Source organism: Lolium rigidum, chromosome 6 (genome assembly GCF_022539505.1).
Source record: "Lolium rigidum isolate FL_2022 chromosome 6, APGP_CSIRO_Lrig_0.1, whole genome shotgun sequence".
Classification (NCBI taxonomy): domain Eukaryota; kingdom Viridiplantae; phylum Streptophyta; class Magnoliopsida; order Poales; family Poaceae; genus Lolium; species Lolium rigidum.
The window spans coordinates 271006804-271078892 of NC_061513.1; the positions used below are offsets into that span (position 1 = coordinate 271006804).

Sequence of the window (72089 nt, forward strand, 5' to 3'; positions counted from 1 at the left end):
TTATCAATAATAATATTACCAGGAAGCTCATGAATGGGGCATTTGAGCATTAAAGACTTCAATCTCCCCCACGCTTGGGCAATACTCTCTCCTTCATGAGGCCAAAAATTATATATGCGATTCCGATCTTTGTGAATCTCACTTGGAGGATAGAACTTAGAATAAAACCGGGGCACAATATCATTCCATTCAAGAGAATCCCCATTATCCAATAATTTATACCAATGCGCCGCTTACCAGACAGCGATACAGAGAATAGTTTCTTCCTCACTTCATCCATAGCAATACCTGCACACTTGAATAAACCGCATAATTCATGTAAGAATAGTAAATGATCTCCAGGGTGGACAGTTTCATCCCCTGTATAACGGTTACCCACTACACGTTCAATAATCTTCATAGGTATTTTGTATGGTATTTCTTCCTCACCTGGCGCCTCATCCACTACCTTTGCAGTAGTAGTAGATTTCCCAAATAAACACTCAAGAGAAGATCTCTCCATAATGAGTTATAGCAGCAGACAGAAATAAAATCAGCACAAATAGTAGAAATTTCCCTTACCAATTCCACTTACCAATAGCGCTTCACTCCCGGCAACGGCGCCGTGAAAATAGTCTTGATGACCCACAAGTATAGGGGGTGTATCGCAGTATCTTCGATAAGTAAGAATGTCGATCCCAACGAGGAGCAGAAGGTGTCGACAAGCAGTTTCGATGAAGGATTCACTGTAAATGCTCACAAACAAGTATTCAGGGGGTTTTGATGTGACAGATGAATAAAGTACGAGTAAATAAAGTGCGAGAGTAACAATTGCAGCGAGTGGCCCAATCCTTTTTAGCACAAAGGACAAGCCGGTTTGTTTACTTATAATGATCAAACGTTCTCGAGGACACACGGGATTTTAGTCTAGTGCTTTCGCTACATACGGCTAATTAATCTTCATTGTTTTGATAAGTGTTGTGTGGGTGAACCTATGCTAATGTACCGCCCTTCCTAGGACTAATACATACTTGTGATTATACCCCTTGCAAGCATCCGCAACTACAAGAAAGTAATTAAGATAAATCTAACCACAGCCTTAAACTCGAGATCCTGCGATCCCTCCCGCATCGATATACCAACGGGGGCTCGTGTTTCGTCACTCCGGCAACCCTGCAATTGGCAAACGAGTACAAGATGCATTCCTCTAGGCCCATAAAGGTGAAGTGTCGTGTAGTCGACGTTCACACGACACCACTAGAAGAATAACACCACAACTTAAATATCATAACATTGAATACTACTCAACCATACTTCACTACTAACATTTAGACTTCACCCATGTCCTCAAGAACTAAACGAACTACTCACGAGACATCATATGGAACATGATCAGAGGTGATATGATAATGAATAACAATCTGAACATAAACCTTGGTTCAACGGTTTCACTCAATAGCATCAATAACAAGTACAAATCAACACCGGGGAGTTTCCCTATCAAACAATCAAGATCAAACCCAAATTGCTACAGCGGTGACGAGGTGCAGCGGTGGAGACGGCGGTGATGATGATGAAAATGATGGTGATGGTGATGGAGATGATGTCCAACTCGATGGCGGTGACGATGGCGTCGATTTCCCCCTCCGGGAGGGAATTTCCCCGGCAGATCTCAGCCTGCCGGAGAGCTCTTTTCTCTCTGGTGTTCTCCGCCCCGCAGAGGCGGCTGTGGCTCTTCGCGACGTACCTCTGGAGCTTAGGTTTTCAGGACGAAGGAGTACGCGAAGAAAAGGAGGCGAGAGGGGCTGTGGGCCCCCCTCCTCACAAGGCGGCGCGGCCAGGCCTTGGGCCGCGCCGGCCTATGAGGTGAGCCCACTTCGGGTCCCCTATTCTCCCCCTTCTGACTCCCTTCGTCATCTGGAAAAATAGGATTTTTGGTATAATTTCCGTCATCTGTTGATCTTCCGAAATATTGCGTTCTGACGGTGCTTTTTCCAGCAGAATCCTGGCTCCGGTGCGTGATCCTCCAATAATCATGAAACATGCAAAATAGATGAAATAACATAAGTATCATCTCCAAATATGAAATATATCAATGAATAATCAGCAAATTATGATATAAAATAGTGATGCAAATTGGACTTATCAAGGTGCGTGGGGAGCCGAAAATCAGGAAAAAACCTTTAATCCCGGTTGCCTGGCCGCAGCCCACCGCAGCCCTTTTGTCCCGGTTGCCCCGAGCATTAGTCTCGGTTCACCAGCAGAACCGGGACTAAAGACCCATTAGTCCCGGGTCAAAATATTTGGGGACTAATGGGTTGGGATGGAAGGTCTTTTTTCTACTAGTGCAGGATAACACTTTTTTCCTTTGTGTAGCTCTCCCCGTAGGAATTATCTTTTATCTTTAAATAGGAGACCCCATTTACCTGTCCTCACAATCGTCCACGTCACCTCTTTTCTTCCCATTGCATCCCGCATCGTGTCTGGTTAACTCTCTTCGTATATGTTTGCTTCCACTTCCGTTTAATATTCAGTAGTAAAGCACCACGAACCATGCAGCCGTTACTTCATGCAGAAAAAATGTAGCCCATTACTCCATCCTCTTCAATACACAACTGATGGCCCATTGTCCACCGAACAATAACAGCCATCTTTATCCCTTGACTGCACCATTTTCGCTTCCTTTTCTCATTAATTTGTCAGATCGCGCACTCACTATTTCTCACCCCATTCTCGGCGAGGAACAAGAAACGTATGGAGGCATACGAAGTGCTCGTGCAGATTCCCCCCTGATTTAAACTCCGAGCTTCACCTTGACCTTTCTCGCATCATTCACCAGTTTGGTGGGCGTATTTAATTTTTTCCCCGCTAAATTTTGATCGTGTGTTGTATTGTGTATGCGATCTGCTCGACAATATCAAGCTCCACGAAATTTTGATAAGTTTTTGTGTATGCAATCTAATTTCTTCTATTATTTATGGATCTGCAGTGTGCCACTATTCAAGAGAGACGGTGCCAACCATCGACGCCTCGCCTGCGCGCCGCCGGAGCATACTCTTCTGAACTGAAACCCACTTCTGGCTGGATGTGCTAAGTCGCGATTCCTAGCCAAACATGCTCTAGCTAGCATCCAACGCTCATGTAAGATCACCCCTTTTACTAATACAGGTCTGTAACATATTTCCTCCTTCTGTAGTACTAACGGCATTACACATGTTTAAGTTCACCTTTGATTAATTTGATGTGCGGCATTTTTTTGCATAGAAGTTTGATGTGCGACATGCTTCTAGAGATGCAGTATGATTCTCATCATGGATACAGTGGCGACAATGATTATAACTATGTGCACTTCCCTTCTTTTTCCCTATGATGTTGGTTAAAGAAAAAGAGAAGTCATACATTCGATTCTCCATGGCCATACTTATTTATCCTGTGAGAGTAATATGGTCTAACCATATATATTGTTCCAAGTGCTTAGTGTGATTTGAGAACAGAACATTGGATTATCATATTTACAGGTAATGTGGCAAGTTGGCCAAATGATGAACATACCGAAGTAAGTTTTTGCACTGTCTGTTTCCTAAAGTAGTATTGTTCAGATAATATTTCCAAGCTAAGCTATACGTTAGACAAATTGAGAAACAACAAGGATGCTATTTTACCATCAATGGCTATTGTAGATCGATGGATGCACTATGACTTGGCATGTGGAAATGAACATGTTTTCTTGCAGATGTTTCCCTTGCAGTTTCCCTGCAGAAAACATAGGTAATCCCTCTCTTTCCTGTGTTAAATGAATTAACTTACTCATTTTATCAACCGATCCTTTCTTTGATTTCAGTATCCCTCCCGTGATGGTGCATTGATTGTGTTACCCTGCCTCCTGATGCATAAATGTGGGGATTGAGAATATCCCAGATTTTATAGTGTGTAGACTAAATTTACAACATGAACCAACAAGGGTTTCTTTGTTATGGTATATAAGTTTTTGTAACTATCAAACTAATTGAGTGAGCATTGCGTATCTGAAATGGTTGTATGATATTGACTAAAACTGCTTAATTTGTAAGGCTGAATTAGAATCTGCCAATGGATAACTTACTTTTTGTACTACATTGGATACTGTCTTTTCAAACAATCAAATTCATAAATATATATATCTATATGGATGACTCATTTTTAATTTTCTTCAAGATACTAAGCGGAATAATATGTTTTTAGCTTGAGTGATATCCTCCGCTACTAACTGTGCGTTGTTACTTTTACTTTACCAATTCTCCAAAGATTTATTAACATATTTCCGCAGCAACGCGCGGGGCATCATCTAGTTTTACAGTTAGCCCGCCACCGGGTATTCGCGAAGGCGAGTTCGCGGGCCAAGATTTCCATCTCGGCGCCAACTCTAGAGTTTTCGTGCCATGGCTTCTATATTCCTGTGTAAGCTAGCACACGGGAGAAAAAAAGAACACTAGACCTCCTTTGATTCACATGATTCGTGTAGGAAAAATGTATGATTCTAGTTTCTATAGGAACTTTTACTGTAGAGGCGTTTGATTCATAGGAATGTAGCAAAGGAACTTTGAAGGATTTTTTCCTTTGCACCCAGATTCCTATTGGAAAAACATGAAAAAAGAATCCAGTCACACCTCTTTTTTCCATTCCTTTGCAAGGAACGAGGCAAATCAAAGCCAATGTAGCCTGTGTCACTTCACTCCGCTGCAACATAGCCACTAGACGCTGCTGCTTTGCCTTTTATTTAGGCTAATCAAGTTACTTAAGAGAGCATGTTAAATTACTCTAGCATTCATTTCCTTTGTTTCAAACGACCAACAAAGAAAAATTCCTGTACTCATAGTTTTGCACTTGCATTCCTACTATATTCCTATTCAGATTCCTAGGGCACTTGCATTCCTACTATATTCCTATTCAGATTCCTATTCGTGCAGTTAAAGATCCTACGATTCAAAGAAGGCCTAGATAAGGCAAGCCCTAGAAAAATTTCCCATTTCTCTGTCTTCTCCACATACTCGCTACTCACCGCCGCCGCCCTTAGCCTAGCTCCTCTCCATTGCCGGCCGCTGGCCTCCACCGCCGATTGCCACCATATCCCTGCATGGATAACTCCCATCTCCGACCTGCAGCTCCGCCACTCCCGTATCCCCAACATCCCCCACCTCCATCGGCGAGCGCCGCCCCTGCCTCCACCCTCTGCCTCCTCCTCCCGCCTCCATTCGCGGCCGGAACTCCGTACGAAGCCTGATGCTGTATCCTTCCGTGGCCGTCACCCAGCTCCTCCCAGTCGACCTATACAGGAACCGCAAACTCCTTTCTTTTCATCAGCATATTCGTTTTGGAGTGGTAACTGGTAAATACTGTATTGGCTTGTTTATTATCCATACTTGATATGCCGCATGCTGTAGGATCTAGCTAATTCATGCATGGATGGATTAGTTTAGAAGAAAAAGAAAAAGCGCGATGGATGCAAGAGATATCTTTGTTCTATTTTGTAGCTCAAAAATTTAGGTGCTATTGCCGGTACATTATTAGCATGCCATTGTGAAACTGAATAGTTTCTAATTGGTAGTTATGTCAATTTGATCTAAATTTATCTAGTAAGTTGCATTGGATATGTGACACATTTATTCTTTTTACCATCATTGATGTGCTGCACAGTGGTAGGACCTAGCTCGAATTTCTTTTCAATGAAAATATTAGATATACTTATTAGGGCCTTTTGCATTTTTGCTGCATTGAATTTTTTTATGATGCAAGAAATAGCTTTGTTCTATTTTGTTCCTCAAATATTTAGGTGCTATTGTAGTTGCATTCTAGCATGCCATTTTGAAACTGAATTGTGTCATGTACATTTACTTTGCAATGCTGTTGTAATTTCTTTAAGGACATGTAGTGTTTGTGAACATGATGTCCATTCTTTCTCTAGTTGGTAGTTAAGTAAATTTGATCTGATTATATCTAGTGAATGGTATTGGATATGCGACATATTGATTTTTTTTCCATGCTTGATGTGCTGCCCGGTATTAGGACCTAACTTGAATCCTTGTCCTGAGCTATTGTGGAAGGTGCAGCCCATCTATACAACCTCTTGTAGCTGCTGTTCGGCATCTTTAGAAATCTTCGTGTAAAAAGGAAGGAATTATATTGCGTAATTGGAGTCAAGCGCAAGATACAATCAATAGGTACCTCTCACACTTTGGTAGTACATGCTTGTCTTGATATGGTAATTTACATATGGATAAATGATGCACCGTTTGTTACCGTGTTATTTGATGCTGTCTTCTTTTTATACACTAACATATTCACTAGGAATAGTGTGCTGTAACGCTGTTATCTAATTTGTAACTGATGAAATTAAATTTTCAAACACAGAGCTATTTATGGTAGATCGTACATGGATGTATAGTGGTTGGTAGCGTGGTAGAACCCCAGCAATGAATTGATTGAGAACACCAAACTTTTCTTAGATCATGCTTTCTCTATTGTTGGTGTAGCTGAAGATAATACCGTCAAGTGTCAATGTCCATGCGCTAAGTGTCGGAACTATTTTATTCATGTAAGGGATGAAATAGAGATGCACTTGTGTTACCACGGGTTTAAGGAAAACTATGAAATATGGACTGTACATGGTGAAACCCGTGGTGTTATGTCTGACCAGGCCGGCTCATCATTAGTTCACGAGGAATTCTTAACTGACCGGATGGACAATATGTTATTTGACCTTGCCGATCAGCAGCCCCCATCAATTATGGAGGAGCCATCAGCGTCTTGTACAACACATCGGGTGGCATGCCACATGGCCGCCTATCAATTGCTACTGGTGCCGTCAAGAAAGCCCACATTATCTCTGCTGCAAAGGCAACAAATCTGAAGCCCTCAAGTTCTGTTGCTTACCGTAATGTCATTTAAGAGAATCAACAGTTATGGTCTACAAATGAGATTCTTACAAGGAAAACAGAAATGCATGACGAAATGTTCAGGGTAATGATAAGTATGATTTGTTCCATTCTAGCAATAAATGGAAAAATATGTTCTACTATATATTCCTGATAAATATGCTTTCTTCTCGCAGATGCTTTTTGCTGAGATGGGAAGAGACCTACCCGAATGGTTCCAACAAGGTGGAACCCAAGCACATACCCGGGTCTGAATATATACCAACACATAAATTCTTTCCCATCTTTGAGCATTAAGTTAATTCAGTTTTGCTTACTACTGCATGAGCTGTACATTAATAAGATACTTAATTCATTACATGGTGCACATGACTTTGTAAGGGAACACATGCTTGGAGGATGCTGCTATGGATGACCTTGTTGGTCATGGCAACACTAGAGGTAGCAATGATGGTGAGAACATTTGTGGTGATAGCAACTATTTTGGCTACAATGAAGATGGTGATGGTAACTATGCTTACGGAGGAGGTTCTCACTAGTGTCCTTGCACTTCAGCTAGTTATTGGCACTCTTGTGGTATTTTGGATCATTTGTGGTTTGACTGTCTTTGACAAACTTAGGTTAAGTGCTGGATGGGAAATAGTGAAGTTATGTATGTAGGTGATGGTCCGGATCGTGAACCTGTATGACTTTGAAGTTCATGTATTTTGTTGTTACATTGCACTGCCATGTGTAATGTATTGGAAACTAGAGTGATGGTGGCATGTATGTGTGCCACTGTTATTATTTGCTTTTGGGCAAGTTTGTGCCATGTCTATCATCAACCTTTAGTGTACTGTTACATTGTTATTTGTATACTTGTTCTGGAATATGACGTGGAGTTCATTAGCTGGCTTGAACGCGTATTCACTGAATGATTTTCCTGGCGGTACAAGCATTTATCCTTTGGGCTAGTTTTGATATGATTTTGTTTTCCTGGAGGTTTTTCCCGCTGGGTCAATTGACGCCTAAATAAAATTGGTTAACCTAACGGACTAACAAATTCCTGTGAGCCACCGTCAGGAATACCCGCCAGGGAAATAATCACTACAAGGAATAGTGTCCATTACCACAAACCGTCGTTGCACTAACTAGCCTATATTGCAAAAATTTGATGGGTTAACGCAACACTGCAAAACCTATGGTAATACAGGCTCCTATTACCACAAAACTAAACTTTGTGGTAATAATGCAAATTATTGCAACAAAAACTTTTAAATTTTGTTGCAATATACCAGATTTCCTGTATTGAATTCCTGTTGGCCAGCCGTCCGGAATTTTTAATTTCCCTGTCAAAATGATCCCTGCGGAATTATCTTGTCAGTCAGTCGACGGGAACTATTATCCTGACGACGGTTTAGACTATTTTCCTGTAGGTTCATGGCCGTGGGGAAAAGACCAGTTACTGGTAGTGGGAGCAGCAATAGATGGTTCTGCTCTACTGTTCCTCAAGTGGGAGCGGCGCCTCGTCCGTTCGAGTCTGTGGATCGCTAGTTGATCTTCCTTTTGCGGGTCTATGCAAGTTCCGCGGGATAGCGCGCTGTGGACAAGGCGGCATGACCGCATCAGCCTGCTCGAAACGACACAGTCAGCCCGGGGGTGTTTCCGGTGCGGCTTCTAGCGGCTTAGCGGGATGTCCCGCACCGCTTGCAACCTGAGATACAAGGTAGTGTCCAACGTATCTCTTGATTGCACTACATGAGTTCTAAATAATAGAGAACAAGGTAAATAAAAGACCTATATTGAGACAACAATGCTGCTTGAAATGAAATAACCAACTTTTAGGAGAATAAACAAAAATAAGTCCCAACTCCACACAATTTTCAACCCTACCTAGTCGGAAAAAACACATAGGGCTAAGCAACTCAATCCTTCTTGAAGATATCTTCTGGCTCACCTACGGTTCCAAATAGCCAATCCATCAAGATGGTGTAGTGACCATAGTTGTGTCGGTAAGTTGTATGGTGAATCGTGTGATAACCAGCACCCATCACTGGCCAAATATTTCCATGAATGCAATCATGGATATTAGTTGTCCAGACACCCTCCAGGAATAAAATAACAATGCTAGTCCTGAAATGTGTTGGGAGAAGTAAGGGAGCAATCACGTGTGGTAGTGCTTGCAGAATCCCATCCACGGGATCGAATGCTAGTCCTGCAGGGGAGAAATGACATAAGTTAGATCTGTAGTGGATAAAAAGTGGATTTTTGTAATCATCAAAGGGTTATGACATAATTATATTTCCTAATGGCATGCCCTAGATATTGAAAAATAAGTCAAAATAGCCTAATGTTCATGATATTTAAATTATTTACTACGAAGGGTACGGCGCCCGTCGTGTTCACTTCTTGGTGTGTATAACTTGCTTGTGATCAATAACAGAAGATAGTATGAGACGATCAATAAAAGAAGTAGTAGTTTTTGTCGATTAAAAGAGGAGACAAAAACTAGAGTACGCCCTGATCTTGAAGTGATTAAAAAGAGAAGGTAGTAACATTTTTTTCCAGATAAAAGAGGCGACAAATGATCCAGCAGCATGGCCGTGAGACGATCAATAAAAGAAGGTAGTCATATATTTTCAAAATAAAAGAGACAAAAAAATAATGAAGTACTACTTTATTACGTGAAGATGTAAGAAGACAGTAGTATTTCCGTGAAGTGGTCGCAAGGCGATAAATAAAAGAGGTGATGAATATATAGATCGCTTACATCACAAGTAAACTCATAAACAAGTGTATGAAAATATCCATTATCTGCAATGGACTCTTTCCAACACTTAACTTCAGAAAGAATATATGTATATGCACGTCATTTATTCTAGTTATCTAGAACACTTTATAATCGCTATCTAGCACGATAAACATGTGAAATATGCACTTGAAATATTCAAGATTCAATGGCTGAATAAGAACTTACCCGCAAATGGTGATAGTGTACTTTCCTTGTTATAAATGTGGTGGGTTGAATGCAGGTGCTTGTATATTGGCTTTATTTCATGCGTCATTCTGTGTACCCAGTACAGTCCAAACTCCAAAAGATGAGATATAAAGCCAGATATACAAGATACATTGGCCAACCAACATCACTGATATGAAAGAAACACCATGTCCATCCACTCTCTGCCATGTACTCACACCCAGTTGGAACAAGAGCGTAGAAAGGCATAGCCTTTGATGCAACAATTATTTGCTTCTTCATAGCTTCCGTTGAAGGGATAGAATCTGCATCGATCAAGTGCCATAAGGTTTCAGACAACCTTCCGTAGAGTTTTAACATCAAATATTACCGAGATAACAGGGTTAGTGCACCATATATAACAACAAGATTAGAATGCATCATGTGCGTGATGAATGTTGGAATCTCAAAATCCTATTTACTTGGGTAAAAAGCCCTGTATATTTGTCACATGTTCGTGAGAACAAGTCGCCCAAGGAATTTTATGGGCCACAATGCTAGAGAAGATACCTAGCGATACCTGTTTTTAGATGGTATAATAATATATATATCTTGGGTCGTTCGATTATGTATGGAGGGACAGATCTAGAGGGAGGATAATATTAGCTCTGACATTTCCCAACATTTTATGCTTTCGCCTTGAAACCTTCCATTTCTTGTATTATACACCACGGAATTTTTAGTACACAACTATTGCTTTTAAATTGTTCGTACCATCCAAAAAGATCTTCGTTGCTTGCTCTCATGTGTAGTTTTAGGAGAGATGCTATATTAAGATATATTGATGCTTCGCATGGGATATTCACTTTGATAATTAATACATATGCAGTCTGATAGATATCTAAAGTATCGGTGTGTCAGAGTACTACTACAATACATGCACCCTCAAAAGTCAGTCGTAACTGAGAAAAATGAATGCTCTACTGACGTGCTAAATTATACTATAGGTAGTACTCCTTCCATTTTTTTACATAAGGCCACTAAATATTTCACGCCAAATCTTTGACTAACAATTTAGTCGATAAAATATAAGTCATAGAACACCAAACATATCACTGGAACATCTCAAAAAAAAAATATCACTGGAAACATCCTTCAAATATGAAGCCAATGATATACTTTTGATGACATATAACTAGTATTATGTTGATCATACTGTATTATTAGTCAAGTTCTGCCATGAACTGCGTGGTGGCCTTACATGTAAAAATAGAGGGAGCAGATCAGAACTGTTGCTCTCAACATCAGTCAGCTACTTTCTACAAATAAAATTTTGAAATGCACTCGGTACAATTATCTGAAGTTCTGAACCCATCAGCGCAATTCGTCGGAAAAAAAGTACTCCCTCCGCTATAAAATAATCAACTTTATCAAAATTTGCATACATCTAGGCAGATAAAATCGAAACATCCATTTATGCATGGATGGAGTATAAGAAAAACCGGCCAATATGAAAACAAGAAGAGTTTGATCACCAGCTAGAAACAGATTCTAACCCTAACCCTCCGCCTCCCTCTCCCGCCCACCTCCCGGGCGGCGGCGGAGGCCCCTCCTCCGCCCGCGCCCCACATCCACCCGCCACCCGTCGCCCTCAGCCGACGCCGCTGCCGGCCGCGGCCCCGACCTGGCGCTGTCCTCGGCCCTGGCCCCCGTGCCTTGGCCCTGGTCCCGGCCTGGATATGGCGGTGGTGGCGGCGCCCCCTCCGTCGAATCGACGAGGGGGAGAAGAGGGTTTCCGCGGCAGCGTTCCATGGGAGGTGATGTAGCGCCGGTGGATGAAGCCGGGCGGCACAGCTACTTGGCCGGGGCCTGAGGCTCTCCGTCGGTACCCATGGAGGATTCGGTGGAGCGGTGGCGGCCTTCGCCCCGGTAACGGTTCGGCGGAGGTACGCATGATCCACGTCACTGTCCTCTTCCTTGGTGATCCGGCAGGAGGGACTGGCGGCGTGGGGGCTGCTAATCTTGCTTTGTTTTCGGTGGCGGTCCTCGGGTTTCTCGCATGAGAGGATAAAGATTTTCCGAAGGTCAGTTTGCTTTGATCTGGCTGGAGAGATGAGTTCCGAAAAGCTCCACTGGCGAATGGAACAGTGCATCATTTGCCTGCAGGTTGCTGGATCGGGTGGTATTCGGTCGCGCGCACCCATGTTTTTCTTCCTGCCGTTTGGTTCCGGAGGGAGCGGCGCGAAGCTCTATTCTGTGTTGACATCAGGTGACATTTTGATCCATTGTGAAGTCAAAAGAAGGAATATTATGAAGGCCGGATTGGTGGACTGCCCAAAGGAGGTTCGAGTCTCCGTGATGCTGAGGGATCTGCTTGGCGTTCCGGGCTCTGCAGCAGTGGTATGCATGTGGGGGCGGCAGCACAGGGGAAGTTCAGAGTCTTACCTCTCAGGGTGAAAACCCAAGGTCTGGCCTTAACTGGTTGTGCCTGGCAATGTTCTTGTTGGAGGCATTGTTTTGAGAGTGGGGACTATCTTCAGGGTGAAACCTCAGACCTTTGGCCGGGCGACGACGGTGCTGGTGCACTGTTCCCTTCTTGGAGGCGTCGCTTTTGGAGAGTCTGTACTTCAGGTGTTGTCACGGTGGTGGTTGTATTGATGTTGCTAGGTCTAGAAGGCTGTAGCGGGACTTTTATTTCTTAGTTTTCTTTACTCTTTTTTGGCTGTGTGCATTCGTACTGCCATTAGGGTGGGGTGTTGTTGTAGAGGCTGGGTGTAATTGGTATCTTCTGATATTAATATATTCTCTTTAACTAAAAAGAAGAGTGTAAGAAAAACCAAAGTGGCCCCTTATCCAGTTGCAAATTATTTTGAATATCCAACGGTCCAGCTGGTTCTATGAGTATCAAAAGCCCTATCGCAAGCCTAGCTGCTTCAAGTACCACAACTAACGGCAGCCGATCACCCGATCGGTTCCTTCGTTAGCCAACATGGACGTAGCAGGATCAGATGAACCAACATGGAATCGATTTAAAGAAGAAAAAATCAACATGAGTATATGGATGATGTACTCTTGTAGGCGTGCCGCTTCCAGTAGTAGATGACGAAGCACCATAGGAAGCTGGTGACGTAGTAGAGGAGGTAGACGCCGAGGGTGTTGCGCATCCACGACTGCACCGGATGTGGCAGCCCTCGCCACCAGTCGCCGGGCAACATCGCGCCGAGGAGCATCTCGCTGTACCACTCCGTCTCCTCCCGGAACAGCCGCAAGTAGTCGCCGCCGGCGTGGGGTGACGCCGCCATTGCCGGCAACTCGGTGCTGTTGCAGGGCGGAGGGATGGTACTCACTTGTAACGCGTGGGCGTGGGGTTTTTAAAGGACGCTGTTGTGTGTGTTCTGGGGATGCATTTGTTAATCACTCGGTCATCCATTGACTTGCCAAAACTAAAAGATTACGCATGAACCGGCATGCATGTGAACAGCTCGATCCGATCGTGCCACTCCATGTTAAGATCCTTTGTACTTCCGCATTTTCAGCTTATATCCATCGTGCACCTACGAAAAAACGGAGGTAACGAGCTTGACAGATTACCCAGTTGACTGAGATTACCAGCTTGCGCAGGTTGATCGCTCCAATGATTAGCTGCGAGATCAGCAGATTGAGGTACGCGAACTCTCGATCGGAGCTTGACGAGTGCGCGATCCATGCAGTTGCAGGCTGCAATGGCGAGTAGCAGGACTGCCGGAAAGGTAGGAAGGCGACCATGTTGTTCTTAAACTAGATTTAGATGTGCGCCTTGGCGCACGATCCCGTAAAATTCGCATCGGTTTAACTTTGTATATTTATGGAACGAAATAGATAGGATTGAACACACGAAATCATAAATGGAGTAGCAAACACTAAGATATAATCGAGAAAATAGAAGAAATGGATAAATATTTTGGGGCTAGCATTGGCTTCTAGACCCAGAAAACAGTTTGTAGAACACTATATTAAGCATATGTAGAAATCGATGGTAATAAAACATCAAATAGAAGAACTATCTGCTGGATGAAACACTATGTAAAACATCAATAGTACTACCTCTATCTTTTAGTTTATTAAAAAATGTCAAACAAATAAAAAATGTCACTTGGCCTTGGTGGCTATAGTGTTGTTAATGGATTTGGAAGCTGCAGATGGTGAGTGTCGCCTTCATCATGAACTTGGATGGAATATCAACGATATCCATGGCTTAAACCTAGCAAGAAAGGACGGGAGATCATATTAGCGAAGTTGTAGCCAGATTTCATAGCTACACCCCTAATTTGATAACACAAACAAAATGCAAGTGAATAGGTGAATAGAGATTAATGATACACACTTAATTTAATCACCAGTAGGCGACCAAGCCATGACACAGGGTTGCAAAGAAAGAAGCAACGTACATATACACTTGTTTCTCTCACGGTTCTGAAGAAGCATATGTAGTATATATAACTTTCTTTAGGTCTTCAGAACCTTTTTAGCAGCAATATCCCTAATAGATATATATCGGTTCTAATCTAAGCACATGCACATCAAAGCTTAGACAGAGAAAGACCATTCAGTAACATTATATACTAACATCAGTCAAATACAGTAAAGAAGCTATTGATATAAGCATAATAGTGTGCATAATAAAAATGAAAGTACATACTCCTACGAATGGTCATTATATAAGAGTATATCAGAAAGAGGAAGACCGGTGCTCTTGTGGTAAAAAAAGGTAATACAGTTATGAAGTTCTAAACACTACTTTCAAGACAAAAAACAAATACTGAAATAGCAAATCATTGTTTAAACATCTGAACTCGTAATTACAAAAACTGAGATTACCTCAAGGTCAACACACGTCATTTGTAACCTAGGAGTCCAAAATCTCCTTAATCGCAGTGTAAATTAATTGAAGCGTAGAATGGTCTCATTTTTATCTCAAATCTAAGAGAAAGTAAATTACCAGCTTAGTCCAGGCAAAAAAACAAAAAGATAGTAAGTAGGAACCAAGCATCAAAATATAAGATGTGGCCGCTCATTGAGAGAAAGATGCCATGAGGCAATGAGCACACATTTGCATAGTATCGCACAAATATTATATCTTGAAAAAAAAAGAACATGAACCACACCAATTTTATTCAATTATTTAAAGCTATAAATTTTACACTGACCAAAAGAAGAAAAAATGGTGAATTGACATCTTCGGCGTATAGATACAAAGCACTCACACTACCAGATCTTCCACTATTCTGCACTTAAGGAAGGAGACGTGGTGGAAGAAGCAGCAAAGTTAGGTGAGGAGGACAACATAGAGACACTCACAATGGATCACCAAGGATATCACCGATCATACAGAAGATATAACAACCCCGCAAAAGGAAACATGCATGGCCACCTCAGAAAAAACCCATTACAGAAAAGGCTAGGCCTCCAAACAGTTCAACCACATCGCTCTAAAGATGTATATGGTCTAAAGATGTTAGTGTATAATGTTACTGAATGGTCTTTATCTGTCTAAGCTTTGATGTGCATGTGCTTAATAAAAATGAAAGTACATACTCCTCCGAATGGTCATTCTATAAGAGTATATCAGAAAGAGGAAGGCCGGTGCTCTTGTGGGAAAAAGGCAATACAATTATGAAGTTCTAAACACTACTTTGAAGAAAAAAACAAGTACTGAAATAGCAAATCATTTTTTAAACATCTAAACTCGTAATTACAAAAACTGAGATTAACTCATGGTCAACGCACATCATTTGTAACCTAGGAGTCCAACATCTCCTTAATCGCACTGTAAATTGAAGCGTAGAATGGTCTCATTTTTATATCAAACCTAAGAGAAAGTAAATTACCAACTTAGTCCAGGAAAAAAAGTAGTAAGTAGGAACCAAGCATCAAAATATGAGATGTAACCGCTCATTCAGAGAAAGATGCCATGAGGCAAAGAGGACACATTTGCATAGTATCGCACAAATATTATCACCCGAAAAAAAGAACATGAACCACACCAATTTTATTCTATTATTCAATTATTTAAAGCTATAAATTTGACACTGGCCAAAAGAAGAAAAAATGGTGAACTGATATCTTCGGCGTACAGACACAAAGCACTCACACTACCAGATCGTCCACTATTCTGCACTTGTGGAAGGAGATGTGGTGGAAGAAGCAACATTGTTAGGTGAGGAGGACAACATGGAGACACTCCCAATTGATCACCGATGCCCCAAATCCTACTAAAAACAGGATATCACCGATTAGACAGAAGATGTAACCACCTCGCAAAAGGAATGCATGGCCACATCAGACAAACCCACTACAGAAAAGTCTAGGCCTCCAAAAAGTTCAACCACATCGCTCTAAAGATGTATATGGTCTATCCGGAGGTCAGATATGCAAGGATTCATTATAAGGAAAGAATAAACAGCGGGAAAACGAATAAATACTGACATGTATGTCAACCGGTAAGAAACCATAGGAGCAACTCACCCAGGAGACTATGCATTCAATTCAAATTCGTTTGAAGCCCCATGAAATCACCTGATCAGCATTAATACCTAGGGATACCTGCACTATATGCCTTGTTTTTAACCGTATCTATGATGCTTGTACATTCAGTTTATATGAAAACAAATCAAATATAGAAATGATAATATAGTGACATTACATATGGACAACTTTTGTTTTTTTTTTGGCGAAATGGATCGAGAAGTTTCAATTGCAAGCATTTGGAGGGAATCGATTATACTGTACACAATAGTAGTCAAGGAAATAAACGACATTACCTTTATGGAGAACACATGATCGTTTTTCATCATCTTGCCACCTCAGTATTTTTCTAATGTTTATGACCTTACCACCTGAAATCAAGGCAAATGGTCCAAAGTGAGAATGCACTAATCCAAGGGAAGAATCACGACAATAAAATAAAAAAGGATTGCACGGAGAAAAAGTTTACAGTAAAATGAGATAAGAAAATAGAAACCGCATATGCTTCTCACTTTATTAGTTACTTCCATTCCCGGTAATTCTTACCAGTTTAATATGTATTGTTCTATAGGAGTGCATGTGCACGCAATATTTTTTTAGAACTAACTAATCTGGATAATAATGTAACTTTACATCCTCATAAGCAGGTCGTTAACGTCCTATAGGATGGCGTGGGCATGAGATACTTAGTAACATCCATTAATCTGGATCAAAACATACTTGTGCTCGGTGATTCACTGACTCTCCCACACCATACATCTAAAAAGTGATACAGAGAGGGCGGAATGGTCGATGACAACAAAGTACCCTTAGAGAGTACTCGTATATTACTCTGAACCACAAAATGGATGTATTCTAGCAGTTTTGAGAGAACACCAAAGTAATGCAGAAAAGGAATATGAGTTGTTCTGCTATGTAATAATGAAACAAAAATACAATTTTACCAAATAAATAAAATTTGGTTTAATTAAAAGAGTTACATGTACTTTTTTATTAGAGAAAAGAATCCAACAATATTGCAACCAACTTGAACATAACACAAAGACCAAACCTAAGACTCTTATATCATCCCACTCAAGGAAAAATACCTGAAGAGGGATTTACCTAAAATATATTTATCTTATACTGTATGTAACATATCTCTAATATCTCTGGGATGAAGAAATGTGTTCTCTACAAAAGTATAATTAGCATTTTCTTTCGCTCATATCCTAAAAAGGTTCAGAAATGTATGTTAATATTTCCATTCGCAAAACACTAAATCAGCAGGTACAGAATGTAACTAAAAAGGCGGACTATTGTGAACTGAAAAACTAACCATTAAAATATGTAGCTATGCCATGAGCTAACCAATATCTGAATATCCTAAAATTAGTACACTTATGTGTAAGATGACTTCCATCCATTGTCATTTCACCAAGAACAGAAGCTAGCTACTAACTTGACATAAGATGATATAGGACGTGTCAATCCGCTTCCTAAGAGGGTGGCTCGTGCACTGTACTTTGAGCTAAAATCAGTTCAGCAAGCACTACAGCCTTGTTTTTAAACTCTGCACGTACCACTATTTTCACTGGAAGCTTAACCGTCGAATCAAAATTATCATTGAAATTTCGTTTGTTGCACAATTCAGCTATATATGGGATACAATAGAGTATCAAACCAAATATATAAAAATATATATGAACCTGTATCAAATAATCGTAACAAATTAGTTCTCAAAATCCAAGTATTATGTAGTTAGGGAAACCGAAGAAAACTGCAGGAGGTGGAGATTGCATGTCCTCACCTGAAATGTCTGAATTTCATGGATGTCAATCTGAGATGCTTCTTTTTTTATCGGATCTTTTCATGCAGTAAATGAGAAGAGATGGTTGTCCTTGTCAGAATAAAAACAAATTATGTAACAAAAGTGAAATCACGACAACCTATGAAGTATGTAACCGAAGCATAAAGACAAAATGTACACAAAATATGTGTTAGTCTGTGATGAAACAAAGCATATTGCACATGATGACTGCTAAGGTGGAGGTAGCAGCATCAACAACTTTTCTCGGTAGTTAGTAGTAGTTAGTACTGAGATGTACCTAGAACATGCATAATAGAAGGGATGATTCTAAAAACATATGCATGCTAGCAGAATCATATAGGAAAATATAGTGCTCCTCGTGTTGGGAATTAACTGTTCTATAATTTACAGAGCTAATAAAGTATATATATTATATACTATATTTCTAGAATCTTGAGGAGGGGAAGAAAGCACCTGCTCGCTGCAATTGGAACATAAATATTCAGTAAATTCAATGTGGCCATGTTCAATGCTTCAATTATAGTTCTTTCACTGCCATCCTACCAAAAAGGAAAATAAGGTCAAAATAAAAAAAGACCAGCAGCCGAGCACACTTCTTTCACCTTAACAAATTGAAATCGAGAATTTTCAGAGCGTGAGCAAGGATCAAAATGAACATGCCAACTCCGCGACTACATGTGGTTTACAGGTCTATTCCTCAAATGCTAATGATAGGGTTACTTTACCTGATTGTGGCCTCAAACAAGTCCATGCTTTGGATCATCTTATTCTAAAGACGCCGACTGCCACCTCTTGCAGAGACTCCCAGTTGGTCATAGTTGTTGAGCGACACGGAGAATATCACCACCCGTAGATCCTCAGATATTTCCACCATTTGCAGCCCTCATTCATGCCCTTGGTGTTTACTCTAATCAGCTGATATCTGAGTAGCTTTCTGGGATAAAAAATACTGCAGATATCCAAAGGAGAAATTAGTTCAAAGAAGAGAGCCAAGCATTTCAAATTTCCACAAAAAACTGCTTGCAAGTTTGAGTAAAATTTGCAGGAGTATATGCTTAGAAGTATTGAAAGGAAAATGTGCTTGGGCGGGTAAGATATAATCATGTGTTAATAATATATAAAATCAATCTTGTACTACTAAAATGAATCAAGTACGTGTCAGATCAAATGCAAGGGAAATAGGGAAAACCTTGATCTGTTTGATATCTCCACCCCATCTGATGTTTATGGTTTGTTACCTAATACAACCAGTGTCAAAAAACAAAATGACCAAAACAACACATTCAAGTTTAAGTCTTCTAATATGCAGGGGATCAAACCAATCTCATCATTAAAGAGCAAAGTGTCATACATTTCAATTGGTCTTCAGAGTCGATGGCTTGTGAAGTGTGCAACTGTGCTTCAAGTCGTGGTGCATCATAGTCGGCGATGTCTGCTCATGTCGAAACTCCACGCACAGCCGGGGACACCTGCAACCAGTGGAGGAGCGTGACTGAAATATTAGTCTGGGCCAAATTATTAATGTGGACTAATGAACTAAATATCCTTAATAGCCCATTATTTACCAGATCAGTGAATGAGATAAGCTGATAAAAAATGATTTTCAGTTTTAGAAGACTGGGCCCCCACCCAGGTTGGCCTCCATGACGCGTCGCCACTGCCTGCCAAAATCTTTTGAGTTCTACCTCAGTACATGTTACTTCTTCTCAACCTCCTACAAAATCCAAAACAATATAGCTTGGATTAGTAATTAATTATCTCATGATATGGATATAGCTAATATACCAATCTAATAATAAGATTTTCACTGGACGGAGGACAATTTTCTTCTTCTACTGATGTCAAGGCTATCTCAGGGAAAAGCTTTATCGAAAAATGCAAAGAGTGGAGCACAGATTATGGTTTGGCTTAAGGAGATGGTACGGGAAAAAATAGTAGGAAGCACCAGTAGACATTGAGGTAATTTGATTTACCAATCATACTGGTGTCACAAAATCAACAGAATGGAGAAACTGGGAGTACAAATCGAGTGCATATCTTCATGGGAAATAACCTAATTTTATCTTCTAATTTCACAAGCCATCACAGGCACCAGAAATATCACACAAATAGAAATCTAGGAGGTGGGTCACGCAGGGGACCGAGAAAATAGGTGGAGAATCACGTGGAGATGGAGAGAGGAATCTGGCTTGGATTTCTCTCACCTGAGATTTGAGCGTTGTTCACCTCTGATCTCTCACTTCTGGGCTTCATTTGCGTAAGATGGATGTGCGGACATGCAAATCTCGGCCGTCTTACTCGCAGCCGGCTAGCGGAATGGCGTCATCGTCGACAAGCTGCTCCTGGAGCGGGCGCCATTGGCGGCGACCACCTGTGGCTCCTCCCGTCAACAGCGACGACGGCGGCATGCACTTCGTCTCCCGGCCATGGTGGGCGACCACCTGGGCATCATCTCGGCGATGGCGACGAACTCATCCTCGGCCATGAGATGGAGTGGAGCGCCGGCGCTATAGCAAGGAGGTGGCCGCGGGGATGGGGGGACGCGAGGCAAGAGAGGACGCGGACAGTTGCGGAGGCTGCAAGCGAATGGCTATGGTTTCACTGAGGGGATTGGAAGAGAAGCCTTTTTGTCTCACTGCGGGGGGATTTTTTTGTCTGGCCCAGTCTTCGTGCACCGAAGCCAACCACACCTGCGGCTAATGACGGGCGGGCCCGGACTCTGGTGGGACCCACGACCAGCCTCAGACGGGTAGGACATGTCTGTTGCATGGATTTATCTAGCAGCTGGTAGCCAACAATCAACGGCCGAGATTAGCCTGCCAGGAAGGTCGGACGGTGGAGAAGCTCCAATCGCTGTGAGGCCCCCTATGGGGGGCATCATATATACCTTCAGATACAGAGGCTGGCTGGTTCTTTCGCTCGCCGTGCGCTATCCTACTCATAATTAGGCAAACGAGGTGCAGCCGTCGAGCGATCGCATGCACAGCACTCACATAGTGCTATGTCATCAAAATAAGTGAGGTTTAAGGCATTATGACAATACATTGTTAGGTCTAAAACCTTATGTGCACCACAAGATTGTGAAAGGCAACATGTCGAACACCTAATTAACATAAGACAGATACAGTAGATACATGCATTACGGGGCATTGCAGATGCCATCGATACCTGCGTGAGGCAGGCTTGGTGCAGCGGTGGTGTAGATGAAGCAGATGATCTGGAGATCCTCCTGATCCCCTCCGGTCTCTAGCAGCTCTGCCCTGGCACCGGTGGAGTATATCTTGATCTTCCCGTTGTTCATGGCCTCTCCTGATCAGTGGAGATGAGGGAATGTAGGGGAATAGTTTTGCAAATCGTGAAGACGTCGATCGATTGCTTCCGGGCTCCCCACCCCTTTATGTGGGGTGCAGTATAACGGGGGAACAAACCATCGAGTCGGTTTTGGTGCCCTCGATCAGGGCGCATAGGAAGAGGTTAGTAAGAGATAAGCACCTAGACGTTGGTCCTGTGGACCCCTTTTTATCTTAATGTCATTAACGTTTGACTCATGTTAACTTAAACTGACAATCGAACCCGACATATCAACCAACATTCTCCCCCTGATTGTTAAGTTTAACTTCATTTATCCATTCTTCATAGGAATAATAAAACCAAAGTGAGGTGTTTTTGTTAGTGGATCCTCAAGCATACGAGTCATACTTATATGCTTAACATTAGTTGTTTGATCTTGTATTTGATGCTTAACAATATGATACTTAATGTTAATGTGTTTGGCAGCATCGCTTGACTTGTAGTTATTCGCATAGAAAACTTCGGGTTCGCAGTACAATAGAAGATGTCTTGAAATGATGTTGACCACTTTAAGCCCGTGAATAAAATTCGTTAACCAGCCCAGTGGGCTCATAACATGCTATAAACTCTGCTTACATCGTAGATGAAGCAACTATCGTTTGTTTGGAACTTTTCCACGATATAACTCCTCCGGTAAGTGTGAATATGTAACCTGATGTGGATTTCTTACTATCCACACAACCGACATAACCATAATCTGAATAACCAACAACTTCTAAGCTATCAGACCTGTTGTATGTAAGCATGTAATCTTTTATTTCTTGCATATAACGCAAGACTTTCTTTGAGGTCTTCTAGTGGTCTAGGCCTGGATTTGATTGGAATCTGTCACGCATCCTGGTTACAAAAGCCAAGTCAGGGCGTGTACAAACTTGTGCATACATGATGCTTTCGACAGTTGAAGCATACGAAACTGACTTCATCTGATCAGTTTCAATTTGGTTCCTCGGACATTGAAATGTCCCAAACTTATCGCCCTTGACTACTGGAGCATGTGAGCCAGAGCACTCATGCATATTGAATTTCTTTAGTACTCGCTCAAAGTATGTCTTTTGTGATAGTCCCAACACACCTTTAGACCTATCTCGATGAATCTCAATGCCGAGGACGTATGAAGCTTCAGCAAGATCTTTCATATGAAAATTGGAAGACAGAACATTCTTAGTCTCATGCAACATATCCTTATCACTGTAGGACAATAATATGTCATCCACATACATGACTAATATTGTGAACCTATTGCCCTTAAACTTAACATAACTGCAGTTGCCCACAACATGTTCAGTAAAATCAAAAGTTCTAATAATCTTATTGAACTTGAGGTATCACTGTCTTGAAGCTTGTTTCAAGCCATAGATGGATTTCTTTAGACGACATGTTAAATGTTCCTTTCCTTCCACAATAAAACCTTCCGGCTGAGTCATGTATAAATTTTCATTAAGGTCACCATTTAGAAATATCGTCTTAACGTCCATTTGATGCAATTCTAGGTAGAAATGAGCTACCAGATCCATGACGATCCTAAAAGAATCTTTAGATGACACGGGGGAGAAAGTCTCATTGTAATCGATTCCTTCTCTCTGTGTGAAACCTTTTGCCAAAAGTATAGCTTTGAGCCTTTCGATGTTCACTTTGGAGCCATACTTAGTTTTGTAGATCCATTTGCAGCCTACTATTTTGGCACCATTAGGAACTTCTACTAAGTCCCAAACATCGTTTGAGCACGTAGATTTCAACTCGTCTTCTGTGGCAACTTGCCACATGGACGAATTTGGACTTTTCATGGCCTCCTTGTATGAGGTTGGATCATCTACCTCTCCTATATCATTTACATCCTCACTCCATGTAAGTGATATAATCATCTGAGATAAATTTTATTCTTTCTCGATGTGATCTTCTCACAGGAGATGGTGGTGGAGGGGCATTATTATGAGGATCTTCTTCATTATCCGACTGGTGAGTTTCTTGACCTTCTGGTATCAGGTTGAGGACCATAACTGTGAGGTTTAGTCTGAACATGGGAAGTGATTCTCTTCTGCATCGGTAGAACGTCCTCTTGGATAATGGGGGATGGAGCACACACCCGCTTTTACTCAAGATCGATCTTCCTTATTTCACACTACAAACAATTCGCTAGTCCATAAAGATTTTAGTTCGTCAGTGCAAAATCCGTCATGGAGACCTCATACTGACGGTTTGGAAGACCGTGGCGAACCTCGCGTCATAGATGGTCAGACTGACGGTTTGTGCATCCCGTCATGAATCCATGATGACATGCCTAATCTTGGAGCTCGCCTGGCCCATATCATCGTGACGCGAAAACTACGTCATGGCGCCGGTTCCCCCTTTCGGTGACCATTGCCTCAGGTGTGTCAGGCTAATGATTGAAGTGTCCGGTCTGTCGGGTGACATCACCTTTGTCGTTTACGATGACGTCAGCCGAAACGTGGATGAACCACGATTAGCCAAATGGGCCAATCAAACTAACAGTGCAGCGTTTACTATGTGGCCACGTGTCCCTATTGCGGGTTGCAGGTGGCACAACTTTCCGGACCGAATGGACCAGTAATAAGCGTGTAGCTGGCCCAATGAAAGGGTGACACATGGCACTAGGACATGCCTACAACAACAATGAAAGTGCGGCACGTGGAAACACGAATCCGGCCCAGTTAAAATCTCTTCAATAAGGCCCGTAGATATTAATACAAAATCAGGCCCAATTAAGATTCCTCCTATTAGACCCACAAATATTAAAGAAAATGTGGCCCAATTAATATTACTTACTGGGCCTAAAGATCGTAATGTTAAAAGCGGCCGTACTAAGATTATATTTACTAGGCCAAAATGCGAAAAACAACCCAACTAAGATTTCTCCTATCATGCCCATAAATATTTGAGAAAATGAGGCCCAATTAATATCACTTTTATAGGGCCTAAAGATCGTAATTTTAAAAGTGTTCTTATTAAGATTACATTTACTAGGCCAAAAGATTGTAATGCTAAAAGAGAGCCTAATTTAAATCTCTCCTATCAGGCCCATAAATATTTAGATCGTAACCAAATTTGGTCCAGCTTGGATGGTAAGTACAAATAATACAAAATCTCGATAGGCTTTTTGCAGCCTATTTAGCTGTAAGGCCCAATAGCTTAAAAAAATCAACAATAACCACGTCAGTTATTTTTGAAACCTAACAATGTTAGATGTTATTAATTATAATAACTGACGTGGTTAGGATTCAAAACGTCATCTATTATTAATTATTACAGATTCCTTCTCCTCAAATAAAAAAATATTACAGATATGTAAGTCCTCAAGAAGAATTACAAGCTCATAATAAAATTTCAGACATTGTGGACCATCACAATAAACGTACAACTAGCAAGAGCAATGAGAGAAAAATAACAGTTCAACCGTGCGACGTCGGACATGACATTATGTGGGCCAAAATTTTCATCTTTGATTTAGTGTTATATCGCCTAACTTGTTAGTCCTTGCCTCCATGTCAGCCTGTTGCTTTTCGCCTTCTTGTACAATATTGGCCAACTCATCCATTTGATCATGCTGTGAGTCAACATTCTCAACGCTGGCCCTTTTCTCTATCGTCAGATCTGAATCAAGGTCACTCATTATTGCTGCAGTGGATACTGCCTTGGCCTCACTCTTAGGTCCTCCAGATACCATAGGTACACATGGCTGTTCATTTATTTCAGCCTTGGTTTGCAACAGAGAAACAAGGTTATCAGATGCAGGAAGATACATTCTCGTTAGAAAGGGTTCGTTGAAAGTTGTTTTATCAGCGCATCATGTACAACGGTGGAGAAGCCATTTTTCCGGCTGACGTGAAAGTCCTTAAATAATTTAAAAGAAGTGGGATCCTTAAAATTGTACTCTTTTCCCTGAAATCACCGACATACATGAGACCAGCTTACAGGTACGTGGATCTGGTATAAAGGTACAATGTGCATAAAGGCTCATACAAATAGCTACCCACACCAAATTGGCAATATCAACAACATGGATGGAAATGCAATTATTGCTATGATAGTTGAAGCATCCAGCATATGCATGCATTGAGAGAAAATAAAACTAGATAGCCATCATACTTGGTACATTGTTCGCATTGTCCTGATGAACTAAACAAACGTCTAGACTAACCAAATTTTGTAGGTTGTGCACTGCATAGCAACACGACACAATATCTTGATAAACTAAACCTTGGAACATATTTTCTAGTTATTTGCGTATATCTTATACACGGATGGTAGAATGGAACTGACCTTAGCATGAGGATCACTGTAGTGCTCTGCATATCTTCTACACGGATGGTCAAAAATCTCTTTCTTTCGGGGGCAATTTGACCTATAGTCTCCTTTGTTATTAATCCAATATGACCGCACATGCACATGATTCCTGAGTGCATTGTTGTGTTCTCTTGCAAACTTTGATGTTATGACGGCAGGCTCGATCTTTGTCTTTCCTTTTGGATTGAAAATTGGAAGTTTGGCACACATAGGCAGGGGTAACCTTTGAGTCTGTTTGCCTTGTTTTCTCCTCTTTCAATAGAACAATCACCTTCACCGTCTGGATCAACATAAAAGAACATTAAAGTGGTACTCCTGGAAGTAACTTACTAAATACAACAAACATCACTACTGCCGCATTGTGGAGTTCAATATCTCTAAGGGTCATCATTACCAGTGTTAGGGGGAGGAAGTTACCTACTAAACGTGCACAAAGAACTAGGATACTAAGCCTCCCCATTTACTAGACTTTTCCACCGGAACATGGCTTGGAAGAGTAGAACCTAAACGAGTTACAATCAGGAAGCCTTAATTATTTCAACCTTCCTGCCTCTACATCTTTTGAGTATGTTTCCCAATGGGATAATAACCACAGAAAAGACACGTGTATTATGATGTGCGTGAGGGATGAACAAAAGGAAAAATAATGCAGAGACATAAATGTAAGAACTTAGAACCAACGAAAGCAAGGTGCACCCGGCAGATTCTTTAAAATAACCAACTACTCCTTCCTTTCGTAAATATATGATGTTGAAGCACTTTCTTTAGTTCACCCACTTTAGTTTGTATCTAGTCTATTTTTAGTACTATGTAGGTGTTCACTCACTTTAATTTGTATCCAGTCTACTTTATAAGCACCTAAAACATCTTAGTGGGAGTATCTTCTAGAATAACCAACTATCTTCTCCCGAGATCTATACAAACAAACAAATGAACCACCAACTAGCAAAATATACCATACAATCAGGCAGATAAAGAAACAATCGAGTTAACCAGGCGTAAAAGTAGAGTATACCCATTTCAATGCCGTTGCTCCGCACCAATGCTCACGCACCGAAGACACAGCCGACCGAGACGGGCGTGAATGGCCCCAGCGGGCGGGAGGCAGAGAATGAGATTATTTTGCCAAAACAATGACTACCTGTCCTGGGGAAATGGAGGGCCACGATGTGACTGAAGCGGAAGGGATCTGTAAGAATAAAGGGACGGAGAAATAGGCTAAGGATCATGGTGAATGTGGCCGGAGAAGGAGACGGAGGCGGAGGCAGAGGCAGATGCGGATCTAGGGTTTGTTGAAATGGAGAAAACCAGGTTCATTTCGGTTGGGTGCGGGTTATGGTGCCCTTTGGGTTAAAAGTACTACAATATCCTTGACCTCAGACGCGGTAGAGATGTTACAATTTCTTGGGTCAGAGATAGATGGGACATTACCACTGGTTCAAATTTCAGCTATCCCGCCAATATGAATGCAAAATTTGGGGACACTTCAGACAGGCAGGTCCACCTCACTCTTGGGCTTCATGGGCTCAAGTTGGGCTACCTACACACCGGCGACACCACCATGTGAAGGGACATGGCCAGCCACATGTGTAGATTACAATATTGCCTATAAATTTGTATTTTTCGATTTTTAAAAAATGTTTGCACTCAAATTGCCTCAATATAGCCTGAGCTAGAAAAACTAAATAGTTGAGCAAGGCTAAGCCTGGGAGTTTGGTGGACTTGATCGGGGTTGATTCAGAGTCGATCATTGACCACAGGAGACGCTAGCTAGGTTTATTTTGATTTCTCGAACAGCTTCAGATTTTATGTTCAATCGCGTGACGGTCTATGCAATTATGCACTAGCAATAACTGACTCAGGGCAGTACCTTTTTCGGGCGTCAGACCGTTGATACGACGTTTGGTGTCATCATTCACTTAACGATGTGACTTGTATTAAAACGACGAGTCAAGTCATAGGAGTACTCACTCTACTAGCGTGTGCAAATAGTCAAACACACAGATGCACCTTGACGCTCAAAAACATTACAGTTGTTGTACGATCTGGAAGCTAAACTGAGCTATCGTATCAAAAATTGTCTAACACGCAAGGTTCTGATGTAGAATATTGAGCCAGGTACGAGAGAGAGAGAGAGAGAGAGAGGTATAGACCTGCTCACCAAATAGGGTAAATATACCCATAGCGGGAAAAAACATATGTGACACTCGTGGCTCTTAGGCTGGTGCCAACGCAGGCGTTTGGACGGGCGGAAGCGGCGGCGTCGGGGCGAGAGGCGGGCGGGAGTGGGGCGAGAGGCCAGCGCGGGGCGGTGGCCTGGGCGCCCGGCGGTAGCGCCCGCTACCGCTCGGCTGCCGCCCGCGTTGGGGGCGATATGGGGGCGAGAGGCGGGCGGGAGCGGGCGAGAGGCCGGGCGAGAGGGAGGGGCTGAGGTGGCGCGATCTGATTGGTCCATCTCAGGTAGCCGTTGGGGTAGCCGTTGATGCTTCAAAAACCCCTATAAATACCCCCATATGGTTTCAGTCATTCCACACCTCACTTCATCTCCTCCACTCTCCATTTCCACTCCACTCAACGCTATGTCTTCGTCCAGCAGCAGTTCGAGCGACGGAATGGAGGGTGATATGATCGCTGCATTCCAGGCGGAGTATGAGGAGGAGATGCTCAACGAGGAGGTGGTGCCAAGACGTCGACGCCGCCGAGAGTTCATCAGGCGTGATCGTCTGGGTGCCCACGATCGGCTTTCCGGGCATGTTAGGGAGCATCGATTGCATGCATTGGCAGTGGAGGAACTGCCCAGTGGTCATGCCGGTCAATTCAAAAGGGGAGACATCAAACACCCTACCATAATCTTAGAAGCCGTTGCGTCGTATGATCGTTGGATCTGGCATGCCTTTTTTGGAGTGGCCGGGTCCAACAACGACCACAATGTACTCAACCAGTCGCCGTTGTTCACTGATGTGCTTAGGGGAGAAGCACCCGTAGTGAACTTCACGGTGAATGGACACGAGTACAACTATGGTTACTACCTTGCCGACGGCATCTACCCCTCCTGGCCGGTGTTCATGAAAGGTGTTACTCTTCTACAAAGTGAAAAGCAGCGAGTGTTCACTGCTGCTCAATCAGCGCATCGCAAAGATGTCGAGCGTGCCTTTGGAGTGTTGAAGGCTAGGTTCAACATTCGAGCAGTTCCGGGACGCTCCTACTCGAGGCGTACTCTTGGATTGATCATGCGTGCATGTGTCATTCTGCACAACATGATCATCGACGATGAGCGTGGTACAAATTTGGACAACATCTATGAGACAGTTGCTTCAAATGTCGGCCCTGCAATACACCACCATGCACCACCAAGCCTAGCAGCCAGGATTCAGATGGACACCGAAATGAGGGAGTCACCGATGTATACACAGCTCCAGCATGATTTGATGGAGCATGTGTGGGCTAATTCCTATATTATGTAATTTTTTCAAATTTTTATGTAATTTTTTTATGATGTAATCGATAACAATTTTAGTTCAATAAAATAATTTCCTTGCATTATTTATATTGTTGTAATCTGAAAATGAAATGCCGATGTCGAGGAGAGAGAAAAGCTGACGTGGAGGAAAGAGAAGTAAAGCTGTCACTATAGCCTGTGCATTGGCACCGTGGGGTGAGAGTGGGGTGAGAGTGGGGTGAGAGTGAGGAAAAAAGCTGACGTGGCGGGTGAGAGTGAGGCTATGCATTGGCACCAGCCTTACTGCTCCTTTCTTAATTGTTTTTGCATATTTACATTTGATGCAATCGACACATTTGTCAACATAAGAGAAGTCTAATATGAGGAGTACATCATTTTTAATATGTCTTTCCATTCCCGGCCCCCTCGAAATGTTGCCCAAATGACAGTGCCACAATTTCGAAGAAGTATTAGTACCCTTCCATTTATTCTCAACATTTGAAACATCACTTACATGCAAAACATAATCATTCATAGATAACATATATAGTTTACCTCGTCTAACACCGAGGCCAACATCATTATTACAATAGCTTTAAACAAATTGTTTGTTGTCAAATTTGCGCTGATACATGCTATCATCAAGACAAGAGACTGAAATTAAATTCATACGTAAGGTAGGTACATAAAGACCATTATTTAGATAAAGATGAAATCCGGTGTGGAGCTCCAAGGTGAGTGACCCAACAACTTGAACATCAACTTCAACTCCATTAGCAACTTTAAGTCGTCTTACCCCTCTTGGGATGGTTTGGATCATATTTAATCCCTGCATAGAATTAGCAACATGAGAAGTTGCACCTGAATCAATCCACCATGATGTACAAAAGAAATCAGTATATAACATTTCATCAACAAAAGTGATTTCATTTGTACCTTTCTTCATCATCCACTTAAGGTATTCTGGACAGCCCTTCGTGTAATTTCCATCCTTCTTATAGTGGAAACAAGCATTATCAGGAGGTGCTGAAGACTGCCATTATATTTTTTCCCTTTCCTTTAAACTTTGGCATATCCTTCTTGAAGTTCTTCTTTGGCGACTAGAAGGGCCTGACCCGTCATGCTTTCTCTTGGAGGAGCTAATATGAAAAGCCTGATCCTTGTTTTGCTTTATCATTCTTTCTTCCTCTTGGACAATCCGAGGGGGTATATTAGCGAGTGTCCACTTCTCCTTCATGGAATTATAGTTGATATCACTGTTTAAAAACTAGGCCGATTCAGCGATTACTAGGCCGATTTGCTACTAGGGGCATGACCGTGTCGGTTACATTAATCTCTTGTGTTAATCCTTTAGCCCGATTAATCGTACCAAAAGTCCGATTACTAGGTATGTTCCCGATTAACTACTGCACTTGGTCAAAAAAGTTATAAACTTTTCAATGCATACAGCTAGTACAGGCGCTACCCCTCCCCAATAAATTAGGTTTTGCATAGCTCCCGCTTGATTGCAGCCTCCAACAGCTCGAATTCCGATGTCGCCAACTAGTTCCTTGCCCTCCAAGACCAGTTACTATCAGTTGCCTAGATACAGGAGCTCGACCACCTTGAGTAGCTCGTGCAGGAGCTCAAGGTCACCTTCGATAGGTTAGGTGGTTGAGGTGTAAGAGGGGTCGTCCCCTAGGTAGGTGGTGAGAGAAGATAAACTTTAGAGGTGAGAGGATAAGAAGTGGATGGAAGAAATGCGGCTTCGACTAGTGGATCCTGATTCGCTCATGACCTTGAAGATTAGGTCACGGAGGAGAAGCATACATGTTTTACTGGGATTTTACGCCCTAAAGAAGTAGGGCCAGACCTTTAGATGCTCATATACTATTATTTTTCTTATATAAACTATTTTTACGTGCTAAATTATGTAGGTTACACCGATTAATAGCCGACCGATTAAATCAGTTAATCGTCCGAATTTCGATTAATCGCTACTCTCAAGCCGACCGAGCAGTTAACGATTACCGATTTCCTTACCATTGGTTGATATTGAACTCTTTAGGGAGGGACTCCAAGATCATGATGATGAGGAGGTTGTCACTGAGCTCACACTTTAAGTGCTGCAACTTATTTGAGGCATTTATCATTCTCAGTGTGTGTCTGATGCGTGCAGTCGACACGTCCGTTGGGAACCCCAAGAGGAAGGTGTGATGCGTACAGTAGCAAGTTTTCCCTCAGAAAGAAACCAAGGATTATCGAACCAGGAGGAGCCAAGAAGCACGTCGAAGGTTGATGGCGGCGGGATGTAGTGCGGCGCAACACCAGGGGATTCCGGCGCCAACGTGGAACCTGCACAACACAACCAAAGTACTTTGCCCCAACGAAACAGTGAGGTTGTCAATCCCACCGGCTTGCTGTAACAAAGGACTAGATGTATAGTGTGGATGATGATTGTTTGCGAGAAAACGAGTAGAACAAGTATTGCGGTGGATTGTATTCGATGTAAAAGAATGGACCGGGGTCCACGAGTTCACTAGAGGTGTCTCTCCCATAAGATAAATAGCATGTTGGGTGAACAAATTACAGTTGGGCAATTGACAAATAGAGAGGGCATGACCATGCACATACATGATATAATGAGTATTGTGAGATTTAATTGGGCATTACGACAAAATACATAGACCGCTATCCAGCATGCATCTATGCCTAAAAAGTCCACCTTCAGGTTATCATCCGAACCCCTTCCGGTATTAAGTTGCAAACAACAGACAATTGCATTAAGTATGGTGCGTAATGTAATCAATAACTACATCCTTGGACATAGCATCAATGTTTTATCCCTAGTGGCAACAACACATCCACAACCTTAGAATTGTCCCAGATTTAATGGAGGCATGAACCCACTATCGAGCATAAATACTCCCTCTTGGAGTTAAGAGCAAAAACTTGGCCATAGCCTCTACTAATAACGGAGAGCATGCAAGATCATAAACAACACATAGGTAATAGATTGATAATCAACATAACATAGTATTCTCTATCCATCGGATCCCAACAAACACAACATATAGCATTACGGATAGATGATCTTGATCATGTTAGGCAGCTCACAAGATCCGACAATGAAGCACATAAGGAGAAGACGACCATCTAGCTACTGCTATGGACCCATAGTCCGGGGGTGAACTACTCACTCATCACTCCGGAGGCGACCATGGCGGTGAAGAGTCCTCCGGGAGATGATTCCCCTCTCCGGCAGGGTGCCGGAGGCGATCTCCTGAATCCCCCGAGATGGGATTGGCGGCGGCGGCGTCTCTGGAAGGTTTTCCGTATCGTGAATCTCGGTACCGTGGGTTTCGCGACGAAGACTATATGTAGGCAGAAGGGCAGGTCAAGAGGCGACGCGAGGGGCCCACACAATAGGCCGGCGCGGCCAGGGCTTGGGCCGCGCCGCCCTGGTGTGTCGCCACCTCATGGCCCCACTTCGTCTCTCCCTCGGACTTCTGGAAGCTTCGTGGAAAAATAGGCCCCTGGGCGTTGATTTCGTCCAATTCCGAGAATATTTCCTTACTAGGATTTCTGAAACAAAAACAGCAGAAAACAGCAACTGGCTCTTCGGCATCTCGTTAATAGGTTCGCCGGAAAATGCATAAATATGACATAAAGTATGCATAAAACATGTAGATATCATCAATAATGTGGCATGGAACATAAGAAATTATCGATACATCGGAGACGTATCAGCATCCCCAAGCTTAGTTCCTGCTCGTCCCGAGCAGGTGAACGATAACAAAGATAATTTACGGAGTGACATGCCATCATAACTTTGATCATACTATTGTAAGCATATGTAATGAATGCAGCGATCAAAACAATGGTAATGACATGAGTAAACAAATGAATCATAAAGCAAAGACTTTTCATGAATAGTACTTTCAAGACAAGCATCAATAAGTCTTGCATAAGAGTTAACTCATAAAGCAATAAATCAAAGTAAAGGTATTGAAGCAACACAAAGGAAGATTAAGTTTCAGCGGTTGCTTTCAACTTATAACATGTATATCTCATGGATATTATCAATGTAAAGTAATATAACAAGTGCAATATGCAAGTATGTAGGAATCAATGCACAGTTCACACAAGTGTTTGCTTCTTGAGGTGGAGAGAGATAGGTAAAGCTGACTCAACATAAAAGTAAAAGAAAGGCCCTTCGCGAGAGGAAGCATTGATCGCTATATTTGTGCTAGAGCTTTGGTTTTGAAAACAAGAAACAATTTTGTCAACGGTAGTAATAAAGCATATGTGTTATCTAAATTATATCTTACAAGTTGCAAGCCTCATGCATAGTATACTAATAGTGCCCGCACCTTGTCCTAATTAGCTCGGATTACGGGATTATCATCGCAATACACATGTTTTAACCAAGTGTCACAAAGGGGTACCTCTATGCCGCTTTGTACAAAGGCCTAAGGAGAAAGTTCGCATTGGATTTCTCGCTTTTGATTATTCTCAACTTAGACATCCATACCGGGACAACATAGACAACAGATAATGGAATCCTCTTTAATGCATAAGCATGTAGCAACAATTAATGTTCTCATATGAGATTTGAGGATATATGTCCAAAACTGAAACTTCCACCATGATTCTTGGCTTTAGTTAGCGGCCCAATGTTCTTCTCTAACATTATGCATGCTCTAACCATTAAATGAGTGGTAAATCTCCCTTACTTCAGACAAGACGAACATGCATAGCAACTCACATGATATTCAACAAAGAGTAGTTGATGGCGTCCCCGGGGAACATGGTTATCGCACAACAAGCAACTTAATAAGAGATAAAGTGCATAAGTACATATTCAATACCATAATAGTTTTTAAGCTATTTGTCCCATGAGCTATATATTGCAAAGGTAAAGAATGGAAATTTTAAAGGTAGCACTCAAGCAATTTACTTTGGAATGGCGGAGAAATACCATGTAGTAGGTAGGTATGGTGGACACAAATGGCATAGTGGTTGGCTCAAGGATTTTGGATGCATGAGAAGTATTCCCTCTCGATACAAGGTTTAGGCTAGCGAGGTTTTTTGAAACAAACACAAGGATGAACCGGTGCAGCAAAACTCACATAAAAGACATATTGTAAACATTATAAGACTCTACACCGTCTTCCTTGTTGTTCAAACTCAATACTAGAAATTATCTAGACTTTAGAGAGACCAAATATGCAAACCAAATTTTAGCAAGCTCTTTGTATTTCTTCATTAATGGGTGCAAAGTATATGAGGCAAGAGCTTAAACATGAGCACAAAAATTGCCAATTATCAAATTATTCAAGACATTTTAGAATTACTACATGTAGCATTTCCCGATTCCAACCATATAACAATTTAACGAAGAAGATTCAACCTTCGCCATGAATACTATGAGTAAAGCCTAAGAACATATTTGTCCATATGCAACAGCGGAGCGTGTCTCTCTCCCACACAATGAATGCTAGGATCCATTTTATTCAAACAAAAACAAAAACAAAAACAAACAGACGCTCCAAGTAAAGCACATAAGATGTGATGGAATAAAAATATAGTTTCAGGGGAGGAACATGATAATGTTGTCGATGAAGAAGGGGATGCCTTGGGCATCCCCAAGCTTAAACGCTTGAGTCTTCTTAAAATATGCGGGGGTGAACCACGGGGCATCCCCAAGCTTAGAGCTTTCACTCTCCTTGATCATATTGTATCATCTCCCTCTCTTGATCCTTGAAAACTTCCTCCACACCAAACTCGAAACAACTCATTAGAGGGTTAGTGCATAATAAAAATTCACATGTTCAGAGGTGACATAGTAATTCTTAATACTTCTGGACATTGCACAAAGCTACTGGACATTAATGGAACAAAGAAATTCATCCATCATAGCAAAAGAGGCAATGCGAAATAAAAGGCAGAATCTGTCAAAACAGAACGGTCCGTAAAGATGGATTTTATTGGGGCACCAGACTTGCTCAAATGAAAATGCTCAAATTTAATGAAAGTTGCGTACATATCCGAGGATCACTCACGTAAATTGGCATAATTTTCTGAGATACCTACGAGAGAATTAGGCCCAAATTCGTGACGGCAAAGAAATCTGTTTACTGCGCAGTAATCCAAATCTAGTATGAACCTTACTATCAAAGACTTTACTTGGCACAACAATGCACAAAACTAAGATAAGGAGAGGTTGCTATAGTAGTAAACAACTTCCAAGATTCAAATATAAAATAAAAGTACTGTAGTAAAAACATGGGTTGTCTCCCATAAGCGCTTTTCTTTAACGCCTTTCAGCTAGGCGCAGAAAGTGTATATCAAGTATTATCAAGAGATGATGCATCGTCATTACCTTGGGCTTTACCCTTACCTTTCTTGTTCTTTTTCTTACTCTTTGACTTAGGGAATATATGTCTACCCCCGGGTGTAGAGGTGAATTTTAGGGTGCCTTCTCCCATATCTATGACTGCTCCCAATAGTTTCAGTAGGGATCTTCCGAGTGTGATTTGTCTTGTTCCTGCACAATCAATAACAAGATAATCAATGGATATTGTTCTCCCAAGAACGGTTGTATGCACACCCTCAGCTATTCCTTTAGGAATTATAACAGAGTTATCAATAAGAGTTATTCCTTCTCCCACTTCAACGAATCCCCAAAGTTTCAAAGATTCATGAATACTCTTAGGCATTAGGCAAAATTCATACATAATATCACAATTGGCATGAAGAGTTTGGTCACCGATAACAATTTTAATAGTAGGATCCCATAATGAAGGTTCAGAGTTCACTCAAACTTGATCAAGAAGGTTACGAACATATCTATAATTTTCATTCAAGCGAGATGCACTTGTCTCAAGAGTGTTTAATCTATTATAAATGCTAATAAGGGCTGAATCAAAGTTATTAGCTGAATCATGTGATGCAACCAACTTCTTTATGGCATTAAAAGCTTGATCCCCATTGCAATGAAGGAAATCTCCTCCCACTACAGCATCCAGGGCATATCTATAGCGAATCATAAGACCAAAATAAAAATTACTAAGGAGCAAACTTAGAGTCATTTGAGGTTCAGCTTTACGATAAGAAGTAAAAATTCTGGACCAAGCATCTTTAAAACTCTCCTCATCCCCTTGTTTAAAAGTGAAGACTAATTCCTCAGGTGAAGAAGTAACAGGTGCAGAGCTAGACATGGTAACAAAAGTAAAATGCAAGGGGAGTGGTGTTTTGGAACATGGGTGCATATGCTCCCTATATTTTGAAATGCATCTTACACACATTTTAAATTTCAAAAAAATTGAAACAAAAAATTCGTACGTACATCTTCACGTGCTACGCGCTCACAAAGTCGTTTCATAAAAAATCGACTTATCATGTGACGTGTGTAAAAAAGACAAAATTCAGTGCTAAAAATAATGGTTTTCACAACATAAAGTTTCTCCTTTTTATATAGACCACAAAAAATATTGGTTTTCCGTGAAACTTGACGAATGTACATACATTATGGAGATGTACATGTAGAATTTTTTATCCAAATTTTTCGACATTTTGAAATATGCTTTTTTGGTAGAGGGATCATACGCACCCGGGAGCCGAATTGAATTTCCGAAATGCAAGTAGCTAATTTTTTTGTGTTTTTGATATAGAGTGCAAGAGAGTAAATAAAGTAAAGCTAGCAACTAATTTTTTTTTGTGTTTTGATATAATGCAGCAAACAAAGTAGTAAATAAAATAAAGCAAGACAAAAACAAAGTAAAGAGATTGGATTGTGGAGACTCCCCTTGCGGCGTGTCTTGATCTCCTCGGCAACGGCGCCGGAAAAAGAGCTTGATGCGTGCGATCGACACGTCCATTGGGAACCCCAAGAGGAAGGTGTGATGCGTACGGTAGCAAGTTTTCCCTCAGAAAGAAACCAAGGTTTATCGAACCAGGAGGAGCCAAGAAGCACGTCGAAGGTTGATGGCGGCGGGATGTAGTGCGGCGCAACACGAGGGATTCCGGCGCCAACGTGGAACCTGCACAACACAACCAAAGTACTTTGCCCCAACGAAACAGTGAGGTTGTCAATCCCACCGGCTTGCTGTAACAAAGGATTAGATGTATAGTGTGGATGATGATTGTTTGCGAGAAAACGGTAGAACAAGTATTGCGGTGGATTGTATTCGATGTAAAAGAATGGACCGGGGTCCACGAGTTCACTAGAGGTGTCTCTCCCATAAGATAAATAGCATGTTGGGTGAACAAATTACAGTTGGGCAATTGACAAATAGAGAGGGCATGACCATGCACATACATGATATAATGAGTATTGTGAGATTTAATTGGGCATTACGACAAAGTACATAGACCGCTATCCGGCATGCATCTATGCCTAAAAGTCCACCTTCGGGTTATCATTCGAACCCCTTCCGGTATTAAGTTGCAAACAACGAGACAATTGCATTAAGTATGGTGCGTAATGTAATCAATAACTACATCCTTGGACATAGCATCAATGTTTTATCCCTAGTGGCAACAGCACATCCACAACCTTAGAACTTTCTGTCACTGTCCCATATTTAATGGAGGCATGAACCCACTATCGAGCATAATACTCCCTCTTGGAGTTAAGAGCAAAAACTTGGCCAGACCTCTACTAATAACGGATAGCATGCAAGATCATAAACAACACATAGTTAATAGATTGATAATCAACATAACATAGTATTCTCTATCCATCGGATCCCAACAAACACAACATATAGCATTACAGATAGATGATCTTGATCATGTTAGGCAGCTCACAAGATCCGACAATGAAGCACATAAGGAGAAGACGACCATCTAGCTGCTGCTATGGACCCATAGTCCGGGGGTGAACTACTCACTCATCACTCCGGAGGCGACCATGGCGGTGAAGAGTCCTCGGGGAGATGATTCCCCTCTCGGCAGGGTGCCGGAGGCGATCTCTGAATCCCCCGAGATGGGATTGGCGGCGGCGGCGTCTGCGGAAGGTTTTCCGTATCGTGGCTCTCGGTGCTGGGGGTTTCGCGACGAAGACTATATGTAGGCGGAAGGGCAGGTCAAGAGGCGACGCGAGGGCCCACACAGCAGGCCGGCGCGGCCGGGGCTTGGGCCGCGCCGCCTGGTGTGTCGCCACCTCCTGTCCCCGCTTCGTCTCTCCTCGGACTTCGGAAGCTTCGTGGAAAAATAGGCCCACAGGCGTTGATTTCGTCCAATTCCGAGAATATTTCCTTACTAGGATTTCTGAAACCAAAAACAGCGAGAAAACAGCAAACTGGCTCTTCGGCATCTCGTTAATAGGTTAGTGCCGGAAAATGCATAAATATGACATAAAGTATGCATAAAACATGTAGATATCATCAATAATGTGGCATGGAACATAAGAAATTATCGATACGTCGGAGACGTATCAGTGTCCTCTAACATCGCCATCATTTTTATACTTGCCAAGTAGCTTGTAAAAAAACTCATGTGCATAACCTTTTCAGAGCCTTTGACTTGCTCCTCCAAGGATTCCATAAATTCCTTAGCAGTATCTTTCTTGGAAAGAGCCCCAATAATCTCAAGTGAAATGAAAGAATTCATCACGAGCATTGCAACATGATTGGATCTTTCCCACTTCTCTATCTTGGACTTATAAGTTTTCTTTAGTTCATCATACCCCGTGTCACCAGCAACTAGCGCCACAGGCTTATCCTCCCTTAACGCATAATCAAACTCGTTGAAAGCCAAACATAGCTCAATGGAACTTTTCCAACAAGGAAAGTTACTGCCGGTCAGCTGCTCGACAGTATCATAGCACATCTCAGCGGAAGCTGAAACGACATTCATAAGTAAAATTGCATGCATATAAAATAAACATGCCATAAAATTCTTATTATATGTCAAACACCGTTGGGCAGAAATGACATGAATTAGAATAACATTAGGGGTTTTACATGCAGATATACAAGGCTGGTCAGAATTATTTTGCAGCCATAACATTCTCAAAATAAACATCATCTTCAAATCATGTAAGGAACAAAATATTTGATGCTTAATTTGATTATTCAACATTAAAACATACTAAAAGACTCTAAAAAAAAATTCATTGGTTCATTTTGTCCAGAATAAATAGCATGTTTCCTTATCATATTTTAGGCAATTTTGCCAGTATAATAAACAGTGCAAAAACATAAAAATATAACATCAATTATGCACTGAAATATACTGAAAAAGAAAGCAGAAATTTCAAGCAACCCAAAAACTATCGGGATAACAAAAACCTGGGACGAATCCCGCCCTCGGATGCAGCTCAATAAGCCATCTTTCTCGGGAACCCTCCCCGAAGAGATATGGACCATCCAAGCAATCAGACGACCATGATCTGCTCAGTATCGAACAAAGCCGGGCCCCGGTCAAACCCTAACCCTAAAATTCATTATCCACCCGATTTTTGCGCAATTGAGGGAGGGGCCATGCCGGTGGTGGCTGCGCTCCTCGATGGAGGTCATGGCGGCACAGTGGCTGCACTTGATGGGCATCATGCAAGGATCAAGTCTCGCATGCTCCTGCACTGAGCGTGGCTACTGGTGCCCGCTTCCTTTCTCTGGTGGGGGCGCCGGAGTTCGCCGGCCATTTGTCAACGATGGTGGCCAACGACCGTGTGTCCAATCTGCGTCCATCCGCGCGCGAGGCGGTGGGGTGGAGGGATACCGTCGGCCAGGCTGGCGGCTATTCGAAGGTGCTGCGTGGCAGCAACCATTCAGTGACGACGGTATCGGGTAGCACGACGGCCAGCGAAGCGCGCGTCCATTCCGCGTTGCAACGCGTCCATCCGCACGCCCCTCCGCCGGGTGGCAACGGCAGCGCGGGATCCTCACCCTCACCGGAGCTGTGCGTGCTCCCCCCTCCCCCCGCCCCCCCGAAGGGATAGGAACGGAACCGGCGGTGTCACGGTGAGTCCCCAAAACTCGTGCTCGTGTATTCAAAATGCAGAAACTGATTTGTGGATTTCGGCTAGGGTTTGGGTTGATGCATAGTTGGGGTTTTCTGGATCTAATTGCTTGCATATGGCTTGATCTTCAGCATTAACAGGGCATCTTTAGGAGCAAATAGATTGATTTGACGCTTAACATTAACAAAACATGAACTAATCTGGGAGTTAAACTTTAACATACTTGCCTAATAACATCATCTACGACATAATTAGGATCATTATATCGCATTAGGGTTATAGTGCTAACCAAAAACTGCGTCTGATACCATTGTTAGGTCTAAAACCTTATGTGCAGCACAAGATCGTGAAAGTCAGTATGTAGAAAACCTAATTAACATAAGACAGAGAGTACATAGATGCATTACGGGGCATTGCGGATGCCATCAATGCTTGTGTGAGGCAGGCTTGGTGCAGCGTGTGTGTAGATGAAGCAGATGATCCGAAGATCCTCCTAATCCCCTCCGGTCTCCAGCGGCACTGCCCTGGCACCGGTGGAGTATAGCTTGATCTTCCCGTTGTTGCTGGCCTCTCCTGATCGGTGGAGATGAGGGAATGTAGGGGAACAATTTTGCAAATCGTGAACACGTCGATTGATTGTTACCGGGCTCCCCAGCCCTTTATATGGTGCAGTACAACGGGGACCAAACCATCGAGTTGGTTTTGGTGCCCCCGATCAAGGCGCATAGGAAGAGGTCACGTACGAGATAAGCACATGGAAGTTGGTCCCGTGGGTCCTTCTTTTTATCTTAACATCATTAACGTTTGATTCTCTCCTTTTAACTAAAACTAACAGTCGAAACTGACAGATCAACCAACATACATGGCATACGGACCATATCGGTGCGAAAAACGAGTTTAAAATAATTTTAAAGAATTCAAGTTTTGATCAAGCAAGTCGTCATAAATTTGATGAAATTAGTTTTAAATAATTTGTTGACCGAAAATGATGATTATTATGCTCTTCCATATAATCTGGTTCTCTACAAAATCATTGATGGACTATCGGCCAAACACAACTGTAGTTTGGGTAACTAAAGCGGGGAATTAGTAGTCAGAGGATGCATAACTAAATTAGAGTACCAGATTTGCTTGAAAAAACGGTGGATAATCACTAGCCAAAACAACCAAATCATCGGTAGCACAGCTCGCACGCCCTCATGGATGGGCCTGGGTGCAATTTGTGAGGTTGATCATTTTTTGAACGTTGCCTACGATTAGAGGACTGCAGATGCATGTCACACAAAAAAATTGAGGCTTGCTTCAGTGCGCCCCCTCCTCAAAACTCAGAAGCGCAATTAAGTCTAATTAATTAAATAAATTATTTAATTACGCAGGCCCACCGTCTCCAGATCCAATCTCGTATAGCTAACCATATGTATCTATACAAAGAAGATCGTATCCCGCCCCCGTAAGCAGCCATAACCTGTGACCCATCCTCACCGTCTCCGGCTGCCGTATACCGCAGATGAGTGGTGACTCATGGAGCAGGTGTGCGCGAGTCTGGCCGGTGCCAACGACGGCTGACACGACGGCCGAGCTGAGGCGGCGGACCACACGCACACAGGTAGGCTTGAGATCATGATCGAAGCAATAAGAAAATGCGAGTTCGAGGCGGTCATGTGACAATCCAGTAGTGTGTCATGTGTATGTGCGTGCACTCTCGTGGCTACGTACTGGTACTAATGAATCTACCTAGCTGCAAATTTCAAACGCATGCCCGTCTCTCCAAAATTTGTATGTCGCACCAATCAATTTTCCCGCGAGTATGGCGTGCGGGGCCACGTCCATGCCGTCACGCTTATCGTCAACAGCGGCAGCAACCTGCGCGTCCATACCGGAGAAAGTGAACACCAAGCTCATTAAAATTGGTGGAGTTGGAGGGAGATGTTGTCGACCGTCATAGCTGTAGCTCTTGAGCTTTACTCTTTGCGAGTGAGGAGGAAGACAACTATGGATCTGAGCGACCAGGAGAGATTCACGATGGATACGTATGGTACACATGTAATACTTAAGTGGGCCATAGAATATTAATGATGATTTAATCATTTCGTTACGAGACTATCATGCCCTTTGTTATGAAGGGGTATGGAGCGATCTCCGCCGTTATTGTATTTGAGTTTAGAAAAAGGGATGCACTGAAGCAAAAGTGCAAAAAATTACCCATGAATCGGCCTGTGAAAAGCTCGATCGGATCGTGCCACCCCATGTTATGATCCGTTGTACTTCCACGTTTGCAGCGTCTATCCATCGTGCACCTACAAAAAATAAACATTTTTTTTAAATACGGGCAAAAACTTTGCTCATTCTATTAATTAAGGAGAAGTTTTACAAAAAAATAAAATATCTTAGACTTATTACACCATCACTCTCCCGGCATCATAAAAAACAAACATTGCTCCTGAATGTGTCAACCAATTAGTACTCCAGTTCCATGTGCTAGTGGCTGTTACAACAAACTTCAAAATTTCATGTAGGACTACAAGTATTATCCAAGTCAAGTTGCACTGTCCTTCAGGAGTTCCATAAAATTATTTTCCATCGCCGACCACATATATCTGATGCACCCAGGGAACCGCCTAAGCTGTTCCGAATTGGCACAACCATTTCTGACTGTTAATCTGCCGGACCGCCAATGCGTGGTTTATTTCAGGCCATGGCTGCCTCTATCCGGCCGTCAAAATGACCTCCATACTACGTCGCCTGTAATCTTCTGCCTCAGCTTGTTTACGAACGGACAAAAAAAGTATTTGCATTGCCACATTGGTCGTTGCGGCCTTGCGGGGCAGTTGTTTCAGGGGCCGCCCGCGTCAGATCTGAAGGCCTCCAGGTCTTGTGCGTGGTGGCTTCCGGTTGACGGATTATCCATGTGTACTGTCATGTGATGCACTAGTGGAAAACAGGCCTTTTGATCCGGGTGGTTAGGGCCTTTTGTCGCGGGCGGCCAGCCGCGACAAGCAAGGCGCGATAAAAGGGAGGCCTTTTATCCCGGGTCACTTACGACCCGCGACATAAGGTCCACCACGTGGCAGCCGCCTGGCGCGCAGGGCACAGGCCCTTTTGTCGCGGGCGGTATTACCACCCGCGACAAAAGGCCCTCTACGTGGCGCGCGCACAACGCTTACGCTTTAGGGTTTGAGGGTGCAGCACCCCTCCCCCCGCCACCGACCGCTTTGTTATATCATTTTTTTCGTTCGAAAATAAAAGTTGCATATATTTGTACGCTACTAGAAATTGTACACGTTCATTCAATATATATATATATAGATCGATCAAACAAATGTTGGAAGCAAAAGTCGATTCCTCTTTACATGTAGCCCTTACATATATATATACATTTAGCTCACGATCGACAAGCGGTACTAACGGCCGTCTATTTGGAGGTAGAGCATCTATTTGGACTAAACAAGCCTTTGTTGTTTAGTACATCTTTAATCAAAAGTCCCGCCGAGTTCCTCCGCGATTCCTAGTGCGTGTTCCTTTGGTTGGAGTCCGTCCCGCATGAAGTCGACCTATATACGAAAATGAGATGAGTATGACTATATCGGTCTTGATAACGAAATATTGATGATAATAAATAAAGTTGTGAATGTTATTGCTTACGTTGAATTTATTATTGTTCTGCTTCTCGAGTGGTTAACATGCGAATGGACTCGCAAACGTAGTATCCACATAGATTCGTCCCTTGTGGCTGCTGGGGGCACGGTACAGGAGTAAATGTTAGCTTCTCTGCCCGGGTTTCGTTCTTACGATGTCTCTTGAAAGCGGTCCAAGCCCTGCCAGAGCAAAAGAATGATTGAATGAGTGGATAATTAATTGATATCTCACGAATGATAAAGCGCGGCGATGAAGGAAATTACACTTGGAGCAACTTCGCAAGTCCTGGAACCCGTCCACGCCTCTACTCGGTGGGTCTTTTACCTCAACTATTCCCTTATCAGGTTGAATGTCTAGTAGAATCCAGTGGAAGCTGCACATGTTATGCATATACGTCAGGAATTACACTTAACATCGAGTAAGAAAAATTGAATGTGCATAAAGATCATTAAGACTCTCACTCGTAGTTGTAAGGAAACAATATTGAATCACAGAAATATTGCTCCCCCAAAAACCTTAGTAGGTTTCCCCCCGTTTCTTGGGCATTAAACTTTACCGTTTGAACATGAACTTTATCTGGGTCAATAAACCCAATATTGATAATATTATTACTTTTGCATTCACTGATCTTCGATCGCATAAGAGAACACATAAGATATAATGAGTATATATATGCAATGAAAACGAACATGAACTGAATGAAAATGAACTTATATGTAGTTAACAACTTACAAGCAATAGCAACTCATGAGAGATTTGTCGAGGGCATCTAGATTGAATAAGCTGCCGAGTTCATTCATCTCAATATGGATCTCCTCCTTTCGGTAGTAATATTCCCATGGTATACTCGCCACGATGAACCTTATGTTCTCCTTGCATGCATCAAGGTACCAGCGATGCAAATTCCGCATATGTGTTGGCAGTTTAAGCAGCTGCTCTCGTGCTGACCAAGTCGGCCCCGTAGACAAATTTAGGAGCTATATCAGCGGTGGATGCTGCGGCATCTGCTGCATACATCAATTCCTCCACGGTAACGTCACGAGGCAGCCGCTAGCTTTGCGGCTTCTTCCATATTGAAACCACCATGTTCCTGGTACAGCTTGGGAACATTAAGCACTTTGAGTGGTGGGATCGATTGTTTGGGCTGAGCACCGAGGAGGGAACTTCCTTTCTCTTTTTGCCTTTTGTCGTTTGCTTGGCCTTGAGGGGTGCACTTGTTGAAGTTGACTTATTCTCGGTTGCACTTCTAGCTGATGATTTGCTCGTGCCGGCAATGTCCTTCTCCTTAGCCTTTTCAGCATTCTTTGTGTCAATTACCTTCGCAAGAGTGCGTGTATAGTCATCCTTCTTCTCGTGTAAGTCATCTTGCGATGGTGTGTTCGAGAAAACTAGTAGCATATGCTATTTGCTTCTCTGTGTATGGCTCTGCGGCTGGAGGTTTTGGCTTATGAAAAAAATCATAATTGATTTTCTTAACAATGGCATCATTTTCCTCCGGGAGTACGATCGTAAGGACGGGGGGAGGAACCTTTGGTACTTTTGGGAGGGGCGACCTCTTGGGGACGAGGACTCTTGAAACGCTTCCGGCTGGGTGCATTCCGAGTCTTTTTGGGCGGAGGCGGCGGCGCTGGAGATGGAGATGGACTACCGATGTCGTGGTCGACGTCGTACCCACGGGGTGATGGTGGCGACATGTGATCGGTAGGAGGAGGTGATGGTGGCCTGCGATCACTGGAGGAGGTGATGGTGACTCTGTTGGGACGGCCGGTACTAGGTGCTACCCAGCTGGCAGCTTGATATTCTTCTTTTCCCGAGAGAATGATTTCTCCCGGCACCTCTACGAGTGTAAGCCCCCCATCACCTCCGGGGATATCGAGCTCCAATGTCCCCCACGACGGGACAAGCTGAATCCACCCCGACACGAGCATATCCAGGCTGGAATCGGATTGCCATGCCATGTTGCCGGCTCACCTTCGGGTCCAAATGCCGGTAAGACATAGCCGACCGCCACCTTAACGAAACCTTCCTGAACACCTCATGGAGATCACAAGGTGTTTGCTCCTTGATTCCATCGAAGGGGTCGCCAGGGACCGGCATCTATCATCATCGCGTGTAGGAGGGGCCTCCGAGTCGGCCACGGCTGATGTCTCGTCGCCGAGATATTTCAGCGGTATTATCGGCGGGCGGCTGTCCTTTTAGTTCATTTATCTCCCGCTGCTGTCTCGCTGAAGCTCCCGCTGCTGCTGGTCAAGTCGGCGTTGCAACTCGGCCATCTGGTCATTACTGCACCTCCGGCTGGCGTTGTTTAGCTCTCGCTCGGCTTCTATAAGTCTCCGCGTCGGCCGGAAACCCAAGCGACCACGGAACACTAGGGCCGAAGCCTCTTGTTCGTCCTCCCTTCTCGGGATTACCGAGGACAAGCGTCGGCAAGTCTTTCTCTCTATCGGGAGCAAACTTTAGTTTTCCCGCCTTTATATCTGTCGTCACTTCAATCCATTTTTGCACGGGTACCCTAACCCTGGTGTCACTTTCAACAATGTTCCCTGTCTTCATGTCATACTCACGGCCATGCGCGAGGAACCAATTTCGAGCCCTTGTGTCCCATCCTTCTCGCGTGGGTTACGGAGTGATCCCGTTCAGCTCCATCTCGGCCTCTTGTGCATCCCACTTAGGCATGGCTCTTCCGTAGCCCCCTCGCCCCGTATGATGGTGATACTTCTTCTCGCTTGCATTCTTCTTGTTTTTCGGCTGACGGGTTCATGACCTCCTCCGATTCTTTGTACCTCACAAATTCTTCCCGGTTATGCTCCTGCTTCGCTAGGTAGTTCTCGAATAATGGAGGCTTCTTGTCTTTCTTATAATTTTTCCATAACCGGTTCTTATACGCCGGAAAAGTTCCCCCATCTTCTTAAGAGCCCATTTCTTCACTAGCTCTCGCTTGCTTAGCATTCTCGAGACTCCGATCCCAAATCGGCAAAGTGAAATGTGCCATCGGGTCTACGAAAAGTGTGTCTTTGTACCTATCGGCAACCTGATTTTCGGACACATTCTTCGTCTTGTTCCATTCTCTGATAGTGATCGGGACACGATCTCTAACCACAACTCCGCACTGATTTTTGAACTTCACTCCGACATTCTCGGGTACCACCGGTTGGCCTTCGGTGATATAGCTTCAATTGTGAAGTGGTCTTTCTTGGTCAACTTCTTTGCCGGGCCTCGTTTCTCTATCTTATCTTCGGAGGCCTAAGAGAATACATATAGAATTGCATTAATGCCTCTATACTAATGCCTCAATACATATGTACATATAGAATTCCATTAATACCTCGTCATGATCGGAGCCGTCGGCTTCTCAGTCACCGGAGCCGTCGTCGGCTTCTCCGTCACCGGAGCCGTCGGCTTCTCCATGACCGGAGCCGTCGGCTTCTCCATGACCGGAGCCGCGGGCTTCTCCATCACCGGAGTCGGCTCGGTCGGCTACGTACCATCGCGGATTATGTCCGCGAATATGTCTTCTTGTTCCAAGTCCCGTTCGAATTGATCCATTGTTTACGCAAAAGAATTAAATCGATAAGTACATGTTCAAACACAAACCAAACCCTAACCCTAATCAAACACAAACCAAACCCTAACCCTAATCGGCGACACGTGTTTGCGAGAGGGAGAGGGTGTCGGCGACAGCGTGTTTGCGAGAGGGAGAGGGTGTCGGCGACGCTTGTTTGCGAGAGGGAGAGGGTGTCGGTGACGCGTGTTTGCGAGAGGCTCGGATGTTCGCGAGAGGTAGAGGAGAGGGAGAGAGGGGAGTTGCGGCGTCGAGTGATCGCGAGAGGGAGAGGGAGCACGGGACGAGGGCGATTGCGCGAGAGGGAGAGGAGAGGGCCGGTGTTGGCGTCGGGGGTGTTTGCGAGAGGTAGAGGAGAGGGAGAGAGAGGGGAGTTGCGGCGTCGAGTGATTGCGAGGGAGAGAGAGGGGAGTTGCGGCTAAATCGATTCTAGAAGGGAGTGACTAATCGTTCGCGGTTAAGTGATACCATCGAATAACAATGTTCTTCATCATTTTAAAGTTGCACTATCACACATTACATAAAAACTAACAAATTAACTATTAAACTAAGTACTAATTACATAAAAACTAAAACAACTAACAAATTAACTAATTAACTAACTAAACCTAAAAACTAACTACTAAATACATTAACTAATTAACTAATTAAACCTAAAAACTAAAACAATTACAGAAAATTAAAAACTAAATTACAAAAACCTAAAAACTAAAACAATTACAGAAATGTAAAAACTAAATTAAAAACAATTACGAGTAATTAAAAAAAGAAAAAAAGGTGTTCCTTTGCGGCGGGCGCTACACGCGGCGCGCGGCGGCCCGAGGCGCGGCGGCGGCGGAGGCCGATGGCGAGGCGCGGCGCAGAGGCACGGGGAGACGGCGCCGGCGCGGCGGAGCGCAGCGAGGAGATGGCCGGCGGAGGCGCGGCGCGGCCCGACGCGCGGCGCGGCCCGAGCGCGACGCGGCGCGAGGCGCGGCGGCGAGGCGGCGCGGCGGCGGCCGAGGGCGAGCGCGCGCGCAGGCGGGGAAGACGGCCGGCGGCGGCGGAGCGCGGCGCGAGAGTTCGGCGGTCCGGCGGCGCTAAGTCGCTAGGGTTTGGCCTCCGGGTGTTGCGGGTGGGCGGCCCGCCCGCGGCCAGCGCCGGTTATATACCTCCCCCTTTTGTCGCGGGTGGTGGCTCAACCCGCGACAAAAGGCCCCCTGTCGCGGGTTGAGCTACCACCGCGACAAAGAGGGGTCTTTTGTCGCGGGTTGAGCCACCGCCCGCGACTAAAGCCCTTTAGCCGATCCGTGGCACTCCGCATCCAACGGCTCCGGCCGTTTGAATCCAACGGCCTGGAGCAGTTGGACACGGATCAGCTCTGTTTTTTTTTTCTTTTTTCTTTTTTCCTTTTTTCTTTTTTCTTATTTCAATAACTTTTAAATGGTAAATCAAATAGAAAAGGTGTTATATATGAAAATTTGTCAGAAAAATACAATGAACATGAATATAACTTCAGGTTTTGGAATTTTTTCTCCTTCATATTTACTATCCCCTTTATATTCGACGAGAAACCAGACGGAACTGGCGCAGGAGGTTTTGGCTTATGTTTCACCCCTGTGCACCGCCGCCGTGCCACACGTGTCGCGTCCCGTGCCACTCGTGTCGCGTCCCCGTGCCACGTGTCGCCACCTCTTCCACGTGCCTCGCCCCGCCGACGCCGGCGTGCGACGTGTAGCCACCGCGCGGCGACACGTGCCTCGCCCCGCCGACGCCGGCGTGCGGCGTGTAGCCACCGCCGACACGTGCCTCACCCCGCCGACGCCGGCGTGCGACGTGTAGCCACCGCCGACACGTGCCATGCCCCGCGTGCACTATATAGAGCGACGAGTGCGGGCGCAACCACACGTCGCCACCGCCTCCGCTCATTCATCTCCGGGATGCCTCCATGTCGTCGAGGGGCGTCCGGTTTCCGTGGCGTTCGAGTGCATCCGAGCGGTAGGTTCACCGCCGAGATACGCGCCGGTGGCTTCCGCCTCACCCTCGGCACGTACAACACGCCGGAAGAGGCGGCGCGCGCTTACGACGCGGCGGCGTGGCGCTTTCGGCGGCCAGGGCACGACATGAACTTCCCGGATGTTGAATCGCTAGAGGAGGCGGAGTTCCTCGCGCCACTGCCGTGCCTCGTCACCGACGAGGACCGTCGCCGGCATCGCTAGGTGCAGCGCATGATCGCCATCGCCGAGCGCGACGAGCAGTTGATGCGCTAGTGGAGGGCGCGGTCCCCCGACGCGTTCTTTGCTAACCTTAGGGCACAACGCAGGTCCAACGAGGCGGCACCGTCGGGCCGTCGCCGCCTTCGAGCTCGAGAACTCGAATACAACTTGGACCGAAAACGACCCTCGGTGGGATGACCTTTGGACGGAGACAACCTCCGACGACGAGTAGAGACTAGACTAGTAATTTATCTATTTTATTGTAATTTCAATAAAGTCGTTGTCGGTTCTATTAGTTTAAATTTAGTTTATAAAGTCGTTGTCGGTTGTTTTTGTTCAATAAAGTGGTTGACACGAAATTTATTACGATTGAACTGAAATTAAAGTACGAGCTCAAGCGAAAAATAAGATACATGGCCAGATTCGAATGTTGGAGCCATTCAATCATAGTCGTGCCTAGTCCTATACACGTCGCCACTTGTAGTCATCAAAGTCGCCGACGTCATCGTCGCTAGCATCGGGGTCGCGGTTGTCGAACCTCGGCGGATGACCACGCGTGGGCTGGGATTGAGGGTAGCGCGAGGCGGGGGCCACGATAGGCCGGGACGCTGCGGAGAGTCCGGCCGCGCCACCACATCCGACGGCCGGCCTCGTTGAAGTTCGAAGGAGGAGGGCCGTCCTCCTCGTACACTGGCAACCGCCCTCTCACGCCGATTGATGAAGAAGCTGTCCCAAGTCGGGCTGTAGTCGGGATGCCATTGGGGATTCCTCCGCTGCTCGGGCGTGAGCTCGAAATAGTAGTGGTTCGTGATGGCCATCTCGCGTGGCACACCTACGGGGATAGGAGGGACCGGTACGCCTCCGACGCTCGGCAACCAGCCGGTCGGGACGCGGTAGCCGGGCGGGCAGGGGTAGTTCGAGGCGCAAAGCGCCTCCGCCTCCCGAGGTGTTAGACATACGATGGAAGCCATGGGAGAGAGTGATGAGGTTTGCGGATATGAGAGTCCAAGCCTACATATATATAGTGGAAAAATGGCGGGAATGCGGGAAGAAAATAGGCGGGAACGAAGTGGCGCGCGAAACTTTCATCCCGGGTGGAGGCTCAAACCGCGACAAAAGACTGGGGAGGCTTATCTAGGAGGGCCTTTTGTCACGGTTGGTGGCTGCAACCGCGACTAAAGATGTCGGCAGGATAATAAGGATGTGTCGGTAACCTTTTGTCACGGTTGGTGGCTGCAACCGCGACTAAAGCTGTCGGCGAGGATAAGGACGCGTGGGTGGACGCACCGCTCGATGAGATAAAGCATGTAGCGCACGACGGCCTGTCGAAGGAATAAGACAAAGTACAAGCGGTGCCGTGCCTATAAAAGGAGCATCGATACGCCTTGCCAAGCGGATCAACAAGCCAAGCACGAGTTTAATCTTCATTATTACATAAATGTAGAGATTGTCTTGGGAACTATATATGAAGAATACATTATTACATCGCCATCTAGTGTTGTGATCTTCTACGCCGTAGCCATGGAGAATCTTCATCATTTAGCAAGATGCTTGGGTCAATTTTCACCGTGAAGGGCGGAATTTCTTTAAACTTATTATAATCTTCGACATGTCTGTCTTGTCATCCACTCCCACGATGTTTCTTTTCCCAGAAAGAACTATGTGGCGCTTTGGCTCCTCGATTGATGTATTCTTTTGTTGATTTCTTTTTCTTGATTTGCTAGACATGTCCTTCACGTAGAAAACTTGAGCCACCTCGCTGGCTAGGACAAAAGGCTCGTCCGGGTACGCAAGATTGTTGGGATCCACTTGTTATCATACCGTACTTATCGTCAATATGTATAGCGCTGAGCTTCACCCATTTGCACCGAAACAAAGGGACCTTAAAAGTGGGACCATAGTCAAGTTCCCATATCTCCTCTATGTATCCATAATATGTGGTGGTCTGCCCATTCTCGTCTGTTGCATCGAAGCGGACACCGCTGTTTTGGTTGGTGCTCTTTTTATCTTGGTCGATCGTGTAAAATGTATTCCCATTTATCTCGTACCCTTGGAATGTACATATGTTTGAAGATGGTAACCTGGCCAACAAGTACAGCTGCTCCACCGCAGATGGGTCATTAATGAGATGTCTTTGCAACCAAGCTGCCGAAGGTATTCATGTGTTGACGTGTAATCAAGGACTCGGGCTGGCCCGGGTTTATTTCTCGTAAAACATTCTTATGTTTCTCGATGTACGGAGCCACCAAGCTGGAATTGTATAGAACTGTGTAGTGCGCTTGATTGAAAGAAATCTTGTCCCTCCACACCGTTGTTTTCCTTCCTAGTGTGCCTTTTCCAGTCAGCCTCCCCTCATACCGAGATTCGGGAACACCAATCGGCTTAAGGTCGGGAAGAAAGTCAACACAAAACTCAATGACCTCCTCGGTTCCGTAGCCCTTTGAGATACTTCCTTCCGGCCTAGCTCGGTTATGAACATATTTCTTTAAGACTCCCATGAACCTCTCGAAGGGGAACATATTGTGTAGAAATACGGGACCGAGAATTCTAATCTCTTCAACTAGGTGAACGAGGAGGTGCGTCATAATATTGAAGAAGGATGGTGGGAACAACAACTCGAAGGCGACAAGACATTGGACCACATCTTCCCGTAATCTCGACAAAGTTTCCGGATCCATTACCTTCGAGAAATTGCGTTCGGGAATGCACATATCTTCACAATGGCTAGTCGAACATTTTACGGTAGAAGTCCCCTCAATGCAATCGGAAGCAATTGTGTCATAAGCACGTGACGGTCATGGGACTTCGGGTTCTGGAATTTTTTCTCCTTCATATTTACTATCCCCTTTATATTCGACGAGAAACCAGACGGAACCTTGATACTGAATAGGGCTTCAAAAAGATCTCCTTCTCTTGTTTGGTAAGAGCATAGGCTGGCGAGGCCCTACAAACTTCCCTGGATGATTGCCGTTTCGGTCCTTTATGAAGTTCCTGGTCCTCCCGTGCTTCGTTGTATCTTTTGTCTTTCCATACACGCCCGAGAAAACCTAGAATATTCACACAAAGATTCTTGGTCAGGTGCATCACGTCGATTGCGGAGCGGACTTCCGGGACTTTCCAATATTCTAGCTCCCGGAAAATAGATTTCTTCTTCCACATGGGCGCGTGTCCGTCATCGTCTTTCGGAACAGGTCGACTGCCTGGACCCTTTCCAAAGATAACATTTAAATCCTTGACCATGTCAAATATATCGAGCACCACTACGGGGACAGGCTTCGGACGGCGGTCTGCCTCGCCATCGAAATGCTTGCCTTTTTTCCTTAAGGGATGCTTGCGCGGAAGGAAACGACGATTGAACGGGTACACAACTTTTACTGCTTTTTCCCAAATATTTACTTTCAGTCTCATCTAAACGAGTGTGTGCATGCATTGTATCCTTTGTTCGTACGTCACGAAATGTTACTGAGAGCAGGCCAATCATTGATGGTTACGAATAGCAACGCTCGTAGGTCAAATTCTTGCTCCGTGTGCTCATCCCACACACGTACACCTGGTTTGGCCCACAACTCCAAAAGTTCATCGACTAATGGTCTTAGGTACACATCAATGTCGTTGCCCGGTTGCTTTGGGCCTTGGATAAGCACCGGCATCATAATGAACTTCCGCTTCATGCACAACCAAGGAGGAAGGTTGTAGATACATAGAGTCACGGGCCGAGTCTTGTGACTACAGCTCTGCTCCCCAAAAGGATTCATGCCATCCGTACTTAGACCAAAGTATAAGTTCCTTGCCTCACACTGCAAAATCCGGAAACTCTCTCCCGATGTTTCTCCACTGCCGACCATCAGCGGGGTGCCTCAACATCGCGTCTTTCTTACGTTCTTCCATGTGCCATCGCAACAACTTGGCATGCTCTTTGTTTCTGAACAAACGTTTCAACCGTGGTATTATTGGAGCATACCACATCACCTTCGCAGGAACCCTCTTCTGGGTGGCTCGCCCTCAACATCACCGGGGTCATCTTTTCGATCTTATACCGCAATGCACCACATATCGGGCATTTATTCAAATTCTCGTACTTCTCACCGCGGTAGAGGATACGAGTCATTAATGCATGCATGTATCTTACGCACATCTAATCCTAGAGGGCAGACAAGCTTCTTTGCTTCATATGTACTGACGGGCAATTCATTATTTCTTGGAAACAGCTTCTTTAATATTATCATCAATTTCTCAAATCCCGAGTCAGTTACACCGACCTCTGCCTTCCATTTCAGCAATTCCAATATGCTACCCAGCTTTCTATGCCCATCTTCACAACCTGGGTACAACAATTTGTGGTGGTCCTCTAACATCTTGTCGAACTGCAACCTCTCCTTATCCGTGCCACAGTCTCTTCTTGCATCGAAATGGCCCGACGAAGATCATCATCAACGGGATCATCTGATGCCTGTTCTTCACCTCCTTCTTCTTCATTGTCGTCCATTGCGGTATCAAAGCATTCGAGAGAACATAGATCGGTACTTGGTCATCATTATCTTCTTCCTCATCGCCGTCTTCCATCATAACCCCTTCTTCTCCGTGCTTGGTCCAAACATTATAGCTGGACATGAATCCAAACCGAAGCTGGTGGCTCTTAATGTCTCTTGAGCAAGAGTAATCCTTCTCGTTCTTACATTTTAGACATGGACAGCACATAAAACCTTGCTTCGACTTGTTGGCCTCGGCCACAAGCAGGAAAGAATTCACGCCCTCTCTGAAAGCGGGGGCACATCGGTTACCGTACATCCATGGATGACTCATACTGCATCATAAGTACAATTATATATGTATCAGATGCAATCACCTTGCTAAAATTAGTATTGTACGGACTATGCATATATATATAGTCGAGAAAATAGTTGCTAACCTTTTAGGATCAAAAAAAGGAGAAATCTTATCAAATAAAACCAAGTGGCATCCCTCTCACAAGCATTCCATCAAACACCTCTTGTGCACATGTAGAAAAAATGAGCTAGCATACACCTCCACCTTCACCACCAAGGAAAAAATGAGGTGGGGGGTGGCTGGCTGCTTCTATATATATAGGGGGGGGACATTTTGTCGCGGGCCGTATTACGACCCGCGACAAAAGGGGTGGCCACGTTGCTCCTAACCCTTTTGTCGCGGGTCGTAATACGGCCCGCGACAAAAGGCCGCGACAAAAGCCTCCGCGCGCTCCACATGGTTTCGGGGCGACGTGACCAGGCCATTTGTCGCGGGTGCAGGCGCGCCCGCGACAAAAAGGCTCCCACGGAAGCCCTGTTTTCCACTAGTGATGATCAGTGTGTAGAGAGTACAACACCCAATCATACTTTTATCAACTCGCTTATCTCGCTGCTTAATTGTTTCGCATTATCTTCATAATCTGGATCGGACGCCTACACATGCATGTGCCTGGAGGAATTCAACGATGCATGCCTTAAACAAACCCCTCTCGAGAAGCACGCAACTCTTTTAGAATTAGGTTTATCTGTCAGTTGATCAACTGCGTCACCTGCAAACAAAGATAAAGGGAGATTTAACCTATAACAAAGAAATGAAATAGAGACGCAAGTGCAAATTTAAAGCACAAGTAAGCGATGCTGATATGGGGAACTAATATCTTTGACGCCTTAGAGCATCTCTAGTCGCGTCCCCCAAAGCGTCCCACAAAGCTATTTGGGGTCCGTCTAACCAAAAAAACGGTTTCAGCTGCGTCTCCCAAAACCCAATTTTGTTCGACGCGCCCCGATACGGTGTCTGGCGTCCCGAGTCTGTCCCCGTCCCACAGGGGACGCACCGGGCACGCCGGACACAACGAAAACCGAGGCGAAGCGACGCGGGCTCCCACATGTCGGCGAGTATTTGCATAAACCGTTGATTCGCGCCTTTTTTCTCGTCGCTCATTCCTTCCCGCGCCTCCCACTCCTCCCCGGCCGCTGGATTTGCTGGCCGTTTGAGCGTCTGATCTCTTCTGAGAGTCGGCGCCGTTGCCGCGGCTGGCGCTCCCGCCGGTCGTTCCGCCGCCGCCGCTTCGCCATCGCGTCCCAGAACGCGGCGTCAAATCCGCCCCACCTCCGCGCACACAAGGTGCTCGACGACTTGCCAGGTAGGCGCGATTGGCCGCTGTTCGTTGCGTCGTCTGCCTCGGCGCAATTTTAACCATTGATTTTTCTTTAGACATGGAGATCGACGATGAGATGCTTGCCCTGCTGCTGGAGGACGAGCAATCCTTCGACGGCGACCTCCGGGAGAATTTGCTGATCATCGCATCCCTCCAGGACATGGTTGACGTCGAGGCGGAGAAGAGGAAGAGGCCACGCCGCGGAGGATCAAGGCCGGGGAGAAGGAAGTCCAAGCCCCGGCAGAGGATGGAGGGGCATGCCATGCTGCACAACGACTACTTCGACGATGATGCAACATATGCCGACAATTTTCGGCGCCGGTACAGGATGAGCAAGGGGCTGTTCATGAATATCCTCCACGGCGTTCGAGAGTTCGACCCCTAATTCAAGCTCAAGCTCGACGCTGTAGGCGTTGTCTGGTTCTCGTCAATTCAAAAGTGCACCGCCGCCATGAGGATGCTTGCATACGGAGTACCTGCCGATACACAGGACGACTACCTTCGCATGAATGAGTCTACTGCCATTGAGTGCATGTACAAGTTTTGCCGAGCTGTGGTGGGAAAGTTTGACAAATACTACTTGAGAGGGCCAACTGAGAAAGAGACTGCAAGGATCATGCTATATTTGATAAATGGTTCTGTGTTAAAAAGAAGTATTTTTAATATTTAGGGGAACGAAACACGTCCCCCAAACGCTCAATTCGACGCGGTTTGGGGGACGCTTTGGGGACGCGATTGGAGATGCTCTTAGGTGTGGAAGGGGCTGCAGGGGAAGATGGAAGTAAGCCCAGCATTTCGGACGGATTCACCCATCAAGATCGATTCATATTCATATTTCTATTTATTACTCGTCATCACCAGCAATATTTTCGTTCAGTAACAATTCTACACCTGCACAAATGTATCCTTCGCTGGCCGTCCTCTTTTTTTCGATAATAGATGCTTTATTAATCAAAAAGTCAAGCAATTATATTGGATCTCTGCATAATTAAGATGCACACATCCTCCAGAGCTCTCAAATATCACAAATACTAAAACAAAGAAGATGAATTGCGTATCAATCATGAGCAACTGTAGATCGCCTAAAGACAAAGTGGTGACCCAATCCGTAGATTATGCTGCCACCTATGTAGGGAAAAAGTATCCCTCGTCGTAGCCTCCAACCGTGTACAGACCACCGTAAAGAGGTCACGATTCTCCACCCTTTGCAATGCATACCACGAACGAAAAATACCGGTACATCTGTATATAATCTACAAGAGAGAACAATTCTTATCATTAAAAATCTTGTCATTTGTACATAGCCATAGCGACCATACAGCGGCAAGCGCTCCCACTCTAATAAATATTCTAAACTTGCGATCAATACTATGAAGCTAATTACAAAAGATATTGACTACACTAGTCGGAAGATACCGATCAGAAGCTATTTGGATGCATGACCATATAGATCTGACAAAGCGGTATTGAAAGAATAAATGTTTAATCGTCTCATTGTGATGACAGAACACTCCTTTCAAGCTAATTGCGCTTAACAACATTATCTTTGGTTAGGATTATCGCTCGATGTAAATACCAACCAAGAATCTTAATTTTTAGTGGTATTTTCATCTTCTAAATTTTCTTATTCTTATCGATTAGTATATCATGTTAGATAATCGCATTGTATAATGAACTTACAGAAAATTTCACATTGGAATGTAAGTTCCAACGAAATTTATCAGGACCAACTGAAAGTTGAATGAATTATAAACAATAGATAAATGCATCAGCGGTACCGAAACTTGAAGAGTGAAATCGATACGGTCATTAACCTTAGAAATACAACACGGGTATGATCACTAAATATGACACAATATTCATCTAAGTCATTAGAATACGGTACAACTCTGTTTTGCTGATGTGGCGGGCGTTGACTGGTCCAAACTATGAAATTTTGTAGAAAGACCCCTCAAAGGTTTTGGTACCGTTCAATTGGAATATATTTGAATAACAAAATAAAATTACGCTAAAATGAAAAGTTTCCAAAGAGATAAGTTCCCATACAGCTCTAGCCCTCCAGGTCTCGCCGGAGCCCATCGTCTATGTCGACAAGATGTGCCGCCGCCACTCCCTACGCCCTTCTACAACAACCTCCTTCTCACCGACGCGACCCTCCACGCCCTCGTCGGGCGCTGCCCTTTGTCCCCCGCTCGTGAGTGGATGAGTCCTATGTCTCGATGCCGGCAGGGGGCACGTTCCTAGTCGGGTGCGGATGGGCGTCGGCCGGTTGAGCGATGGCCCGTAGATCTAGCCGCCAGCTCGGCAGCCGAGGGAGAACCATGGAGCCGAACCTTTGTCTCCCGCTAGGCGGCACTCCTCCACTACCCACACCTACGGGAGGCACTCCGCCATCTGCAACCACGAAGACTGACAGGTGCCACCTCCACCTTCCCCAGGTTCTGCAACCTTGGGCTCCTCTTCGTCGGGCGCTGACATCCCGGAGTGCTGCCGCACCTAGTGACCTAAGGTTAGGACACGCGAGTGAAAAAGTGGCATCACATCTTGGTAGCCGTAGCAGGAGATGACAGGGCTTTGCACCGGCGCAGGGCCAGATGTCAACACCCGGATTTTTAAGTCCGAATGCCTATTATGTCATACATCGCAATCCCAGGAATATTGTTGTTGCGAGGCATAATAGTTAAGTATCACATTCATCAGTCATTACATACTATAAGTCTTACAATTTGGAATCACATGATCCATATTACACGAATAGTTGATCTAGCGATCAACGAACAAACACAAGTTCATAGTTCAACATAGCGGAAGCGTAAGATACAAGGACTCTCTAGTCCACAGGCCAACGCTTGACGTCGGAAGGCGCTTAGTTGTCGTAGGCGTCCTGTTGGTCATCTCCTTGTTCATCTTCATACTCTGGCCATTTGAATAGCCAGGGACAAAGCCGTGAGTACTTTAAGTACTCGATAACTAATACTAAAGTAAGTGCTAGACATTCTAGTATGGTTTGCTAAGCTCTAGTTTATTTGCGTAAAGCTAGTTTTAGTTCACAAAGTTTGAGAAAAGCTTATTCAAGTGCTAACTAACTCAAGTGGGAACATTAGTGTCATTTCCACCATTCATGGGATGAATTCAAGTCAATTCACCACAAGTCATTTCACCATCACCTTTCAACATCATTTTCAAAGATATGACATCGGAAACTGTATGGCCTTTCCAACCGTCCGTAGCTGGTGGACGCGGCTATTCGAATAGGTTTACACTCTGCGAGAGGTTGCACACTTGTGCCACAACATTTGATTTCATCCGTCGGGATTTCCCCGAATCATCGTAACACGATGCGCGGATCATCAACCATAACCTTTCACTTATAAATCCTAGTATGAGCACCTCTCCCCATGAGCTTGGCCTCCCGGTGAAGACCAAGCTGTCAACTCGGGAAGCTGCACGGAGGCTTGGGCCGGACATTCACCTCATTTCACGTCATTTCTCATTATTTCTTTTGTGGTAGAGGCAGCTTTCGGCATAACCCGATGACGCTTGTTTAGAGGGAACCCATACTAAGACACATAAACTTCCAGTTAAGCCCTACCCATAATCAGGTATTGTGGGGGTACTTGATAATTGGAAAGGTATCGCATTCAAACCAACATCATTGTTTTTTAAAAATCACCATCATCTCTTGTTCATATTCACCTTCAAAAATCATTCAATGGAATGCATCATCATTCCAAGGTTTCAAATTCATTTCAAAATCACATTGTTCCCATCTAGAGTAGTCAAGTTTTAATTCATTAGCACTAGCTCTAATCCATGAGGGGTGCTATCTTGCTTTGCTTGATGGAAACTACTTCACTACACTAGTAACCAACTTGTACTTTGACCAAAGTTAACTATAAAAGTAACTTATTGAGAAAACAAGTAAAAGCTTGTAAAGTAAAAAACTTGGGATAGGCTTATGTAAGAAAAGGTAAGAGTCATGGTGCCTTGCCCCAAGGGGCTTTGCACTTTTCAAGAATATTAGCTTGCCTTGGTAGTTCTCAAAGCTGTTCCTCCTCCTCCTCTTGGTAGTATCCTTCTTCTTCGGCGTACTCTCCGGTGCTACCGTCTAAATTTGAATACGAGTATAATTACTCACTAATTCAATGGCTATTCCACATATCACATATAAACACACAAACTATTCTATGCACACAAATAATCTACTTAGGGTGCATGGGTTGTGTTGTTTGAGGAAAAATAATTTCCTCTCATAACATATGTAAATGATAGTTTCCATAGGGTTCTTGAGAAATAATTTCCTCTCATTGAAATCTTCTTAAGATTTAATTTCTCAAACAATCATACATGAAATGGGTATTGACCTAGGTCAACCATTCATTATCATCATTTGAGAAAATGATTTAAATGAGGTAGCTCACCTCATACCATTTGAATAACACCACATATGATTTAAATCTCAAGCAATTCATATAAGAGAGTTTGGACCAGAGGTACAAACATCCCATGAGTGCATGTGAGACAAGTTTAAATGAAGTATAAGACTTCACACAATTTACTTTAATAGTTTTGGACAATATCAACTAGTTAAACTAGTCAAAATATCCATCCATTTAACTATGGCATGATCATGCAAAGTGACCACACCATTTTCTTGCAGAAACAATTAGTGTAAGTCAAATGTGAGCTATTAGAGTTGGAAACAACTTAATATCTATTTTGGTTGAATTTTAAGAATTATTTGAATAGGGAAAAGTCCCTGTCTTGTTATTTTTATCACATTAATTCTACAAAGAATCTGGCCATGGGACCAGTGGCATGTTGTAGAGAATTTCAGTAGCTTTCCAACAACATAAAATTCACTAAATTTGGTTTAGCCAATTGGGAACTATTTAATTTCAAAGTTTGTGCTTTGTAAGGAAAAAGTTTGGGAATTATTTGAATCGAATTTGAATTAAAAGGCCGGCGGGAAAGCTAGGTGGGCTCAAAGATTTACAAACGGCCCAAGGCCAGCCCAGCCACGGTCCAGGTGCCGCGTGGGCTGCACCGACGAGGGGTCCCGCATGTCGGCGGCTTTTAAACGCCGAAGCGGTACCGATCAATGGGAGGCGTTGGATTAGAAGGGGATCGGAGGGCCGTGGTTCATCGTCGTCTCCGACGAGAACCCGACGGTGCGGCGGCGGCGTAGGGGGTGGGAGAGCTTACGGCGGCTCCAGCAAGGGATGGCAATATGCTCGAGGTAGATGTGGATGACGGCGGTTCTCCTGGTACAGGCGGCGGAGCTCGAGGTAGTCTGGTTCACCGTCAATCTCTGCAGGGCTTCCGCGGCGGCGATCTTGCAATTGGCCCTTCTCCGGCGTGAATCAGATGAACGGTGGGGTGGTGGATTGGTTGTGAGAGGTGGGGAGTGAGCTGGTGTGGTTGGATCGACGAAGGGAGAGCTCTATTTATAGCAACGCGAGTGTCGCTGCGGGGCAGAGAAGAAGTCGACACGCGCGCGGCGTCTCCGGCGAGCTGTCGAGCTAGGCGGCGATCTTGTCGGGTTCTCCTCGTCCAGGCGAAGCTAGAGGTGGTGTTGGCACGGTCGGGCGGCGTGGTATGGCGTGGGATTGTGTCCGTGTCTGCCGTGCCCGCGGCGGACCAGGGTTGGCTTCTCCGGCGACGGCGGGTGCGGGTCGTGGTCAAGGGCGTGTCCAACGGCGTCGCGGTGTCACGGTGAGGCTCAAGGTGCTCGCAGGAGGTCCAGGGGCTGCGTGAGCGCGTGGGACGGCGCGTGTGCTAAGCGTGTCCACGCGCGACACGAGCGGCATACTGGCGGTCCTGGGCGTGTCGCCGGGCGCGCGCGTTCGGGCGTTGTCGTCGTCCTCGTCGACCGAGGCGGTGCTAGGCGGCGCTAGGTTGGTGTCGTTGGTGCGGTTTGACAAGGTGGCCGGTAAGGGAGATGAAGGAGAGAAGAGGGAGAAGAACATGGCCGGCATGGGCCGGCATGGCCATGTCTTGGCTTGCTCTCTCTCTCTCCCTAGGGTTTCTATGCAGCACTTAGGGTTCGAGGGGGCCAGGGGACAAGGTAGAATAGCTTTGGTTTAGATTAGAGTAGTTTAGGTGGCATAGAACACTATTTGCAATAGTGGCAAATAGTGCCATAATTTGGAAATTACAAATTTGTCTCAATTTGAAATAATTAAAAAGGTGAAAGTTTTTGAAATGTGAGGTTGGATATAAGTTGTAAATGACCAGAGAGGTTTTGAGGTGGTGGTGGAAATGTAGATTTCAAGAAATGGGCAAAAATGGCTAAGTGTAGATTGTTGCATATGTGAGAAAGTTGGAACTTTGGATGAGCCTTGCTTCTGATCAAAGATGAATTTGGCATGATGATCTTCACCAAAGTTGTTTACCTTGATGTTGACTTTGAAATGGTGCAAAGAGTTAGCTAAGGTTGGTTTGGGAAAATTGAATGGCAAGGGCTCAAAGTGGTGATCAGACTAGAATTGTCAAAATTGACCAATATCATATGTGATTTGGATTTGTGTTTGAAATTCATTTGAAAAGTAAATCTTTGATTCCAAAAGTTGTAATAAGTGTTTAATAACATTATTCAACTAATGGTGAAGACCCAATAGGTCTAGGGTCAAAATTTATAAAAATGCCATAGGGCATATGTGAGGGTTTTTAGGGTTTTTCATTTTATGGATTTTCTTCCTCTTTGATTTATTTGGTTGGTGATCTTAATATGATCACACTAGGGTTTTAGAGCATATCAAACACAAGTAATAACAATCATCATGGCATATCACTCAAATGCACAAGTCCTATGCAGGGTACTATATGCAAATAGAAAAGTTTTTGTTGGTTTGAAATTTTGCTTTCTGGAATTCTCTAACTTTCTTTTTATTGAAATTTGGGGTGTTACAAACCCTTCCCCTTACAAAAGATCTCGTCCCGAGATCGAAAAGAAAGTTAGGTACTAAAGAGATCTGGGTACTCCTTCTTCATGAAGTCTTCGCGTTCCCAGGTGGCTTCATCCTCGGTATGATTGCTCCATTGGATCTTCAGAAACTTGATGCTTCGGGTGCGGGTGGTTCGATAAGCTTCTTCCAGAATGCGAATCGGCACTTCGCGGTAAGTCAGATCCTGGTTGATATCTACCGATCGGTGATCTATGTTCTTGAACACTTCGGTCTTCTCCGGAACTTCAAGACACTTCCAGAGAAGTGAGATATGAAACACGTCGTGCACAGCCGACATTTCTTCAGGCAACTCCATTTGATAAGATACTTCTCCTCGGCGGCTGAGGACTTTGAAAGGTCTGACGTAGCGGGGTGCGAGCTTTCCTTTCAGTTGAAACCTTTGCATTCCTTTCAAGGGGGATACCTTGAGATAGACAAAGTCTCCGATCTCGAAGGTCATCTCCCGACGTCTCTTGTCGGCGTAGCTCTTCTGTCTGGACTGCGCCGTCTTGAGGTACTCTCGGATCTTGTGTACTTTCTCTTCGGCTTCACGAAGAACATCCGGGCCAAAAACTTGGCTTTCTCCGACTTCCGACCGGTTCGGGGGGTACGGCATTTCCTTCCGTACAAGGCTTCAAAGGGGGCCATCTGTAGGCTGGCCTGGTAGCTATTATTGTAAGAGAATTCTGCGTAAGGTAGGCAGTCTTCCCACTTGGATCCGTATTCCAGTACGCATGCTCTAAGCATGTCCTCTAGTATCTGGTTTACTATCTCAGTCTGTCCGTCGGTCTGAGGGTGATAGGCGGTGCTGAAATTTAGACGGGTTCCTAGTCCTTCGTGCACTTTCTGCCAGAACCTTGAGGTGAACTGTGATCCTCTATCTGACACTATCGATTTGGGGGTTCCGTGCAAAGCGACTATTCTGGAGATGTATAGTTCAGCTAACTTTGGGCCTTGATAAGTGGTTTTGACAGCGATGAAATGGGCGACTTTGGTCAACCTATCGACAATTACCCATATGGAATCATTGCCTTTGCTGGATTTGGGCGAGTCCGGTGATAAAGTCCATTCCTACGGAGTCCCATTTCCATTCGGAATTTGGAGTGGCTGTAACGAGTCCGGCGGGTCGTTGATGTTCTGCCTTGACTCTCGACGGATGTCACATTTGGCGATATAACTACCGATCTCTCTCTTCATTCCGTGCCACCAAAACTGTTCTTTCGGGTCTTGGTACATCTTGGTACCTCCGGGGTGGATTGAGTAAAGGGTGTCATGGGCTTCTTGCGGGATGACTTGTTTCGAGTCGGAGTCCGATGGTATGCAGAGACGTTCTTTGTACCAAAGAACTCCGGCTTCCTCTACGGTGAATCCGGGGGCTTTTCCTGCGGCTATCTGTTTCTTGATTCCGTCGATGCTAGCGTTGTCTTTCTGGGCTTCCTTGATTTGACTAACCAAGGTGGGTTGTAGTTCTATGCTGGCTAAGAATCCTTCGCTAACAAGTTCCAGTCTGAACTGTTCAAACTCTTGATGCAAACTGGGCTGTTCGGTTGCGAGCATGGAGTTCAACTGACACGGCAGTCTACTCAAAGCATCCGCTACCACATTGGCCTTGCCGGGGTGGTTGTGAATCTCCATGTCGTAATCTTTGATCAATTCGATCCATCGGCGTTGTCTCATGTTTAGCTCTTTCTGGGTGAATATGTATTTGAGGCTTTTGTGATCGGAGTAAATCTCGCATCGATTACCCATGAGGTAATGACGCCAAACTTTCAAGGCTAAGACCACGGCTGCAAGCTCGAGGTCATGGGTTGGGTAGTTCTGTTCATGTTGCTTGAGCTGTCTTGAAAGGTAGGATACAACCTTGCCTTCTTGCATAAGCACACATCCAAGACCAATCTTGGAGGCGTCGCAATATACGTGAAAGGGCTTAGCGATATCGGGCATGATCAGGATTGGGGCGGTGGTCAGTCTACTCTTGAGCTGTTGAAAGCTCTCTTCACACTTATCGGTCCACTCGAACTTCTTGTCCTTTTTCAACAGTTGGGTCATTGGTCGAGCGATGCTCGAAAAACCTTCTAAAAATCTGCGGTAATATCCAGCTAATCCAAGAAAAGCGCGGACCTCGGTTTGGGTGGTGGGGGCTTTCCATTCCATAACAGTTTTTATCTTGGCGGGATCTACGGCAATACCTCCTGCGGACAAGATGTGTCCCAGGAATCCTACTTCCTTCAGCCAGAACTCACACTTGCTGAACTTGGCATACAACTGGTGCTGCCTAAGGGTTTCTAGGACAGTCTCCAAATGCTGTCATGTTCCTCTTCGGACTTGGAGTATATGAGAATATCATCGATGAAAACAACGACAAACTTGTCCAAAAAGTTCATGAAGATCTTATTCATGAGATTCATGAAGTAAGCGGGGGCATTGGTCAGTCCAAACGACATGACGTTGTACTCATACAACCCATATCTAGTGGTAAAGGCAGTTTTTGGAATGTCGGTGGCTCGGATCTTCAGTTGATGATATCCCGTTCTAAGGTCGATTTTGGAGAAAACTTTTGCTCCGGTGAGTTGATCAAACAAGTCTTCTATCTTGGGTAGGGGGTATTTGTTTTTGATGGTGACATCGTTAAGCTTTCGATAGTCCGTACATAAACGATTTGCACCATCCTTCTTGTCCACAAACAAGACGGGGGATCTCCAGGGGGATTCATTCGGTCTAATCAGACCTTTGGCCAACATATCATCTATCTGCTTCTTCAGCTCCACAAGCTCGGTTGCGTTCATGCTGTAGACTCTCTGGGCTATGGGTCCAGTTCCGGGGATTAACTCGATGATAAACTCGATATCCCTATCCGGGGGCATACCGGGTAGATCATCCGGAAACACATCAGGGTATCGACAGACGACCTCGATTTGATCCGAGTTGGCTTGGCTACACTTTGGTTACAAGTGAATTTTCTGGGTAGTTTTTCAGAGACATGTTCTACTAGGATACCGGTGCTGCTAGTCATGGTGATGGCTTTCTTGGCACAGTCTATCAAACCATGTTGTTTTGACATCCAGTCCATTCCTAGTACGACTTCCAAACCTTTGGTTACCAGAATGATGAGATTGGCATAGAATTCTACCTCATGTATTATGATGGGTACATTTTTGCAAAATTTTCTGGCTTTGGTGGTTGATCCGGGGATTTGAACTATCATAACATGTTTCAAACTGAGGGGTTGAATTTTACTTGTGGATGCAAAGTCTTCAGTGACAAAAGAATGAGATGCTCCGGAATCAAACAACACTCGCGGCAGGGGTGTGGTTGACGAGAAAACATACCCAGTACAACATCTGGTGCTTCCTGGGCTTCTTCGGCGCTCATGTGGAAGAGACGGCCGTTGCGGTTATTGGGGTTGTTGGGGGCGAACTTCTTGCCGGTGGAGACACGGCGTTGTTGCTGAGCAGGTGCAGCGGTGTTGCCGGCGAGCTTGGCAAGACGTTTGGGACACTCGTTGGAGTAGTGCCCCACTACACCACACTCATAACAAGTGATAGTGGACTTGTCCTGCTTGTTCGCGACGGGGACGGCATTGCTTCCGGTTCTGGGAGCGGTGTTGGTGGTGTTGTTGTTGTTAGGGGCTCGGGGTGGAGCGCGGTTGTAGTTGTTGTTGTTGTAGCCTCCTGGCTTGGAGTTTCCTCCACTTCTATTCTGATAACTAGGGCGCGAGTTCTGCATCGGTGGCTTATTGTTTCTTGGAGTGAAACCTCCGCTTGAGCTAGGGCGAAACTTTTGGGGGTGGCTTGATCCACTCTGATTTGCCATGCGACGCTTGCGGTTCTCATTGGCTTGGTTTAGCTTGCCCTCCATCTGGATGGCGGAGTCAACAAGGGCATCGAGGTCGGCGAAGGGGATGTTGACGAGGACAGTCTGCATCTCATCATGCAGTCCGTTCAGGAATCTCTCCTTCCTCTTCTCAACGATGTCGGTCTCATCAGGGGCATACCTCGACAGTGTAAGAAACTTGTCGCGGTATTCAACCACCGTCATGCGGCCTTGTTTCAGTTCACGGAACTCATCCCTCATCTTCTTGATAAGACCCGGGGGTACATGGTATTTGCTGAACTTGAGTTTGAAATCCTCCCAAGTCATGAATTGACCTCCGTTCATGGCACGGGTGCTTGTCCACCAAGCGCGGGCTGGTCCAGCGAGATAGTGGGTGGCGAACAGAACTTTCTCGTTGGCTTCTACTCCGGCTACCTCTAGATTGTTCTCCATAGTCTGGAGCCAATCATCGGCGTCAAGGGGTTCCTCGGTCTTGCTAAACACCGGAGGGTTGGTGTTTTGGAAGTTCTTGAGTTTGGATCCGGGGTGGTCATGATTTCCATGGCCTTGGTTGGCGATGTTCTGCAAGGCGATGAGGTTGGCTTGGCGTTCGGCTCTTTCGGTTTCTCTGTCGGCAAGCATGGTTTGCAGCAGTTGCAGCATCGCGTCGTTGGTGCGATTTGGAGGGGCCATCTGGAGATATAGAAGATCATGAGATAAGAGGGAACATTCTATGGTTCATTTTGGTTAAGTTTGAAAAACATTTGAAAACTTGTAAACTTTTCATGACAAACATAACATTCATTCATTCATGCAACACATGGTACAAACTAACACACATACTTCAATGGTTTTAAGAACCATTCTCTTGCTACGATACAAGGGACGGGATACAACTCACACCTACTATAAGTGAGACTAGTGCAACTACTCCTCATCATCGACATCGATCGGGACGTAGTCGTCGGGTCCTGCCTCCAGAAACTCGTAGTCCTCCTCCTCGGTGTTCTCATCCTCCTCAAAGTCGTTGTCGTCGCTCAGGAAGGCGTCTCCTCCCCGAATGTCGATGCCTCCATCGTCATCCTCCGAGTCGACGCATCTGATCCTCCTGGGCCTTGACAGTGGCCTCAAGTGACGCGATCCGGGCGCGAAGGCGACGAATCGTAGCGTCCTTCTTGGCACGCTGCTGGCGAAGGCTCCTTCGGTCGTTGTTGAGTAGCTTGATCGCCTGACCCTGCTCGGTGATGTGAGCATGGGTCTGGTTCGCGTAGGCGCGAGAGGCGTCGAGGTCCTTCTGAGTCTAGTAGAGCATAAAGTCCAGGTGCTCAGCATGGTGCCTCAGCTCCCGGTGCGGCTGTAGCTCCATGGGTACTCCCGCAGCATCACGCCTCACCAGGTGTGCGTAGCGGGACGCAAGCAGGCGTACCACATTCTGGCCACAAAGACGAGCAAGTGCCTCCTGAAGGGCACGTGCAAGTCCATCTAACCAGTTGCTCTCACGAAACGAGAACAGGATCCTCTCCGAGGTGGGAGGCTCCATCTTGCCTCTTAAGTCGGCAGTGATCACCCACTGCAACTCTCCCCCGGGCGTGTCGTCCAGCTGAACCCCGTGGAACTCAGGGTGTGGGCGCCCAAGGAATTCAGAGACGGCGTCGAGGTCGTTCTCGAAGATCAAGCTCCCTCCGTTCCCAAGTTGATAAAACTTGGTGTTGATGGGTTCATTTGGCTCCATCTGAAAGAGAATTGGATAAGTAAGTTAGAGAGTGCAAAGTGTGGCAAAATTTTAAGTTGATTCAAATAAGATAGAACATGATTCATCAAATTTTGGCAAAGTCTCAAGACAAGAGTGTAGTAAATTTTCACAAATATTTTCTTTCATTTGATTTCAAAGTTAAGTTTTTCGAACGCCCATTCTAACTAAGGTCTTCTAAGGTCAAACAATGGCTCTGATACCAACTTGTCAACACCCGGATTTTTAAGTCCGAATGCCTATTATGTCATACATCGCAATCCCAGGAATATTGTTGTTGCGAGGCATAATAGTTAAGTATCACAGTCATCAGTCATTACATACCATAAGTCTTACAATTTGGAATCACATGATCCATATTACACGAATAGTTGATCTAGCGATCAACGAACAAACACAAGTTCATAGTTCAACATAGCGGAAGCGTAAGATACAAGGACTCTCTAGTCCACGAGGCCAACGCTTGACGTCGGAAGGCGCTTAGTTGTCGTAGGCGTCCTGTTGGTCATCTCCTTGTTCATCTTCATACTACGGCCATTTGAATAGCCAGGGACAAAGCCGTGAGTACTTTAAGTACTCGCAAACTAATACTAAAGTAAGTGCTAGACATTCTAGTATGGTTTGCTAAGCTCTAGTTTATTTGCGTAAAGCTAGTTTTAGTTCACAAAGTTTGAGAAAAGCTTATTCAAGTGCTAACTAACTCAAGTGGGAACATTAGTGTCATTCCCACCATTCATGGGATGAATTCAAGTCAATTCACCACAAGTCATTTCACCATCACCTTTCAACATCATTTTCAAAGATATGACATCGGAAACTGTATGGCCTTTCCAACCGTCCGTAACCGTGGACGCGGCTATTCGAATAGGTTTACACTCTGCAGAGGTTGCACACTTGTGCCACAACATTTGATTTCATCCGTCGGGATTTCCCCGAATCATCGTAACACGATGCGCGGATCATCAACCATAACCTTTCACTTATAAATCCTAGTATGAGCACCTCTCCCCATGAGCTTGGCCTCCCAGTGAAGACCAACTGTCAACCTGGGAACTGCACAGGGCTTGGGCCGGACATTCACCTCATTTCACGTCATTTCTCATTATTTCTTTTGTGGTAGAGGCAGCTTTCGGCATAACCCCGATGACGCTTGTTTAGAGGGAACCCATACTAAGACACATAAACTTCCAGTTAAGCCCTACCCATAATCAGGTATTGTGGGGGTACTTGATAATTGGAAAGGTATCGCATTCAAACCAACATCATTGTTTTTCAGAAATCACCATCTTCTCTTGTTCATATTCACCTTCAAAAATCATTCAATGGAATGCATCATCATTCCAAGGTTTCAAATTCATTTCAAAATCACATTGTTCCCATCTAGAGTAGTCAAGTTTTAATTCATTAGCACTAGCTCTAATCCATGAGGGGTGCTATCTTGCTTTGCTTGATGGAAACTACTTCACTACTCTAGTAACCAACTTGTACTTTGACCAAAGTTAACTATAAAAGTAACTTATTGAGAAAACAAGTAAAAGCTTGTAAAGTAAAAACTTGGGATAGGCTTATGTAAGAAAAGGTAAGAGTCATGGTGCCTTGCCCCAAGGGGCTTTGCACTTTGCAAGAATATTAGCTTGCCTTGGTAGTTCTCAAACTGTTCCTCCTCCTCCTCTTGGTAGTATCCTTCTTCTTCGGCGTACTCTCCGGTGCTACCGTCTAAATTTGAATACGAGTATAATTACTCACTAATTCAATGGCTATTCCACATATCACATATAAACACACAAATTATTCTATGCACACAAATAATCTACTTAGGGTGCATGGGTTGTGTTGTTTGAGGAAAAATAATTTCCTCTCATAACATATGTAAATGATAGTTTCCATAGGGTTCTTGAGAAATAATTTCCTCTCATTGAAATCTTCTTAAGATTTAATTTCTCAAACAATCATACATGAAATGGGTATTGACCTAGGTCAACCATTCATTATCATCATTTGAGAAAATGATTTAAATGAGGTAGCTCACCTCATACCATTTGAATAACACCACATATGATTTAAATCTCAAGCAATTCATATAAGAGAGTTTGGACCAGAGGTACAAACATCCCATGAGTGCATGTGAGACAAGTTTAAATGAAGTATAAGACTTCACACAATTTACTTTAATAGTTTTGGACAATATCAACTAGTTAAACTAGTCAAAATATCCATCCATTTAACTATGGCATGATCATGCAAAGTGACCACACCATTTACTTGCAGAAACAATTAGTGTAAGTCAAATGTGAGCTATTAGAGTTGGAAACAACTTAATATCTATTTTGGTTGAATTTTAAGAATTATTTGAATAGGGAAAAGTCCCTGTCTTGTTATTTTTATCACATTAATTCTACAAAGAATCTGGCCATGGGACCAGTGGCATGTTGTAGAGAATTTCAGTAGCTTTCCAACAACATAAAATTCACTAAATTTGGTTTAGCCAATTGGGAACTATTTAATTTCAAAGTTTGTGCTGTAAGGAAAAAGTTTGGGAATTATTTGAATCGAATTTGAATTAAAAGGCTGGCGGGAAAGCTAGGTGGGCTCAAAGATTTACAAACGGCCCAAGGCCAGCCCAGCCACGGTCCAGTGCCGCGCGGGCTGCCTGATAGGGGTCCCACATGTCAGCGGCTTTTAAACGCCGAAGCGGTACCGATCAATGGGAGGCGTTGGATTAGAAGGGGATCGGAGGGCCGTGGTTCATCGTCGTCTCCGACGAGAACCCGACGGTGCGGCGGCGGCAGTAGGGGGTGGGAGAGCTTACGGCGGCTCCAGCAAGGGATGGCAATATGCTCGAGGTAGATGTGGACGATGGCGGTTCTCCTGGTACAGGCGGCGGAGCTCGAGGTAGTCTGGTTCGCCGTCAATCTCTGCAGGGCTTCCGCGGCGGCGATCTTGCAATTGGCCCTTCTCCGGCGTGAATCAGATGAACGGTGGGGTGGTGGAGTGGTTGTGAGAGGTGGGGAGTGAGCTGGTGTGGTTGGATCGACGAAGGGAGAGCTCTATTTATAGCAACGCGAGTGTGCTGCGGGGCAGAGAAGAAGTCGACACGCGCGCGGCGTCTCCGGCGAGCTGTCGAGCTAGGCGGCGATGCTGTCGGGTTCTCCTCGTCCAGGCGAAGCTAGAGGTGGTGTTGGCACGGTCGGGCGGCGTGGTATGGCGTGGGATTGTGTCCGTGTCTGTCGCGCCCGCGGCGGAGCAGGGTTGGCTTCTCCGGCGACGGCGGTTGCGGGTCGTGGTCGAGGGCGTGTCCAACGGCGTCGCGGTGTCACGGGGAGGCTCAAGGTGCTCGCAGGGGGTCCGGGGGCTGCATGAGCGCGTGGGGCGGCGCGTGTGCTGAGCGTGTCCACGCGCGACACGAGCGGCATACTGGCGGTCCTGGGCGTGTGCTGGGCGCGCGCGTTCCGGGCGTTGTCGTCGTCCTCGTCGACCAAGGCGGTGCTAGGCGGCGCTAGGGTGGTGTGCTGGTGCGGTTTGACAAGGTGGCCAGTAAGGGAGATGAAGGAGAGAAGAGGGAGAAGAACATGGCCGGCATGGGCCGGCATGGCCATGTCTTGGCTTGCTCTCTCTCTCTCCCTAGGGTTTCTATGCAGCACTTAGGGTTAGAGGGGGCCAGGGGACAAGGTAGAATAGCTTTGGTTTACATTAGAGTAGTTTAGGTGGCATAGAACACTATTTGCAATAGTGGCAAATAGTGCCATAATTTGGAAATTACAAATTTGTCTCAATTTGAAATAATTCAAAAGGTGAAAGTTTTTGAAATGTGAGGGTGGATATAAGTTGTAAATGACCAGAGAGGTTTTGAGGTGGTGGTGGA

At 44.7% G+C, this 72089-nt stretch overlaps 2 long non-coding RNA genes and 1 pseudogene across 2 annotated transcripts; all 3 read right to left on the reverse strand.

Moving 5' to 3' along the window:
- Positions 1 to 8794: 8794 nt before the first annotated feature.
- LOC124659252 lies at positions 8795 to 13130 on the reverse strand (annotated as a pseudogene).
- A 639-nt stretch (positions 13131 to 13769) lies between these two features.
- On the reverse strand, positions 13770 to 14747 carry LOC124668429. The gene is made up of 2 exons (XR_006991691.1): positions 14683 to 14747; positions 13770 to 14065 (listed from the first exon to the last, which is right to left on the reverse strand). It is a non-coding gene; the product is annotated as an uncharacterized LOC124668429 (long non-coding RNA).
- Positions 14748 to 17967: 3220 nt separating this feature from the next.
- LOC124658854 lies at positions 17968 to 19602 on the reverse strand. The gene is made up of 6 exons (XR_006989365.1): positions 19491 to 19602; positions 19329 to 19377; positions 18865 to 19088; positions 18593 to 18678; positions 18119 to 18174; positions 17968 to 18017 (listed from the first exon to the last, which is right to left on the reverse strand). It is a non-coding gene; the product is annotated as an uncharacterized LOC124658854 (long non-coding RNA).
- Positions 19603 to 72089: the final 52487 nt, after the last annotated feature.